This window comes from Xiphophorus hellerii, chromosome 5 (assembly GCF_003331165.1).
Source record: "Xiphophorus hellerii strain 12219 chromosome 5, Xiphophorus_hellerii-4.1, whole genome shotgun sequence".
Classification (NCBI taxonomy): Eukaryota; Metazoa; Chordata; class Actinopteri; order Cyprinodontiformes; family Poeciliidae; genus Xiphophorus; species Xiphophorus hellerii.
In genome coordinates, this window is record NC_045676.1 from 8,293,442 (window position 1) to 8,347,716 (window position 54,275).

The 54,275-nt window shown below is 39.0% G+C and overlaps 2 protein-coding genes and 1 non-coding gene across 6 annotated transcripts; 2 read left to right on the forward strand and 1 right to left on the reverse strand.

The window, feature by feature from the left end:
- Positions 1-1,616: 1,616 nt before the first annotated feature.
- On the forward strand, positions 1,617-7,066 carry pgap4 (post-GPI attachment to proteins GalNAc transferase 4). Of its 3 annotated transcripts, none has more exons than XM_032563889.1 (2): positions 1,617-2,013; positions 3,646-7,066. In XM_032563889.1, the coding sequence occupies exon 2, from the start codon at positions 3,857-3,859 to the stop codon at positions 5,045-5,047; it is 1,191 nt and encodes a 396-aa protein (XP_032419780.1). In that variant the 5' UTR covers positions 1,617-2,013; positions 3,646-3,856; the 3' UTR covers positions 5,048-7,066. The 3 variants fall into 3 exon arrangements, with proteins under 3 accessions (XP_032419780.1, XP_032419779.1, XP_032419781.1); XM_032563888.1 differs by having other exon boundaries at positions 1,617-1,919; XM_032563890.1 differs by having other exon boundaries at positions 1,617-1,919; positions 3,651-7,066.
- Positions 7,067-9,158: 2,092 nt separating this feature from the next.
- Positions 9,159-42,434, forward strand: tpcn3 (two pore segment channel 3). Of its 2 annotated transcripts, XM_032563886.1 has the most exons (19): positions 9,159-9,561; positions 12,914-12,996; positions 14,094-14,208; positions 16,298-16,426; positions 18,310-18,426; positions 19,190-19,308; positions 20,098-20,199; positions 21,226-21,352; positions 24,273-24,480; positions 28,930-29,074; positions 29,157-29,342; positions 31,026-31,090; positions 31,872-31,959; positions 32,281-32,350; positions 39,592-39,808; positions 39,929-40,019; positions 40,955-41,068; positions 41,288-41,403; positions 41,912-42,434. In XM_032563886.1, the coding sequence occupies exons 1-19, from the start codon at positions 9,469-9,471 to the stop codon at positions 42,040-42,042; spliced, it is 2,316 nt and encodes a 771-aa protein (XP_032419777.1). In that variant the 5' UTR covers positions 9,159-9,468; the 3' UTR covers positions 42,043-42,434. The 2 variants fall into 2 exon arrangements, with proteins under 2 accessions (XP_032419777.1, XP_032419778.1); XM_032563887.1 differs by lacking the exons at positions 9,159-9,561; positions 12,914-12,996 and having other exon boundaries at positions 14,096-14,204.
- Positions 42,435-44,136: 1,702 nt separating this feature from the next.
- Positions 44,137-44,327, reverse strand: LOC116720868 (U2 spliceosomal RNA). Its single transcript, XR_004339482.1, has one exon. It is a non-coding gene; the product is annotated as a U2 spliceosomal RNA (small nuclear RNA).
- Between the last annotated feature and the right edge of the window lie 9,948 nt (positions 44,328-54,275).

The following is a 54,275-nucleotide window of genomic DNA, read 5'->3' on the forward strand; positions in this document are numbered from 1 at the left end:
ACAGAACATCAGATCAGTTAATAGCCACATTCCTAAAAAGCGATTGGAAGGACGTGTTTGTTTCTGTCGTTGATGAACATCGCTCTGTACGTCACACACAACACACACTCCACTGGAAGATGAGGCTTCTGATTAACTCCGGATTCTAAGTTGTAGATTAATTAAACCACCACTGCAGGCATCTGGTGCTGGTCTTATTATAGAAAAACAGTGAAGTTGGAAAAACATCGAACTTTAACATATGTGAAAAATATAAAAATAATTTGACAAGCTCTGCAGTTTAAACTGAAGCCCACTCTATATTTTAATTTCTGTTCAGAAAAAAGCTGAGTAATCCACTCACTGTTATACTGCAAACACTCTTAAAATGTTGTCTTCGGTGGATGTTTTGAAGTTATATTCATGTGTTTTAGACAAGTTAAAGTTACAAACAGTATAGTTTTTTGCATGAAAGCACAAAAAGTCTTTACTGAACAGAAGACATTTATATGAGGGAAACAAAGGGAGGAGGACGGCGTTGTACTTGAGCCTCCTGATCAACTGGTTCAACCACCGCTCGCTCTCTTTTGCTGTTGAAGAAGTTAAGAAACCAAGGGTGGGACCTAGATTTCCTGCTTACCAAACTTTATTCATTTTCACTTGTAATCTAGCGATATACTTAAAAAAGCTGAAGTTTGAGTTAATTAAAATGGGACACAGTGGGCTTTGCTTTTTTTTACAAGATGTGAATTCCAGGAATGTTATAGCTGATAGTTTCTGTTTTTAAAGGTCAATAGTTTAGTAAATAAAGAAAGAAAGAAAAAAAGAAAGAAAGAAAGAAAGAAAGAAAGAAAGAAAGAAAGAAAGAAAGAAAGAAAGAAATGGAGAGGAATTACTGAGGTATTCTTCAGTAATCAATTATTAAAGTTCCATTATAAATTTCAAACACTTTTATAATTTTTGGTGGGAATAATAGAAAAATGGGTCTAAATCTGAAGTGAAATGTAAAAAAAACAATTAAATAAATTAATTGTTTTGATGCTTTTTCAACTTCTTTGGCATGTGTAATCAAATAGGTTTTGGTTTAGTCAGACAGGTTTTCTTTTGAACATATTCTGGTCAGGAATCACCAGGAGGGATGGATGGATGGATGGACAGATAGATGGAGGGATGAATGGATGAATGGACCTACTTGTGTTACTTTTGGTAATTCTGTGAATTAGTCATTTATGTATTCTGTTTTCAATAAAATGTTTTCCTTGAATTTATTCAATGTCTTAGTTGAATTTTTTTACAGCACTTTATTTTTTTTTGATTATGTACAAATATACTACCAGCATAAAGCAAAAAATTTTATTTTACATATTCAACCCTGTTGACTTAAATGCGCTCTATAAATGTTTGTCTTAAATTACATTCTTTAGTGATATGTCAATATGTATGTCATGTTTTTTTTTAAATTAAACTTGCGACTTCTCCAATGTTTTCCCACATATTTTGTTAATAAATTTCAACGTCATATCCATCGATTCAGAGGCTGAAAATACCCCAAGTATAAGTTGTTTCAGTTCCGGTGGCCCCACCTGCTGGCCAGCAGAGGTATCGCCCCGCTGCGCCTTTACTCTGAGTATTACGGTGTTCGGACGAGGTCTTTTACCGTAACTGGGAGTATGTGGTTACTTTTCGACGGACATGGCAGCTGTTGCCAAACAGCAGCTGCTCTTGAGCTCAACATGAGTCTACTATCCTTGTTTTACGGTCTGAAGCAGCGATATATGATCGATAATATTGCTTCAGTTGGCTTGTTTCGCTGGCTTGTAGGTTCCTGTGGTTAGCTTAGCCTGTTGTACTTTGATCTTTGATATCGACGTTGCTGCGTTGACGCGGCGGAAGCGACGAGCGGAACCAAAACTGTCATATTAAAAGTCAACAATAACCAGGTGAGCTCCGCGACTTAAATGAGCAGAATGTGATCAAGGAACCTGCTTGTCAGCACAGTTTGCACATCAGGCTGATACAGAAACAACAGGGCTGGTTGAGTATGATGTTTATTTCTGACAACATTAAAGCTGTACCGGAGTTTAGCTTGAAAATTCATAGTACGAGCTGAAGAACCCAGTGTCCTGGTATGGTCCAATAAAACATACGTTTTGAAGAAAGATTTTCGTCTTTTAGAATACAATGAATCAAAAAAACAGGTTTTTCCTGATTTTTCCTGTGTCACGTATCTGCTAGAAGCGAGAGGGGCGTGGCTGCATGATGTTGTCTGTCCTGTAATACTCTCTGAGGAGCAGTACTGGAAAATACACTCTGCTTGTTGTATACAAAGTTGGGTAGTAAATAGTTACATTAACTCAAAAACATGTACTTGATTAACTGTTTTTTGAATAATGTACCTTTAAGAGTATTTTAACTACGCTGTACTTCTTACTTTTACTTGAATAATTTTATTATGAAGTATTTGTACTCTTACTCGAGTAAAACTTCTGTATTTTCTACCCACTGAATGAAAAACAAAACATGTTTTAACCAAAAATTCACCAGACACAGAGACACACCTGCAGTTTTTGTTAAAGTTTCATAAGTTTTATAGTGAAAGAAAATGATTTGAAAAAATTATCTTTTGCCTGAATGTGTTACTTTTTGTTGCTTATATGAATTAGTCAGTTTGGTTCTTAAATTCCTCTTAACTTTATACTTTGGTCCATCCGATGATGTAGTTTCTAAATATTAAATGATTGATAATTTGACCAGTTTCTCAGTAACTGAGTAGGTGTTTCACCAAATACTTTTTTACTAATGAGTAATTTATTGAATGGCTACTTTTTTACTTTTACTTGAGTGAAAATAAATTGAAGTAGGGCTACTCTTACTTGAGTAAAATTTTTGTGGACTCTGCCCACTTCTGATTGTATGAATCGCTGATCAATCTATCTGATCAATGAGATTTTACAAAACTTTACAAGTTTAAAGTCCTTAAAAATGAGTCTCCTCTTTAAAAAAAAAAATAATAATAAGGTAGCACATTACACTTATGTCATTTACATAATTTATTTAGCATTGATACATTGATTTTAAAAAATAAATAGCAGAAAAATATATAATTTGATTTTCTGTTCTTTATAGACTGGTAATGCAAAGGGGTTTATAACTTTAGTGCCTGAGAGCTGCTTTCCTGCAACTTTTAGATGCATCCATTCACCAAACACTTGAATAATTCAATTACCTTTCTCAGACTGTCAAGTTCAGCAGACACGTTGTAAAAATAAAATGCAATAATTTGTTTCAGTTTTTTGGAGCAGAACTGGTTCTAGAAGTGCGTTTTCTGTGCACCACAAATCTGGAACAAAATTCCAGAAAACTGCAAAACAGCTGAAACACCGAGTTCCTTGAAATTAGGAGTTGCTTTTGACCCATAATAACTGGAACATTGACCAACATATTTGATGTGTATTGATGATTTTGATGAAATGTAATGTTTGTTACTGGTTTCTCAATTGGTGAATGCATGATGTTTTATAACTTTTTAAAGTATTTAAGCCACATTTTTTGTTTTTCAATTAACTTAAGACATTTTATGTCCTTAATTTTAGGTGCTTATGACTATTAAAGGATGCACAGACATTATATTAATAAAAACTCTGTCTCTTTTCTTCTGGCATCAAGGACAGACCTGGAACTTCTTTGTTTACAAGATGAAGATGTGCCAATAGCTGGATCAGTTTTCCTCAGAGCTATCAGTTCACAGCAGAGTTATCTGATTTCACTGCCTCAAAACAAACCGTTTTCAATGTTGATCTGAAGAGTTCGAATCAAACCTCATTGCTTATTGGAGTAATTTGAGCTGCTGACAGGGTTCAATTCTTCGTTTTCATCAATGCGTCAATGGAAGGTTTTCTTCAGTCAGCACATGCGATGGTCCAACGCTTTGACTCAAGCCCTCACCCTGTCCGTCATCACATTCTGCGTCGTCCTGCCTCTGTGCTGCCACCGCCTGCTCTACTCCTACTACTTCTTCAGGTTCACGTACCTGAACTCCATGAGCGATGAGGTCCTACAGAAGAGCCTTGAGCGAGGCCAGGATGCTCTGCACTTCTGGCAGAGCGGCTCTCCAATGGAGTCGACCAGATTCAGCGACGTCGCCCAGAATCCGGAGCTGCTGGTGACCGTGGTGACGGCCAGGCGCAACGAGGGACGGGACTTCCACTACCTGCTCCAGGTGATGCAGCAGCTGAGCAGGATCGCGGGAGGCTGTGGGGGTCGGCGATGCGCCGAGGTGCTGCTTTGTGACGTGGAGAGCGGCCCCGAGGAAAACCAGGACGCAAAGCTGCTGGAGGGTCATTTCAAGGTCATACGGCGTTCATCTCAAGAGCAGCAGGTCAACAGGGAGTCGCCCAACACCTTCGAGAGGGAGAAGAGGGATTACGTGTTCTGTCTCCGCCAGGGATGGGAGCTGGTCAAGCCCCAGAACATGATTCTCCTGGAGGACGACGCTCTGCCTGGAGAGGACTTCTTCAGAGTGGTTAAGGATCTGCTTTCTCGCCGGTTCGCCCTCCACACGCTCTACATCAAGCTGTATCACCCTGAAAGGCTGCAGCGCTACTGGAACCCTGAGCCGTACCGCATCCTGGAGTGGGTGGGGCTCGGTTTGGTGGGGGCAACCGCGCTCCTCCTGTCAATCCCTTACTGTAACCCCGGCTCCCTCTCCTTCACTCTGTCAGCCAACCACCTCGTCTTCTTCACCCTCTACTTTATGGTGACCGCCGAGCTGATAGGTAGGCACTACCTCTTAGAGGTGCGGAGAATCTCCCCGCAGCTCTACGCCGTCTCCCCGGCAACCGAGTGCTGCACCCCGGCCATGCTTTTCCCCGGCAACGCCTCGCTAAGGGTGGCGGACTTCCTGGATGGCTCGTTTTGCTATAAAGGGAACGCCAAGGATACGGTTCTTTACCGCAAGGCCAGGACCACTCCTGGAGAAAGAGCGCACAGCGTGGAACCCAACCTTGTCACGCACATCGGGGCCTATTCCTCAGTCAGGCCCAACCCATTGAGGCCCAAACTCCTCTAAAAAAGCACTTCACTGCAAAAACACAAAATATTACCAAGTTTTTTTTGGTCTAGTTTTTAGTGCAGATATATTAGTACACTTAGAATAAGACACAAATAGCTTATAAGTAACTTTTCATCAAGATAAAGTAGCTTATGTTAGCTCAATAATTTCTTAGCATTGATGAAAAAGTACTAGTTCCTCTGGCAGATTATTTGACTTATGGGAAAAATGTCTTGTTATGCACTGAAACAAAAAATTGAGCTCCAGCTTATAAAAAATGTAGTTAATTTGTTACATGTGATCACATTAAGTTTTCCTAGCTATAATATAACTTAAAAATATTTACATGGATTAACTTAATTTGATTACTTGTAACAAATTAACTCATTTTTTAAAGTTGGATCACAGGTTTTATTTTTTCAGTGTAAGTGAACTACTACTTTTTTGTCACTTTTAAGGAATTATTTTCTTAAAACATGCACCTATATATTGCAGAAAATTTACTTGTGAGCTAATTTGGTCTTATTTCAAGTGTATTAAGATATTTGCACTAAAAATTATTGTTAAGATGTGTTTTTGTTGTATTTGGTTCACTTTTTTCTGTGACATCATAAGGGCAGAACATGTTGATTTTTGGTTTGGAAATGTTATCATGAATGTTTAGACAGGTTGCAAATCTTTAGCTTTGTTTGCCTGAGTTTTACTTTACTTTACTCACTCTTTTCCACCTGAGTTGCACTTTTAGTTTCAGCTGCCTGCACCAGTTTCTGCCTTTTGGATTAAGTTAGTTTCAGGTGAAAAATAAAATAAAATAAAAGCTGCCTGTTGCATAAAAAGCAATACAACTGAGTGGGGTAGCTTTAATTGTTTTCTATATTTAAAAACAAAGGTGATTAGCTTTTCAAATGGGTTCTGGTATTTTTTTTAAATTATTTACCCATATTTATGGATACGTATGTTTGCTATGGGATGTTTTAAATTCACTTTAAAAACTGATGAATTAAAAAGTTTTTTCTAAAATCATGTTATAATCTAGTAGAAGAAATGTGTTTACGTGAATCTGTTAAATGTCATCTACAACCAGCAGGTCATCAGGAGTTATTTTGGCTTGATCTGGGGTCTTAATTTGAAATATTTCCATAAGTCAGCTGGCCCAAAAAATAAGCAATTGGCAAAGTCTAAATTTAGGATTTTAATGGCAACTTCACTAGCAAGGACCATGCCACAAAGAAGATTGGTGAAGGGATGAGGGATAAAGGGATGAATGATCTTGATTTGGTCATTGGGGAGAATGATGGAGGGCTTGGGAAGTGAAGACTCTGTGTTTGGTCTTTGGGAAACGGCCAATTAAACCTGTATCCATTTTGTTTTATAACCTTGTCTTTGCAGATTGATTTGCTTTGCTTTACTTTTAAAATTGGACCAGGCCAAACAGTATATCCTGATGCTGGAAATCTTTGGGAATCTGTTAATTTAACTTGTTGATTTTGAGCTGATGAGTTGTACACTTCACTTAACCTCTTTGAAATATGATTAAAGTAAAAATGTTTAAAGTTATTTAAACATTGGGATAACTAGAAGAGGCTTTTTTTTCTTACAGTTTGTCTGCAGACTATATGAGTTTTTACCTAATCCTTGCAGTTTATATGTGGTTGTCCAACATGTTTCTGTAAAGAGTTTTAAAGCAGATTTTTTTCTGGGGAAAACAAAGAAAGCTGTCTTAAACAGCAGATGTTTTTAGACTTAAACTGCTGTCAGAATGCTGTAAAACCAAACATATCAGGGGGTTGGCTGTATATTATACAATTATATAAAGAATAAACACCATTTTTTAGTGAATAAAAACTTTAAGAGAATACTAAACCAAATTACTGTGCAGGATCTCATGTTTCTGGATCTTTAATTTGATGTTTCTTATAAGCTTTACAAAGCAGAGTAAATCACTGTTTTCATTGATTCTTTAACTGATGTTAGTGAATGTATGAATGCCTGTACCTCTCAAACTGCTGCTGAAGTGACTAAACAAATAAGATAAAACTTTCTCTTTTCACATTTTCTTGGATTAAATGCAGATACATCACTGCTTTTATTGTGCAGAGGCAAACGGGGGTGAATCGATCTGATGTTGGGCTGCCTTCCCATTACAATCTGTTGAGTTTTTCTGTCTTACTGCCCCAAAAAGTCCTGGTTTACAAAAGCGATGCACCAAAAGGCTGAACTTCAATTGCCACCAATCCACTGACCCCTCAGTGTCACTGAATGTGCCTTAGATATGCACATTCATGGACTTGCTTGGTTGTTTTTGAACCTTTATGAACATGAAGTAATGTATTCATTTGTTACTTGGAAGACAAATGGGTAGATACAAGCGGCCATTTCCTCCGGTGAAGCCGCCACTTAACGGTTTAAGCTAACCCTTAACATGTCCCACATGGTCATCAGTAAATCCATTTCAAGGGATCCTCAGCTTAATGGAACCAATCCTCAGTTTGATTGTAGATCGCCTTAGTATATCCATAATCGATCTGCTGCTGGCTCCAGACGCCATTTTTTTCTCCCCTAGATATTCCACGTAGGCATTGAATAAGATTTCCAAAAAGTAACATACCCAATAACAAACGCAGCGATTTCAAACATGGCGCTCCTGCGGCCTACTCGTCCACTCTTGCCCATCATCAACAGGTTGGCGCCAAAGTAATAGGCCTCAGTCAACCCAGAGATGATCTCAGTTGGATCCGCGAAAGTTTTCAATCGTTTAGGTTAGGAGAGGTTTATCTGGTCTTAGGAGATCACAGAAGACATTTTTTAAGCCAGGTTCCAGAAAGAATAAATAGCAGAACGCCGGTTTTATATATCCATGTGCCTCACGCTCATGAAAAAAAAAAAAGTAAAACATGGCACCCTTCGCAAGGTCGCCAGATTTGACCGTTTTCAGTAAAACCAGTAAAACCTGCCTACCTGCAACAACAACAAAAAAGAAAGAATGAGAAACAGTCCAAATCTCAACTTCTAATAAAACTCATGTTAATAGCACTATATGTTTTAGTCCATCCCTATAGTTTTAGAAAAATTTAGTGAAACAGTGAAATCTGTCTGTCTATCTAGCTATTAAATATCCCAAATATAGTTTTTATCCCTAAAACCACATCTATATAATTATTCCATGTTTCCCAACATTTTTTGTGTTCAGATGGGACCAATAGATCCTCGTTCAAGCAAAAAGAAACTTACTGCTTATGTCATGAAAGGTTATCAAGACCATATGTTGGAGCATTGACTGATATGCTCAGCAGATGGCGTGAAAGGTTAACTAAATCGTAAACCTGGAGACTTTAGCAAAGATCACATCAGCTCCTGTTTCTTTATACCAAAGATAATTTCAAAGATAATCTCATTTGTACAAGACTACAAGTTACAACATTTGTACTTATCCCTTAAGATGACTACAAATGTCGTCTCAGGTATTTAATTATTTTTTCAAAGTAAGGTTTTATTTCAAACTTGAATTTAACAAAAGATTTTTGTTTAACAAATTTAAAATGTACAAAATAAAAACTTGGCTGTATTCAAGTTTCTACATAAAAAATTTGCTCTCCTCTTTAGTCACCTTATGGGAAAAATAAAACTATAATTAAATCAAAATAAGTTGATAAAAAGTTTATTCAGAAGATCATTTTTGGGACATTCATGTTCCAAAATGATCATAAATGTTACAAACACAAATGTTTACCAAATTAGTGTCAGTTCAACAGTCAATGAAAGAAGAACAAGAACATGTTTATTTTATGTTTGCCAAATTTGCAAAAACATTTACAAATGTTTTCTGTAAATTTCAGGATTTTTTTTTTTAAACTACCTGTTTCCGTTATCCTGCTGCTGTGAATCACATGACGCCCGGTGTTGCCTTTAGGATCCCATTAAAATGTGGGTAAAACAGATTCCACCATGAAAACTTGCTGCATGCAGGGGTGAATAAAACAATGTGTAATACTTACGAATAGATAATGTTTTGTGTTGCATACCGAATACAAATACGTTAGTTTCAGTCCCTTTTATCAATAATTTTTACCAGGGAATTTAAAATACGTTGTTCGTAACTCATATTTCCGTTGGTCTTTGAATGCAGCAGCAGCAGTGGTTTATTAGAGCAGGACTGACAGCTTGGAGCAGATCACAGGAAGGCTGAAATGGGGATGGATGTTCTAATTCTTTTCATGTGCGCCGGAAAGGAAAACATCTGATGCTACATGGACGCGCTGTAACCACGCTGTCAGCAAAAGGAAGGATCATTAACGAGTTTTGGTCTCTCAGCTGAAATAACAAGGCAAAACCTTCGACATATAAAGCTCTAAAAGTTTTATTGAAGTTTCCCGAATCCGAGGAGAAGTTTAGGAAAAGTTGTGTGGGAGGTTTTATTAATTTTTTTTTTTTTTTTGGAGATGTCGGAACCAGCGGAGAAAAACGAAAACATTCCTGACGAGTCTGCAGGAAAAGGAATTCCGAACGGAGGGAGTCCTGCAAAAACCCAAGAGGCGAGAGCATGAACACACACACACACACCCCCACACACACACACACCCCCCCCACACACACACACACACACACACACCCACACACACACACACACCCCAACCCACGCACAGCTGGTCCTCCTCTGTTTGCATCATGTGTTTCTGCAGCTTTTTATGCCAGAGCACAGCAGTAAACTTCTGGACTCTTGTCCTTTCTGCTCCATAAAGCAGAGAAACAGCTGATGAAGAGTCGGGATCAGAAATTTCAGCTGATTTAAAAAAAAAAAATCAGAAATAGTTTTAAGAAATGCTTTAAATTTTCTCTCGTTGAAACCTCTCTCGAAAAATATCAAAATTTTAAATGTGAATTTTTATTTAATCCAATTTAATCCATTTAAATATTATGTTTAATGATGGATTATCGTGCATCTTTTCCCTTTTTGTTTATATTGCAGGTTACAGAAAGTGTTAGTGAGATTGTTTTCCTTCATTGTATTCTTGAATATAACATCTTTAATTGCCAGCCTCATAACTTCATCACACAGCATCGTTCTCAGTTAGCCGGTGAGGTTTGTCAGTAGACAACTGAAACAATTTTCTGTTTCTGTGATGATTTTTGAGAACATCTGTTGTTTGTGCTGTGGAGAGCAGCTCCTTCTGTTTCACTGCAGTTAGAGGATGAAGAGACCGGAAGATGTGGTTGGTCCAGAGATATTAACACACCCTGAACTTTTTTATGTCTTATTACAGCCACAAACCAGTTGGAGTTTAACGACATAAAGTAGAAGATAACTGGGAAGTGAACTGCTCATTATTTTCAGAATGTTTAACAAAGATAAATCTGAGCAGTTTGGAGTGCATTTGGATTCAGTTACTGTGAGATAAGTCCTTATTTGAGCATCATTTGATTAATTTGTCTTTAAAGGTACGTCTCTGACAGCTTTCCAGAGACTAAAATATTTAATTTCAACCTTCATTTGTCATGTGCACAGCAGAAACATGTTTGCTTGTCCAGCAAAAAGCTTACTTTGCTGCCTGCAAGAATGCCACTTAAAAAAGTTTAAATTAAATTATGATATGCAACATGATCTTATAAATATCTATGTTAATTTCATACAATATATAGTGTGAATAAAATGTCTGCTCTTCACTGAACTGTTGCTCAAGCTCATTCAGATTGGTTGGAAAGGTGTCTGTCAATGTCAATTTTCAAATCTTGACACAGTTGGAATAAAGTGTGGACTTTGATTGGGCCATTCTAACTAGGGATGCACCGATGTATAAATTTGGGCCGATATGAAGGTTGCTGTTGCTTTTGAAACTTTGGGGGGGGGGGAAAACAAGCATATTGCTGACTTCATCACTCTTTCTTTGCTCCAGTTAAACTCCCCACAATCACTGGTCACTGTCACATGACCAACTTTGTTCACTCCCCCTCCAGAAACAAATGGCAACAGGAAGGAAATAAATATCGGTGGTTAATATCGGCCCATTTTTGTTTATCAGAGTAATACCAATATATTATAAAATGATTAATATCAGCCGACAGTCATTCTAAGTCCGCTACCTTTATGATCCAAGGAACCATTTTTGCCTGCAGTCCTGCTAAATAAAACTCATTTAGAGACACAAAATATACATAATATTTTGGAAAAAAGTCAAGTGTTGAAGATTATTTTATAAAGTTTCCAACCTGCTAGGTAACCAAAGAGTGAGTGAGTGAGTTGCTAGGTAACCAAAGAGTGAGTGAGTGAGTTGCTAGGTAACCAAAGAGTGAGTGAGTGAGTTGCTAGGTAACCAAAGAGTGAGTGAGTTAGTTGATTCCACCAATCTTGCTCAGCTGACCGTGACAGGTTGAGTGGCTAAAGCTTTTCCTCTGCCTACATCACCTAGAATGCTGTGCAGTTCTGAATCGGAGTTCAGTGAAACTGAGCATTCTATCGGACATATTATCTATTGATATTCATCGTGCGTATATTGTAATATATATTGTTATTAATTTACTGTCCAGCCCAGGATCCTGGATCCACTGGAATATTACGTCAAGCAGTTTGTTTCATTTCAATTTATTTATATAGCGCCATTGGCATAAAGATTGTTTAACACAATCTTAATTGTAAAAGAATGAATGTGGGTGTATTTTGGGAACCAAGGTGGATTAGCAGAGCTGTACCACATGGGAACAGAGGGCTTAAAAATAACAAAACATCATCATATCATAGAAAGAGAGGCTATTTAGTTAGCAGTGTTGTTGTTAGTGTTGAGTGAACTACAGATCTAATGTTTACTTTGACAATGCTGATGGAGAAGTACAGAAGAAGTAATGCTGTGTCTTTGTGGAGAGGAACTGTGGTGCCGTATGAGGAAGTTAAGTTGGCAGAAAATTGTTTGAGGGCGCCGTGTAGCGTACAAGGACAGGAAGACGGTGGTGAGGTGTGCGGTGGAGACAAAGTTCTTAAAAGTAAGGCCGAGATTGTTGGGACATATTCAGAGTATGATTATATCTACATGTATTGACAATAAATTCAATAACAATATATATGATAGTAGACATGTGATCAGGATAAATAGATAATATGTCTGACAGAATATTTAATATTTAGACTATTCATGAACTCTGATCCAGAACCGCACAGCATTCTGGGAGATGTAGACAGAGACAACCTCTCACAACCAGCCAAGCAAGGTTGGTGGCATCAACTGACTCACTCATTCTTTAGTTACCTAGCAACAACCTGTTGAGTAACTTGCACGGCAACAGTTTGTTTCACCACCCTGCCTCATAACTGCTTAAAAATAAAAAAATAGTGCCATATACCGAAAATTGTGCTTAAAGAGGAAAGGTCACACCACCAGTTTGGAAGTATTTTGGATATTTAAAACAAAAAACTAATCAGTGATTATTGACATTTTGACTTTATATGGAACACTTATATCATGACATGTTGTTCAGCCATATTGTCCGGCCCCAACATGCCGGATAAATGATGTTGAAGGAGGAGGAAATCAGCACGGTCTCAGAGAAGATGCTGGTGTTTTATATCCAAAGAGTCGCAGCCTGCTCTCATTGACGTAGTTATGTGATGAAAATCGAGTCTAAACCAGGCTCAGGTCGAACTATTTCTATGCAAAGTATTGTGTGATTGGTCAGAAGTGTATGGAGTGTTTCAAGCAGGAATGCGATCAGACAGCATGCTACATAATGCGGTGGGGGGTTTTAATATGGTGCTCTTCCTCTCTCAGGATCTACAGGTGACGGTTCAAGCCAAGCGGGAAATTGAATTTAAAACAGACTTATTCTTCACCTGTGTTTTTAGAAACTGCTTCTGTCAGTACAGTTTTGTTTTTTAACAGCTGGTCTGTGCACTTTCAGGATTTTGACTTGGCTACCATCTATGTGTCAGATGCCCAGTACAACAGAAACATCTGCTTCGATACGTCCCCTCAGGCTGTCAGGTGAGGCCATCACATGTTTGTTTAACAGATCAAGTTCTCAAACACCCGTTGGATAAAAACATGTATGAATTCATGAAACCAGGCAGTCATCTTTATTGGAAAATGTTCACTTAGCTGTTTTGGTTTGCAAAACTGTGTTTCACCTCTTCTGGCTTTGTCCAGGCTATTTATATGTCACACAGAGCAGGAAATGCACACACATCTCTAGAAAGTAATAGCCTTACAATATGGCTGGGTAATAAATATATATCACAATACATGTGATCAATATCAATAGAAAATATATTAGATACGATGTTCAATAATTTCACTGAACTCGGATTCAGAACCGCACAGCATTCTGGGAGATGTAGGCAGAGGAAAGGCTTTAGTTGTTCAACCTCAGTTGGCCTCTACTCACTCACTCTTTGTTTCCCTGGCAACAGCTCATTCTTTGGTTACCTAGCAACAACTTACTGAGAAACTTGCGCAGCAGTAGCAGCAGTTTCAGGTTTTGCTACTTTGTCTCTTTACTGCTTAAAAATAAAATAAAAAAACGACTGTGTGGGGCGTGCCATGGTGGCGTAGCGGTTAGCGCGACCCGTATTTGGAGGCCTTGAGTCCTCGACGCGGCCGTCGCGGGTTCGACTCCCGGACCCGACGACATTTGCCGCACGTCTTCCCAGTTTCCTGTCAGCCTACTATCATATAAGGGACACTAGAGCCCACAAAAGACCCCCTGGAGGGGTAAAAAAAAAACAAACAAAAAAAAACGACTGTGTGGAGTGAAAGGAGAAAATAAGTACAAAAGCTTGAGAAGAAACTGTGGATAAAATACGAAAGGTTGCAACACCAGTTTGCAGTATTTCAGATATTTAAAGCAAAAAAACAAATCAATAATTATCAATATTGACAGATGATAATTGTGAATCACTTAAAAACTTTTAAAAAAATTTTACGATTTTTGGAAACTGTGTGATTTTGTATATATTTTGTATTTCCTCCTGACTGCAGTTGCTGCAATAAGTGCACTGCACCAGGTTAACATTATAGTACACATTTAGTGGCGCTTCCTCCTTTACAGGTTTGTAATGTGTTTACGTTTTGTGTGTTTTCAGACTCTACCTCCTCTACAACCACTGGGCCTTTAAGATTCTCCTGTATTTCTTCATCCTGGTCAATCTGTCGCTGGCGATCTTTGAGGAACCGGCTCTGGTTTCTCTGCCCACGTGGGTACGATGGCAGATTCTGCTGGACACGCACAGAAAATGCTAACAGAGCATAATCTCTATGTCATACCTTTACATGCTCCGTGTTTTGACACAATGACTTCTATAATGTTTGAAGTCTGGATAAGCGTACAAAAGTGAAAATTGGAGATGGAAAACGTGACTTTCAATTTCTTATTCTGTTGTTAATATTTAGAGTATCACAAGAAGATGTTAATACAAAACTTTAGTTTGTATCCATGTCAGTTTAGCCCCAAATCCATTCAGGAAATTAAAAAAAAGTCGTTTGTTTATTTTTGGCCTTTAGATCCTTTTATTTCTGGGTCTAAACTGGACCCACAGTTCTTAAACTGTTTTTTCCAAAAGAAAAAACTGAAAATACCTCTTTGTCCTTAATCCTAAGAACTCTCCAGTACCATATGTGGCATATTAAAAAACTGATAATAAAACTCAAGTGTTTTGTTCTCAAATATCCTTAGTGATATATAAAAAATGTATCTATAAAAGTGAAGTATGGAATTTTAAATTGGAATAATTGAAACCCATTTTAAACAATGATTTGAACTATTTAAAACCATTTTGCTCAGTCTCTTTCCGCCAGACTGAGACACTGTGTCTGAGCGTTTCACTGAGACGTTGAACATTTGACGGATGCTGAGTAAAACGTGTTACAGATGGTTCTCCTCAATCTGGGGGATTTCCTTGTTGAAGTTATGAACTAAAAAAAGAAACACCCATAAAAATAGTTCTGTAAAAAGCTTAATTGGCTCTGAAGTCCACATGTAATAAACACTGATCTGTCACATTTCCCTCAGGCATTAACAGGAAAAAGAAGCAACAGTTTCTCCAATAGTTTTTAAAACGATGAAGAAGATTGTTAATTTCTACAACACCTTTACTCCAATAGTTTTATCAGAAACTGGCAATCTTATATTTTAACTGTGGAAGCAAATAAAAAACTAAAACCTTAGCCTGTTGGGATACAGAGATTTCTTAGTAGTTACTGTTTTACCTCAGTCCTAGTATTAAAGTTGCAGAAAGACAGTAACTCAATCAGAAGTCTGAAACTAGTCAGCTGAGTGTGCAATTTATTTTCCAGTTTTTATATACGACTTCTATTAAGCAACTTTTGCTGTCCAATTATTAATCGGTTAATCTAAAAATAAATTTAAAAAAACAGGCCAGCTGTACACTTTATTGATGTTATGTAGAGCAGAAATGGCTGAACTTTCACATGTTGAAGTATTTTTTTTAGTTGCAGATGCATCCTTTGCTACAAATGATCAAGTGCACACTAAAGGAATGCCGTTGTTGCATTTTAGACAATAAATGTTTTTTTTTATTTAGAAAATGAATTTATTTATTTTAATTTTTAATGTATTTCTAGTACCATGTAAAAAAAAAAAAAAAAGGTTTAGGTGGTTTAATTAAGAATCTGCAGAATTTGCCAAGTTTTGTATCTGAATAATCGATGACTAAAATAATCGTTAGTTGCATCTCTATTTGATTTATAGAAAAATTTAAACTACGATAGTCGCCTTTTCACTTTCACAAATATCCACTACTTTGTGGTATCATAATCTCGCATAATACCCCAATAAATCATTTTTGCCATTTGTTTGCCTTTGAAAAGTTCTGATCTGGAAGCGTGTAATGTATTTATATAACTTTCATCTAACCAGGCATGTTTCATTGATCTCTGGGCAAGACTGGCAGCAAAACAGCAACAACTACAAATCAAAACTACAGATATCAAAATACAATATAGGTAATAAAGGAAGACAAAATGTAAAAGAACAAGCACTTTGATAAAAGTAAAAATATGACTAAAGTGCAACTTAATTTTGTTTAATTCCAATCTGAGGGAGCAGCAAAGTGGAAGGATTTATTTTTTATTTTTTGCCATAATCAGTTCGAACCTTGGACACAGTTAATGAAATGAAATCATCTGAGCTCAAACAACAACCACCTCGAAATTTTCTAACAATGTTTTTGCAAAGCTAACATTTTGAGTTTAACCTGCAAGGAAGGCAGGTTAAAAAAGTGTGAGGTGTTGTTTTCATTGGGTTTCTGTTGTGCTGCGTTGCCTTCAGGCCACCATGCTGGTGGAGCTGCTCTGCCTGCTCGTCTTCACCATTCGGCTCGTTCACTACGCCAAGGTGATTCCCCGGGAAAAGTTCTGGAAGGACCCAAAGAACATCTGCATCATCGTCGTCCTCTTGGTAGGATTTCATGTGGCATTTTAAAACACTCTGATGTAGTAAATCTGCTTTAGTGCAGATGTTGTATTTTTAAACTTCAGAGATGCTCCTCAGATGAAAGCTGTCAAAATGACACCATCTTCAAGAACCTGGAAACATTGTATCCTGGTGGTTATTTGTGGGCTTTAGACTCTTCCTTGTTTTTTGTGTGAAATGGTTGCAGTGTGCTGAGCAGAGTTCCTGTCTGTGAACTTGGAGGGCTTGAATGTGCTGAGAAGACGTTTTGGCTGCTGTTGTGAAACAGCTTTTAGCCAGAAATATTGTCAAGTCAGCACCTTTGGAGCAGCAGAGGCTTCCTGGTGACTCTGAGGCTCACTATTGGCTAAAACAACATGAAGCACTCCTGTTGAACAACTTAATTTACAGCAGTAATTCTTCCTCTCTGTGGAGGGACAGTTTAAACGTTCTTGCATAATGTAGTGTGTTTATTTTGAAAGCATAATGTTCCAGTCATGACCAAAGGTTTCAGCAGGGACACAGTTTAAACCTTCAGGTATTGTGGTCACAGATAACATTGTCCTGTGCAGGGTGATCAGATGTTGGCATAGAAAATACAACAATTTTTTTAGTTCAGGATGTTTTAATCTGACATTAAGAGCTGACACAATTCATAGTAAATGATCGTCAACTAATTTAGTATCGATTAATCGTTAACTGGAGCATACAGACTCTGAAAAATGCCACGTGCTGAAAGAAAAGCATACGCAGAACAATAATTAAACCAAAACTGGATAAAAAATTTATACATTTTACACTTAAAAAAAAACAACAACTTTGTAAATATGTTTTACCCCCAAACTCCTCAAAGGGCAGTTTTAGCCTCACCTGGTCCAAATTTTGTAAAGAAATGATCCTATTAAGCATTTTTTGTTATTTAATAATTAAACAGTAAATCTAAAAAGTAGTTAACATATCTGTCCTACACTATTTAAATAAGTTTTTATGCTAGAAGTATTTTTTAGCTGCAGATTAATCTTTTTGTTTTGTTATTGCATGTTGGGCAATAAAATGTTTAGTTTCTTATACAAAAAAGGAATTTAATTATTTGTATGCACATTTTAATTTATTCTAATATTGTACAAATATTATTGAATGAAAAATCTGTAGGAGACAATTTTTACCCGATTATTCGATTACTAAAATGACTTTTAGTTTCAGCTCTATCAGTGATCTTTATTTCGGTTCAGTTGTATCATAAGCACATTATTCTAGATTTAATCAATCTAATCAGCCAACTGATGGTTACAAAAGAAGAGAAGTTGAACAGGAAATAATTTTCATTAAACTCAAAGGCTTAAAAAGTTGGCTTATAATGAGACTGTATTTATTCCATATAAACTGGAGTGAAAACTTTCACATTGTTACCATTTATTAGTAAGATGGTGATTATTTTTATTCTGATTAAATAAAAAAAATGGATTCATAGACTAATTTAGAAGTCTGCATGAAATCTACAATATCCACAGATCATTTAGCTTGTTAGAATATTATTGAAAAGTCTATCAATTTTAGGAATTACTACTATCACATTATATTGATTAATCACACACAGATGGATGTTTGAAAGTGTTTATTTCTGTTAATTGTGAAGATTTTCTGCACAGTTAATGAAAAACATGACATTAAAAATTTGAATATTACGTCAAACCAAGAAAAACAAACCATATTGTATGAAACATTAATGTGGGTTTGGACAAAAGTATGCTTGATACCAGCTTCAATGCTTAATCTGAAAATAAGCCTCATCTTAAATCTAATTTATTTAATATGACTGTAAGGTTCTCTTGAAGTCATGGCCTGAGTGTCTCTGTATAAATGCATGTGTTCCTCTCCGTGTCATCCAGCTCACGTTAATAGACATGATCATCTACGGAGCGCTGAAAGCCGCTAACATTTACAGCGTTCGCTGGTCTCGAGTGCTGCGTCCGCTCCTGTTGATCAACGTCACAGAAGGACGGCAGGTAAGAGCCTGAACGCAGCAATCAGCAGCCGCTGCTTTAGCCTCCGCTTCAGGAGAAAAACATTCAACAACGCGATCAAATTAATTTTTCAAACTCTCATTAAATCAGTGAGAAATCCCTCCATTTATAATTTCATTTTACTGGGTGATAAGTTGTCCCAGAAATTGTTGCGCTAAATGTTGCATTGATTATCGCAATAGTCTCCTCACAAGTCTGCCTAAAAAAATAAATCCTCCTGCTGCAGCTGATCCAGAACACTGCTGCTGGAGTTCTGACTAAAACCAGGAAGTTAGAGCACATCACCCAGTTCTAAAGTACCTACACTGAGAGAAAAGACTTTAAAATACTGCTGTTAGTTTATGAACCACTGATCAGATTGGCACCAAAATACATTGAAGATCTGCTGTTGTCATAGCAACCTTACAGACCTCTCAGGTCTTCTGGTTCTGCTCTGGATCCCCAGAACCAGGGCCAAACATGGAGAAGCAGCATTCAGCTTCTATGCACCACAAATCTGGAACAAACTTCCAGAAAACTGCAAAACGAAACAATGACTTCCTTTAAATTCAGACTAAAAACTCATCTGTTTAAAGTTGCTTTTGAAACATAATCAATGAAATATTAATCACAATTTTTATGTGTAATAATGTCACTTAGCAATTGTTGACTGTGTTCTACAACTTAAAGCACTTTGAACAGCCTGGTTGCTGAAATGTGCTGCACAAATAAACTTGATTGATTGATGTTTGTTTTTTGTGTTCAGCTCCGCAGAGCGTTCAGGAGCATCCGGAACGCTCTTCCTGAGGTCTCCTCTGTCTTCGTCCTCTTCATATTCAGTGTCCTCATCTCCTCCCTCATGGCCCTCAAGCTGCTGAGCAAACGGTACGATGGCTCCATCTTCATCCTTGTTTAGGTGTTTTCACACAAATGTCAATAATCCGCAGCTTAGAGATGCAAAGAGGGACTTTAGGTTTGATTTATCTCAAGGATTGTGTACGTTGAACTAGAGGAAATCGAGTACAGAGCAGATGAAGCAGATGCTAACTTCAGCAGTTAACCTTTCGCAGTTTTGTAGAAGTTTACAGAACATTCGTGTTTTGTCTGTTACAGTTTCTTTTTTTGTAACAAGCAAGTAGCCAGAATGTTACTGATTTCAACATGCGTTAAAAGCAGAGGAGGCTTTATTTAACTGAGCATTTTCAGGCTTCCTCACCAACAGTATTTACTAGTGGACAGTGTCTCAGCCACTTCCAACCTTACGCAAACACAAATGTAAGATAAAGTCTGCATCTTCAAAATAAGAGCTCATACTTAATTTACCAGAAATAGTCAGGTGGATCTCAGAGGGGCAAAAACAGGTGGCTTTTTTTTAATGCGTTTTTGGTTTCTTACATGGCTTTGTTTTTGTTCCCCCGGTTAGACAGACTTGACTGACGAGAAAAATTACAAGATATCTTCACACCACTACAATATTAGTTTCTTTCAGTTAAAAAAATAATTTACATCTAATCCAAAACAGATCTTGATAGTTAAATGAGAGATTTCTACATGTTTTTTTTTTTTTTTTAACTTTTTTGGAACAATTTGTGATCTGACATGAAATAATTTTACTTGGTAATATTTAGCGTTTTCTTAAACTCAATTGATATATACAGTATATTTTGTCTGCAGAGGCTTGAAGACCATAGAAGGAGCTTCGTATTTCACCAACTACCTGGAGATTGTGTTTGAGCTGTACGTCCTCGTCACCACAGCCAACAGTCCTGACGTCATGTAAGAGAACCGTTCACATCTATAAAACCTACCGCCTGTTCTCTTTAACTTTAATTTACTCCAAAAAACATTTGAAGCTGAGTTATTAAAACTTTTACAGATCAAGTCTATTGTTTTCGAATAGTTCTAATATGACAAAGGTTGTGCATAAACGCCACAGTCTCAATATCTACAAGGTTTTCTGTTTCACTTGTGTTGTAAAAACTATTTTATTGCTACTTTTTTATGGGCCAAAACTCTTAAAGTTCTTAAACTTTGTTGGAGGAAAAAATATTAATTTAGGTAAAAATACCAAGCAAACTAACAATAATCAACCATCCATCTTCTGTTTGTCCTTGTACTGAAGTAAGAGTATCACTGATTCAACATATTTTTATTCAAATGAAAGTAAAAAGCAGCAATACTAAAAAATACTTCTTTTTTTTTACTCAAGAAAGAGTAAAACAGTATTTGATTAAAAAGTTTACTTAAGTACTGAGTAACTGATCAAATTCATCAGATGGACCAAAATATAAAGTTAAGAGGAAATTTTGATATTTTATAGACAAAAATGACAACAATTCAAATAAGTAACAAAAAAATAACAAAATCAGGCAAAAGATAATTTTTACAAATCAGTTTCTTTAAATAAAAAACTCATTAAAACCAAACCTGCAGGTGGGTAAAAAATTCAGAAATTTTACTCAAGTTAGAGTGGAAATACTTCATAATAAAATGACTCCAGTAAAAGTAAAAAGTACATTATAGTAAAAATACTCCTAAAAGTATTTTTTATTTTTTTTCAAAAAGTTACTCAAGTGAATGTAATTGAGTAAATGTAATTAGTTACTACCCAACTCTGGTCTTTGCATTGGGCAAAACGTTTTACTGCAATTTATATAACTGTGACACTAAAACCACATGAACTGTTTCTGCCTTCTGAGATACACAGAAGGGAGGAACTGCACTGTGACTTTGCATTTTTTACTCTGTTTCTTGTAAACATGTAATTATTTGCGATAAATACCGTCTGCTTCTCGTTTGCAGGATGCCTGCGTACAACTCCAACTCTATTTTTGCCCTGTTCTTCATCTTGTACATCCTCATCAACACATACATCTTCATGTCTGTCTTCCTGGCTGTTGTGTTCAACAACTACAAAAAACACCTGAAGGTACCTACTGACTGATATAGAAATGTTTTTTTGTTTTTTACAACACAAATAATTTTTTTTCTAGAACTAGTACTGTGAGAGTTGTATACATTCTTGTATTGTCAGCTTTATTATCCCTTTGTAATGTTTGAATTGTAAACTAATAACAGTGTATTAAACCAACAACAAATTAAATATTCTGTGGGTCATTTAAGCTCAAGCTGTTAAAGCAGCAGCTTCTCGCGATGCACAAAATGAGATCAAACATGGAAAATAAAAATGTTTTCCATGTATGAAGTACGGAGCCCCCTAGGGGACATGGAGAATTTTTTTTCTTTTGCGTTACCTCGCAATACTTTTGCGTTCCCTCGCAAAACTTTTGCGTTCCCTCGCAAAACTTTTGCGTTCCCTCGCAATACTTTTGCGTTACCTCGCAAAACTTTTTGCGTTACCTCGCAAAAACTTTTGCGTTCCCTCGCAATACTTTTGCGTTACCTCGCAATACTGTACTGGTCAGTTATGCAGCATAATTGAATACTGTAAGCCTTTCTTACGGTTGGCGCCGTACTTTATGCTTTAATATAAGGTTATGTGAGGTATTTCCATGAATGTTAGTATCTTTTTGTGAAATATCTGAAGTTTTATATCTTTCTTTAGGATAGAAATTGGCACCACAAACCTACGATATAAACAGAAACTTTCCGTAAGTAGGAAAGAAATAAAAAATACATCCTAATTTGGACTATTTCTGAGTTATTATCGAGGGTAATAAATCATCTGACAGTTTTGATTGTGTCTCTGTTGTGTTCGTAGTCTGAATGGTTTAAAGAGCTGCTTTCAGTGCCGCTCCATCTTAGCCTTAACAGACATAAACATGCAGGAAAAAATAAATCAATTTTCAATCAGGGTTTTGCACCAAACAGTTTTTATTATTAACAAGTTTTTATTATTAAAAACACAACAAAGTAATGATGGTAAAGGGCCGCACTGGGTTAACTCGGGGAATCTCATCTGTCTGTGTATCAATCAACTCCAAACCTTTTCTTTGTTCTGTCACAATTATCGATTTATTCCATTTTGATGATCATGCTCCAAACTTTGCCAGGACTGACCGCCCCGCTCACCCGCTTCCTAATACACACAAAGCCAGTATCCTTCCCATTCATACCTGGTGATGTCACTCCCACGTCGACACACTAAGTGTCAAAGCCGCTTGCTCCTGTCATATCAATAATTACTCATTTCATTCATATGGCTCTTACAGAGCCTCAGTGAAAACTTGTTTATTATTATTAACTGTTTGGTGCAAAACACTGATTGAAAATCGATTTTTTCCTGCATGTTTATGTCTGTTAAGGCTAAGATGGAGCGGCACTGAAAGCAGCTCTTTAAACCATTCAGACTACGAACACAACAGAGACACAATCAAAACTGTCAGATGATTTATTACCCGCGATAATAACTCAGAAATAGTCCAAATTAGGATGTATTTTTATTTCTTTCCTACTTACGGAAAGTTTCTGTTTATATCGTAGGTTTGTGGCGCCTTTCTATCCTAAAGAAAGATATAAAACTTCAGATATTTCACAAAAAGATACTAACATTCATGGAAATACCTCACATAACCTTATATTAAAGCATAAAGTACGGCGCCCACCGTAAGAAAGGCTTGCAGTGTTCAATTATGCTGCATAACTGACCAGTACAGTATTGCGAGGGAACGCAAAAGTTTTGCGAGGGAACGCAAAAGTATTGCGAGGGAACGCAAATGTTTTGCGAAGTAACGCAAAAGTATTGCGAGGTAACGCAAAAGTATTGCGAGGGAACGCAAAAGTTTTGCGAGGGAACGCAAATGTTTTGCGAGGTAATGCAAAAGTATTGCGAGGGAACGCAAAAGAAAAAAAAATCCCCATGTCCCCTAGGGGGCTCCGTAATGAAGCAACATTTATCCTGTATTCAGCTAAAAAGAAAACGGATGTCTTATTGACCCTTTGCACGTGACGACACTCTCTTCGAAACCCCGCCCACTCCGCCATGACGGACGTAAAACAGCCAATGCGCTCCTTTAAAGTTTGTCAAAAACACACCTCTGGTAGCCTTAAAGTTAGTCAAAAACACACCTCTGGTAGCCTTATATGGCTTCTATTTAGTTGATTTCGCAGTAAAAATGGTCCTAGGGGGTGGCCGGCTGCACAAATAGGAAAACTTTTAATGAGGAAAGATGCGGCGGCCGTTAATCTTAATGTCTGTTCGCCCTCAGTGTAACCGTGCATTTGCAGCGAACACTTTTTACAAGGTAAGAAGATTAACTTTCATATACTTCATAACTGTGATTGGAAAGATATCAAATATCGCATTATGAATGGTTACTAAGCGTCTAACCATTGGTAACCATGGAAACGACACCCCACTGTCATGTAGCCTAGCAAAAAGTTGGTTAGCGTCTTCTGTACGTTTTTAATGCTGCTCCAATGTAAAGGGAGACGCTGTTTATGACATGGTGATATAAATCATGTGGTGTGAATTTAGTCAGAGTCGGTAATTTGATCAACATGTCAGGAGGGAGGAGGTTCGGGTCGGTTTCTAAGCTAGCTATTATGAGCCCCAACCAGGTGTGTTACGTTCACAGATAAATTAGCTCGACTCGAACAAAACGAAGCGATAAATAAACTGACAAAAACAACTTGGGAAAACAACTTAAGTCACTCAACTCAATACTCCCGATCTTCATTTCCGACGTCCTTAGGATGATTCAGTGACGTAGTTGCAAAAGGATCAGTAGAGGGAGATGTAAAACTTTTAAAAATGTGTTATAACCTAAATGCATGAATGCACTTTATTATCTTATTGAAGCGCCTTCTACTTAAACAGAATCTGTTGGCCTAGAATTAAAGTCCAAGCTGTGTATTCCCCACTTTTCTCTTTTGTTGCCTTAAAACAGGAGGAGATACGGCAGCTGGTGAGGGCCAAACGGCACAAAATGGCGCGAGCGTTCGGCGTCCTGCAGGAGCAGAGGGAAGAAGGCGGCCCCCCTGTGGTGAGCCATGAAAACTGGAACAAACTGGTCCAGCGGGCGCGACCCGACATCAGCAGCGCCCACAGAGAGCTGCTGTGGAGAGTCTGCGATGACAGCAACCAAGGCTTCATAGGTGGGTCAGGAACCGGGCCGAACTGCACGTTCATCAACACCAAAACCAGTGTTGTAGTACTCCAGACCGGTCTTGGTCTCGAGACCAGCACCCCGCGGTACATGACACAATAAAGCCGTTTATTTTTTCAACATTAAAAACGTTTGTTAGGATTGTGTAGAAAGAAACGTTGATCTTTTATAAATACAGTGTTTTGTGGTCAATATTATTTCACCATTTTTTTAATGTGGGTTGCCAGTTTGGATAAGGCTTCCTATCAAGCTATAAGAATGATAGGAAACATGCTAGCAAAATGCCTCAGACCTGCAGCCCATAGGCGGTTCTAGACACAGGCTAACAGAAGTGGCTCTTTGGCTCACTTATATTTTAAATGATTAAATATTGCCCTGTTTTTTGTTTCATTCTTTTTTAATTTCCCTGTAGGCAGCAATTTATTCACACATATGTACACTTATTATTATTGATGCTTTAATTAAAGATGAGTTGTACAAGTTTATGTAATTGGGGGGCAGAGGGCTGATGACATGTTCACATACACCTCAGAAAGTATGTACTGTAGTTGTGCCCCTGCTGCAGTAGCTACTATTATTTTCATTTTATTATATACATTGATATAGCAAATAAATAAAATACAAGAACGAAAGCACGCAGAGCATGCGCATTACTCTTTGATTGTTTTTGTCACCTGCCATGGCAGACATTGCAGCACTTTGCGCTGCCTGGCTTCATGCAGCGGGAGAGAAGGCGAGAACAGTCACAACGTGCACCTTGTGCTTGGTTACTTCTTGCTTGTTGCTCCTTGGTCAGTGTTCATAGTTGAGTGTTGTTTACAGTTAGTGCATTGCCTCAGTTGCTATGTTTAATGGTGCAGACAGCGGTGGTTTCTGACATGGGCGATATGGGCAACCGCCCAGGGTGTTATCTTGTTAGGAATGGCATAAGACCACCGCAGATTGTAGCACAGATGGAAGCAAAGCAGAACAAAGAGTTTGTTCTGCTTTTAATATTGGTTAAATTTATTTCAGCTCTAAGTATTTAATATCTAGGTGGTTTTATGGGAATGTGAATCTTTCAGATCAATTTGAGAAGCAATTTTGTTCATATTTCACATTTTATTGTGTCATGTACCGTGGAGCATTGGTCTTGGTCTCGAATTCCCTCGGTCTTGGTCTTTACTTGGTCTCGGACCCTAAAAGTCTTGGTCTTTTCTCGGTCTCGATACATTCTGGTCTTGGTCTTGGGTTAGTTGGTCTTGACTACAACACTGACCGAAACATAAAACTTTTACAGAAATAAACACAATGTTATACAGATAAGACCTTCACTGCTTGAGCCCAACCAATATAAATTATATTTAACTGAAATAAACGTATTAATACCTAAAACAAATGATGCCAGTCATGATCAGAGTAACTAGTTATAATTACTTGAGGAAACTTTTGGGAAAAAATTACCTTTAGGAGTATTTTTACTTTTAGTTGAGTAATTTTATCATGAAGTATCACTACTCTTGAGTAAAATTTCTGGATACTCTACCCACTGAGTAACTTGAAGTCAAGTTAAAGTTTATTTATAAAGCATATTTAAAACAACCGTAGTTGGCCAAAGTGCTTCACAATAATTACATCATAACAGACGGATAAATAATAAATAAAGAAATTTAAGTCTCTTTATGAATAAAATAATCTTTTTATTTATTGCTTATAAATAAATAAAATGGGAAGTAAAGTACCAAAGAAATAATATGATTAGAAACCAAGACATGCTTGGTTTCAGTCGCAGAAAATTCTCAAAAACTTGAATGAATTAAGTTATAACTTTTGTTATTTTAACTGGTGTTGAACGTCAGGGGAAATAGATGTGTTTTCAGTCTGGACTTCAACTGAGCTCCGCGTTTATTTTGCAATTATGATATTTATTTGATCAATTACTCAGGACTTGAGTAGACTTTTTACCAAATACTTTTTCAATCGAGTAATTTTTTTGGATGTTTACTTTTTACTCTTACTTGAGTAAAAATGTGTTGAAGTAGTGCTAGTGTTAGTTGAGTAAATGTTTTGGCTCTCTCCCCTCCTCTGGTCATGATGCAGCTCAGTCTTCTTCCCACAGCGAAGGTTTACAGACTCATTTTCTTCACACCGTTCCTCCACATAAAGGAAGTCAAACTGCTTGATCATCCAGTTCTGCTTAGATCAGTTCTGTGCTGTTTGTCCAAACAGAACAAGCAGTTTCACACGGACATATTTGTTTTATTTTGTAATAATAAAATCAACGTAATTGGCCTGTTGTGGTCTGCCTTCAGGACTAAGATTTTACTGCATGTGGCATCTTTAACTTAATTGTTTGTCATCTTGATAAATTAATGATATGTGAATTTATGATTCTCATTAAAAAGCTCTTATCTATTAATAACTCATACGCAAACAGAAACTCAGTGGTTCTTAATGCATCATGTAGGAAGTAATGAGAAGATTATTCATAATTAAAATTATATAGATCTATATCAACATATATATTTATATAGATATATTAAGGCTGGTTGTTATTAGACTAAACAAGTGTAATTTAGTGTTTTACCTTTTTTATTACTTTTACAAGTCAACCACACTAATCTACTCCCTTGTAATTAAAACATAACAAAATAAAAACATAACAAAATAAACTAACATGAACATAACACCTGTCTAGGAGAAATGTCAGAGTTTTTATTATCTTGGGTTAGATTCAGTCAAACTTTTATCAAAAGTTGTTTATTTTTTCTTCTACTGTCTGATGAAAGTCATTGCACTACTTCATTTTTAATGGGTTTACTGCAGGTTACACAACATGCAATTATTGACTGTCTTGACCAAAGTCTTTTTTTATTATTTTGACTTTTTTGATAAAACATCTGTCTCTGAGGTTGTAGTGGCTGTTTGTGGTGGCTCAGAGTGAGAAATGCAACTGCCAGTTCATCGTCTGTCGCAATCAGAGAGAACCTGCGATAAATATCAAGCACTTCCAGACCTTTACTGTGAGAAACCAGGCAGTTACTGCAGCAGACATCTGATTCCTGTCCTTTCAAGATCACCTGTTATGCTTCCTTGAACAGAGTAGAATATTTCTATGGGATATGCAAAATAAGTTCATTAATTTTTTTTACAAAATCATTCTTAGATAATGAGATTTTAATCTTGTCAGTCCTTCCATTTTTGAGCTTCTTCAGAATGAGTTGTTTTATGATGTCTTGTCACTTTAAATCCCAATAAGCTGCTTCTGGCCACGGCCTTCAACTACACTTTTACACTCTCAGATGAAAATGGTTGCAAACAGATGTGCAACGATACAACACTATACCTTCGAAAAGCAGAAGTAGGACCTCCTGCACGACCAACAAGTGGTTTCTGGATGGTAAATCAACAACAAAACAGTTCCAGCAGCTGTTGTACAGAGGTAAAATCGGCTGACCTGCTTGGGAAGACAGGTAATCTAGCTAATGGGCTAAGCTTGATAGGGTTGCTAGGTAACGGGCTGGGTTCAGCTGGGCTTGCTAGGCGAGTGGCAGTGCCTGCTGATTTGTGATGTTACATTTGAGAGATTTTTAAAATGGCTCATTTTCCAGACCCCCCCAAAACATTCGGGGTCTGGAAAGAAAACAAACAGCTTTGTTTTCTTTTCTTTCTTTTTTTAAAATACTTGGGTTATTTTTAGAAGCACTAGAGACCCAAATGGAAATACAAAGACATCCAAAATGTAAATTTTGCATAATAGACTCCCTTCAATATTTTTTTTAATACTATATTCTTTCCCTCATCTTTCTCTTCCTTTCCTTCTGTGTTTATCTTATAATAAACACACATTAATAAATGCATTGACCAACTGCAACTTGCTGCCCAGTCCAGATCTTTGAGTGGTTTAGATTTAACCAGACTGATGTTTCTAAATCTGTCTAAGGTGATTTTTGCTGCAGCAGCAACTGGGGCATGTTGTATTTGTGTGATCATGTGATGTGATAATGATGCAGAGGGATTGTTGGGCGTGGTTGTTTTATCGCAATGTCGAAAGAATAGGAAAATGTATTTAATATTGTTATCACAGCAGTATTGTCAATGGATACTGATAATATCTCAAATTATCGGTTCATCCATATTCTCAAACCTCTGTCCGCATTTATCTTGAATTCCTGGACAAGTTGAATAGTTTTTCACTGCATTTGTTTTCAAATTACATGATTGTATCAACACAAGACCGGTGTCGCATACGACTGGTTTTGTTAATAAGAAATCTGATGCAAAGATAAATACGTGTTGCTCCCGGAAATGTGAACATATTGCTTAAATATCCAGGTAGGTTCTTGTTGACAGAAGTAAAACTCTATTATGCGAATATTACAGATGGAATTTAGTTTTGTACTAATTAAACCTTAAATTGTTTTATTCTCTGCCTTTTTTCCACGTTGTTGATGGTTAGGTAAGGTGGCTTTTGTCCAGCTAGCCGATCTTCTGAACATCGAAGTGATTACGCTGAAGTCGAGACCGCACCCACTTCAGAGTCTGATCCCCAGTTTCTACGAGTCGAAGCCGAGCCGCTTGCTCTGCAGAGTCGTCCAACACCGGTGAGCTCTCTGCATGACCGCTTATCGCACAAAAAACCCAGAAACAAGCAGAATATTGACTGCATTGTTCTTTTAACTTCAGGGGCTTTGTTATCACCTTCGACCTGATCATCCTGGTGAATGCCGTGTTTATCGGCCTGGATGAGGAGAATCCGCTGATCTCCAACTCGGAGTGGGTTTTTCTGGCGCTCTACGTTCTGGAGATCCTGTTGAAACTCTACGTGTTTGAGCCCAGAGCCTTCTTCTCCAAACACAGCTTCTGGAACTGGTGAGAACGAGTTTGTAATTAAAACCACCTTCACTTAACGTTTCATTCTTTATTCTCTCCTACTGTTGTTTTTTGTTACCGTTTGTTTACAGCACAAACAATAAAAATATATTCTCATTGATCACTGCTGATTTTCTGTGGAGTTTAAGGTAAAAATATGACAAAATTGTCATGCAGTTAAACAAGAAAATCACATTAAAATACTAATGATCTGAATGAAGAATAAAAATCTATTATTCCTCCTGCTGCTGAAAATAATTTGGTGATTAATGTCATGTATTTATTTAGTGTGTAAACAGAGGAAGCCTGCTAAAACTAACAACTTGGATAAGTGGTGCAGTTTTAGTTTCCACAGTACTGTTGACGTTTTGTTTTTTTTTTTGTTTTTTTTACCTAAAATATTTCCTCAAAAAAAAATAATTTTTTTTTGAAGCAAATTGAATAAAAACATGTAACAGCTTTCTTTCAGCAACATGCGGGGGAGGAGCAACGATTCTTTATCCCGTCCCTTATGCCCGGAGAGGCTTTCTCTCTTTTTTAAAGCCATATCTTTTAATACTTTAAAAGATATTTTAAACTATTTAATGGTTTAAATGGTAAAAATTCAGCAGTTATGAAACCATAACTGTGACTAACTCATGCCTACTTATGAGAAAAATGCTTCTGCTTTTTCCTTATTAAATTGTATTTGTTTTATTCAACAAACTTGTCTGTTTTTTGCTGGTTCAGTAAGTAATTCCACATATTTCATTTTAGAGACAAAGATTGTCGCTTATAATTTGCTGATTTTTACCCCATCAAGGTGAAATATGAAGTTACATAACTGCTTTCATTTCTGTTAATTTTTATCCATTTGATGTAAAAATCCACCGAGCTCAAGATCACAAAGCGACATTTCATTAACAGACGGGTCAGTATTTGGGTGGAGAAGAACCCAAAATGATGTCTGGTTGCTTTAAGTTTTTTTTGTCAAAGCAACAAAACTGTTTATCTTTTCACTTGATTAAAAAATGTCATAATCAATTAGCCGTGTTGCATCCATTTCACACAGCCTTTCCACATCCCAGATTATAAGCACCAGGTATGTGACACATCTCCGGTCTTATTATCAGCTGCTTTTCGCATCGCACAATCCAGAAGCGCTTGGAGCAGCTCTTTGATGCTTTAAGCAGAAGTTTTACTCGTTTGGGAGCAAAGCAGCTTCTGAGTCATGAGGCTCAGTTTGCGGTCAGAAAGTCTGAAAGTAAAAACTTCAGAGTTGCTTCATAAAACAAAGAAAGAGGATTATTACTGGGTTTTTTTTACTTTCAGACTTCTCTCTGTGTATATTTGTAAAAGTGAATGCAGTTATTATTCAGTTACCTGCAGCCCTGCTGAGCAGAAATGCAGTTGCACGCCTCCCTCCACAGATGTTTGCAATGTGGAGTTTGGATGCTTTGAATGAATTACAAGAAGTGGATGGAGAACACAGTTTCAGTCGGAGAAAAGAATTCACTCATTTGTGTAAAAGTTGGACATTGTTTTAACATTGTAGAGTTCCTGCTGGAGTAAAAAAATTTTGTAAAATCAGTTACTTATATGTTTAGTGATGTTCTCCATCCAGTTCTCTTAATACATTCTTATTATGTTTCTGTAGCTCCGCATATCAATATCTGCTAACTGAAAACAGCTTTTTGTCTCCAGGTTTGACACCATCGTGGTCATTTCTGCTCTTATTGCCACAATCATCAACTCCGCCTTAAAGTCATGTAAGAGCTGCTTTTTCTTCTAATATATTAAACTGAGTTCATCTTTAATGTGGTGCTTGAAACAAGAAAAACTTTAGTTAACAAAAACTGATCTTTATTTCTGCTGACACAAATTGTTGTTTCACTTGTTTGTTTGTTTTTTAAACTGTGAACTCTTGGTTGTTGGGGGAAAAAACAATCTGATCATGTGATGTGACATTATGACAAATTTTTATTTCTTCTGAATTTTTTTTAAAGAAATGCAAATTCAGTGTCTTATTAGCCGCTTTGCATACTAAAAACATTTTTAAAGTTCCTACAGTGGATCTTAAAAGTCCCTTCTGACATTGTTAGGTTTTTATGATTTAAAAAAAGATAATAAAAATTTGCTATTCCAACTCATTTGCTGCTGCTGCTCCTCTTTATATCGCTGTCTGATGCGATATAAAGTTTTTTATTGTTTATAAAAACAATGAAAACAAATAAACAGCAAAAATCCTTCCATCTTAGTCTCTAAAACCAAAGGAAATAATTGCTTAAACATGGACTACCTTAATCAAAAATGCTATGTGCAAAAGTCCATAAAAAATCTAATTAAGAGCCACCAGCAGTGCAGTCGTTTCACAAGAAGTCTTGAATTTCAGAGTAAATGTTGTTTACCTTTTAACAAAAATGATTGATAAGCTATGATGGCACAACACAAGATGTATACTGTATATCTCACTAAAGAGGGAACGTCTTTCATGATCTCATTTATTTATGGCTCATAAATGTAAGTACAATATATTCTGTTCTGATGCAGCGGGCGGATACACCAGCCGGCAGGTTCTGGATATCGTCTTCATCCTACGAGTCCTCAGATTGATACGAGTGGTGGACAGAATCAAGAGGTTTTAAATGTCTTACATTCTCCCTTGTAAATCTTTATCTGATTGTGGATCATTTATTTATACGTACCAATCAGCCAATGATCAAGTCCACTGTGTTCAATAAAAGTCAGATGAACATACTTTTTCCTCATGGTGGAAACTCAATCTGACTGTAAAATCAAAACAAACCTCAGAGTAGTTTATAGTTTGATCCCTACAGCATCCTTTGCTGTTTTTCTGATCGCCTCGCTTTGTGTTGTCATTTTATCATGCACATTGATTTCTGTGTTTCAAGTAGCGCCCATTCATGCGGCTAAGCTAACAAAGAAATGTATTTTTTAGGTTTCGTGCGATCATCAACACACTGATTAGAATTGGTCCTGCGATTCTTACATTTGGACAGCTCATTCTCGTAAGTAGCAGTTAAACTCACTTTCATGTCTCTTGTCTGTCAATGTCTGGATAAAAATCTGGAAAAGCTCCAAGTTCAAATTATCTGCAGCCCTTCCACAAGTCATTTTCTCAACACCATGTTATTATTTTCTTATATCTACATCTCCGTAGTGGGAACCTAAAGTTAAAAGTCTAAATTGTGTCCAGGACGTGTGGGGTCTGCAGAGTGCCATTTGCAAAATCCAGCCACCAACCACAGATTTTTTTTTCCTCAGGCTGTTTCTCTGATGAACATGAACACATTACATCCTAAGAAGTCAGGTGCTTTGTGAAACAAAATAAGCATTTTCCTTCTGTCACAAGATTCATTTTTTATAACAAAAAATGACTGCAAAGATGTGCATGTACCGTTAATTGTATTTCTCCTAAATACTTTCTGCTTGGGAGAAATAGAAAGTATTATACTTTCTCTGTATACACCCTGTGCATGCAAAATGACAATAAAGTCAGTCTAAGTCTAAGTCTAAATGTTCTTGGCTCAGCCTTTATAACAATAATATATATACATATATGTATATATGATTACATGCTGCCTGATCATATTAATGTTAGGGACTACTCACAGTAGTTATCAGTAATAATTTACCATGGCAGATACGGTTAATTGCTATATTGTGATCAGAAGTTCTTGGTTCAGAGTTTTAAGTTTGATTCCCTTTTGGAGATTTTCTGTGTGATGATAAATTTCCCACCAGTGACTGAGAGCCTGGATTGGTGCTGCAGCTGCACGGCTGGACGAACTGAGTACCTTGAGATTTTCCTTTGAATAAAAAAAGAATAGAATAGTTCTTGTTTTATTATCTAACCCTCTTTACTATTAACAAAATTGTGGAGAAAAAAATATATTTTGTGTCCAAAGATATTGTGCACACAGCTGTGTAGAGTCTGTGGGGGTGAGGTGGGGCACAAAGCCTAAATCTGATTGGTCAGTTTGCTTTTGTTTATTTCACGGGTTGGCGTTTTTCTGTAAGCTAAACATGAATGAGTGGAGTTTGAACCTCCCGTAGTTCTAAGATCCCGCCTGAGCTTCTTACAGTGTGCGGTTCTGGCGTGTCGCCGGTTTATTTGCTTTTTTGAGGTTTCGCCAACTGAATAACTGACGGGTCACCCGCTGGCCGACACCAGCAGATGCGCTGGGGGAAACCCTGGATATATGTATAAACATCAATGACTCCTGGATTTCTGGGCTTTTCACCCTTTCTCTAAGGGAGCCCAGAGACCCTGCGGAGAAAACCCCTCCAGGATAACAAGGCAGTTCCCAGGAGGGGCACTCTCCAGTACCCCCTCCAAGGACTTAAAAAGGCTGGGTAAACAGTCAGAACCCGACCCAAACCCGTAGGTAGAGGGAGAGGCTGTCCTCTTGTTCATCCCAAACGCACCAAGGCGGGAGGCAACAAGTCAGCCCACTCCTGCCCAGCGCCTCTCACAAGGGGCAACTCCAGGGTGGGAGAACATCCAACCCTAAGAGTTTTTGCGGCGCTAGTGGCTCGTATTTTTCTGACAGCAGGCAGACAGGAAGGAGGGCGAGGAGAGGGGGCAAAGGTCGTCGAACCCACGACGTCCGTTTCGAGGACTAAGGCCTCCAAACGTGGTGCGTGCTAACCCCCTGCGCCACCACAGCACGCCCCGAGTCCGACTATTTCTAGCCGGAACCCATCGGCTCTTTTCGGGCTGAGCCCGGCCGGGCTCTGTGGGTTAAAGCCCGGCCACCAGGGGCTCCCCAACGTGCCCCAACCTCAGGACTGGCTCCAGGGTGGGACCTCATGTACGGGCGAGCAGAACCACTGTTTCCAATGGTCGTTTTCATCATAAGGGATCTTTGGGCTGCACTTGGTCTGGTTCCTCACCTTGGACCTGTCTGCATTGGGTGGCCCAACCAGAGGCATGAAGCCCCGACAGCAAGACTCCTAGGATCACTGGGACACTCAAACCCCCCCACCACGATAAGGTGGCAGCCCATGGAGGGGATGTGTAAATGTGTGTGTGTGTGTGTGTGTGTGTGTGTGTGTGTGTGTGTGTGTGTGTGTGTGACCTGTTAATTATGTAAGACAGTGAGAAAATGAGAGAGAGAGGAAGAAAGTTGTTTTATAAGATGAGGAAACAAACTCAATGTGGTGGGAAGCAAATTCTGACCTTGGGTCCAGTTGTGAGGTGAAATGTATCTTTGTAGTTTAAAAAAAAAAATTTTTTTAGGCTCTAATAAAGTTTTTTAGGCCGTTATTTAACAGGCTGAACAGGAAATTGGGAGGAGAGAGAAGGAAATGACATGCAGCAGATTCCCCAGGACTGGGAATTGAACCCATGTTGACAAACAAAACCTAGAAGTAACGTCCTAAACAAAACATAATTTACAGTTTTACTGTAAATCTGGTTAAAAAAATAATTGAATTATTCATTTCTTAGCCCCTTTTCCTTCTCTTTTATACAAGCAGACAGAACATAAGCTCAACAACACAAAAGTTTCATATTTATTACAAAATATTATCTAAGAATCGATTTCTTCCTGTAGTGGAAATGATTTCTGATTAAGTTTTCTGTTTTCATACTTTCATGGATTGTTCTTCTTTTTACCTTTTCTACAGTTTTTCATGTTAAATTGCACTTTTTTGTTAAGTTTCTAATATTATCTTGAATCTGTATTTCTAAATAAAGACTAACTGAAAGATCCCACAGTAACTTTTATTTTTGATAAAACCTGTTTTTTCTTATAACAAACAAACCAGATAAAACAAGTTTGGGCTTCTTCAGGGTCCGGAGTATTAAATTATGATTACAATTATCATCTATTACTATGTACAGATTAAACTCTAATCTTCATTTAACATCCTGGAACCTGAAGAATCCAAACCTGTTAAATCAGCTTTTTTATGTTTGGTATAAAAAGAACAACAGGATTTATCAAAGAAAAACAGGTGAATGGACTGAACTTGTGTCGTGCCTTGCTAGTCATGTTGACCACTCAAAGCGCTTCACACTACAGTCACATTCACACCGACATGCAGATTGGAGGGCAACTTGCCGCTAAGTGCCCCGCCCCGGGGCAGCTCAACATGTGGCTGAGGAAGCTGGAATCGAACTTACAACCTTCTGGTCACAAGACGACCACTCTACCCACCGAGCCACAGTCGCCCTAAAACAGCCACTGCATGATCCTTTTGCTAGTCTTCTTTAAAATACAGGTTTAAACAGTTTAATGAGCTACAATTCAGTGCAATTTAATATAAAAAGTGAGTAGAAAAGATAAACTAAAGGACAAACCATAAAAGCACAAATACAGTGAAAATAAACAGAAATTATTACTATTAAAAGAAGACATTTTAATTCTTAAATCAATTCGTTGCTATAAAAATTGAGCCCAGTGTTGTTGCGGCGCTAAAGCAGCGAAGGGAAAAGGGCTAACGTACGGCTAATTCAATTAATTTGACAAGTTTAACAATAAAGCTGCACATGTGTTTGGGGTTTCTTCAAATCTTTGGGGGCAATTTGCAGTGACCAACTGACCTGACCGACATGTTTTAGGAGATGTGGGGGGAAACCGGAGCACCCGGAGAAAACCCACGCAAACACGGGGAGAACATGCAAACTCCACACAGATGGTGTCTGTGAAGACGCAGCGCTAACCGCTGCACCACCGTGCTGCCCACGTTTTTTCCAATTGGGTTGGGAAGGGATCTATTTTCTAGTTTGTCAATGGGGGGAAAACTTTTTAAATTTGGTCTTGACGGAGCGTGGCATGGCGCCCCGTTCACAGAGGCTACATCCTCCATGCGTTTGATTCCAGTCCTCGGTTCGTCTCCTGCACGTCTTTCTCCTTCTCTAAATATCAAAATCAAGAACTTTAGACATGATCTTGATTGTCTTTACTCGTTTGTTTCTTTTTTGGCTTCTTACATCGCAGAAAGTTTCGTACCTTCTTCCAAAAGGAAATTTTAGATTTTTTCCTTTTACCATCTGGATCGTCCAAATCCTCCAGGATGGTTTCTCCAGCAACCTCGGTCTCTTCTGAGGATTCTGGATCAGTGGAAGAACCTGGTAAAGGTTCTCCTGCGAGATCCTCCTCTGAAGAAACCTCTTGATTTAGGACTTTAACTTGGTTCTGTGAATCATCTTCTTCCTTCTCTTGGGAAACCGTGATGGGTTGTTGTTGGAAACCTTCTTCCTCGGCTCTGAGACTGTCGGCCAGCAGTAGATCGTCTCTTTCTCTTTGTAAATCATTGTTGTAAATCTTCTGTTCGTATGTCTCAACCTGCTGCTGTATGTCCATAATGTCTCTTTCATATCTACATTTTAGCTCCTCGTAGAGAGTGTGAACCTGGTCCAGTTCATGCAGCATTTGCTTCTCTCTCTTTTGCCGAATTGAGATTTCTCCTGACATTTTGTGGAGGAGCTCCTCCTTCTCAGCTCTCATATTGTCTAGAAGCTTCTTGTTCTCCTCTGTTTTCTCCAGGTGAGCTTTTCTCTCCTGCTCTACCTGATGCTGGTATGTCTCAACCTCCTGCTGTAAATCCATATTGTCTCTTTCAAATCTGCGTTTTAGCTCCTCATGCGAAATGTGAAACTGATCCAGTTCGTTCAGCATCTGCTTCTCTCTCTTTTGAAGAATAGTGATTTCTCCTGACATTTTTAGGAGGAGCTCCTCCTTCTCAGCTCTCATATTGTCTAGAAGCTTCTTGTTCTCCTCTGTTTTCTCCAGGTGAGCTTTTCTCTCCTGCTCTACCTGATGCTGAAGTTTTTCGACTTCTTGTTTCAGCGCAGAATGTTTTCTCTCTTGGATAAGCTTTTCTTTCTTTTCTTTCTTTGAAAGAGCAGCTTCCTCCTGCTTTACCTTCTGTTCGTATGTCTCAACCTGCTGCTGTATGTCCATAATGTCTCTTTCATATCTACATTTTAGCTCCTCGTAGAGAGTGTGAATCTGGTCCAGCTCATGCAGCATTTGCTTTTCCCTCTTTTGCCGAATTGAGATTTCTCCTGACATTTTGTGGAGGAGCTCCTCCTTCTCAGCTCTCATATTGTCTAGAAGCTTCTTGTCCTCCTCTGTTTTCTCCAGGTGAGCTTTTCTCTCCTGCTCTACCTGATGCTGGTATGTCTCGATTTCTCCTGACATTTTTTGGAGGAGCTCCTCCTTTTCAGCTCTCAGTTTGTTGATGAGCTGCAGATTCTCGTCTCTTTCTATGTTGGCATCTGTCGCATGTCTCACTTCCTCCTGATATCTATCCACGTCTTGCTTCAATCCAGAAACATCCCTTTCGTATTTACAATTGAGCTCATTGTATGAACATTTGAGCTGAGTTAATTCCTCCTGCAGAAGTTTCTCGCTGCCTTGCAGGAATGTGATTGTTTGAGACATTTCTTGATACATTTCATCCTTTTCAGCTCTCAAGTTCTCCAACAGCCGTTGTTCCTCACTGAGCCTGGCTTCATCATACTTTTGTGTCTCGGCCTCCTGCCTCAGCAGAGCATCATCTGCTTCATACTGGGAACGCAGCTCCTCGTATGAAGTCTGGAGTTGGTTCAGTTCTTCTTGGAGGGCCAGACTTTTCTTTCTCTCAGCTTGTATTTCAGCTACAAACGCTTCCCGGCTGAGGAGGTGGGCCACCTTTAACTCCTCAAAGTCTTCTTGCAAGTTCTTCTTCTTCATGTACTTCACATCGTTGTGAACCTTAGAAGCAATGACCGCAGCGTTAAGGACTGCTGGATCGCTGAACTTCTCTAGTCTCTCAAGTTCCCTCTTTGCCTCCTTGGCCTGGTTGATCAATGTTTCTTTGAGAGCTTTCTGCTTCTTTAACTGGAATTTCGTCTCTTCCAGCTCGGCCTCCAGGTGGGCCAGTTTCTGGTTGTCTTCAACCCTCCCGGCTCTCTCCATTTCCAGGGCGTAGCTGAGTTCTTGGATTTCCCCGTGAAAGATTCTCGGGTGTGCAGGAGGGAACCTGCCTTGGGGGTTTTGCTGGCCTCCCCTTCTCGCGTGGGGTCCCATCGTTCCACTGCGGTATCTCGGCGTATAATGAGACATATTCTCCTAAATACAATCCCTAAAGTTGTCGATCGGTAAACTACCTTAAAGAGCTTTGCGCACGTCTGAACTGGTCAGTGATATTGCAAGCAATGAAAAATATGCAGAATTGTGTTGCATACAATTCTGCAGTTGATGACATCACAGACTGCACCGCCAGTGACATCACAGAGTCTTCCTTTGCTGGTGGTGTGACATCATTCCACCACCAAATATCTCACTCTTTATTCTTGTTTACATTCAAAATAGTCCATGATTCACTCGTTTTTATCCCAAATATCAAACTCATTTCCATTTTGGGCCAAAATGAGCTAATATATGATGCGCGGTTGGCCGCATTAAACGGACAAGGATAGAAACCTAAGATGTAATTTTATTTTCTGACTTTTAATGAGGAAAGATGCTACGGCGATGGATAGCAGCCGTTAACCATAACGACTGGCAGCTGTTAATAATCATGACTGTCAGCCGTCGGTGTAATCACGAATTTGCAGGGAAAGTAAAACGACTAACGTTGATATACTTTATAAGTAAGTATGATTAGAAAGACATCAAATATTGCTTTATGGAGAAGGTACGTGTCTAACCGTTAGTAACCATGGAGACAGTGCCGTACCGTCATGTAGCCTAGCATGTATGGAAAAAAACTTCTTAGCATCTCGTCTTTTGTACGTTTTTAATGCTGCTCCAGTGTAAGGGGAAACATCGTTTATGACACATTAATATAAATCATGTGATGTGAATTAAATAAAGTCGGTAATTTGTTCAACACGTCAGGTGAGAGGAGGTAAGGGTCGGTTTCTAAGCTAGCTATTTAATATACTATAAATATATAATATTTAATACTGCCGTCTATGAGTCCTAACATGGTGTGTTGCATTCACAGACAAATTGGCTCGACTCGAACTAGAAGAAGCCACGAATAAACTGGCAAAAACAAGTTTGGAAAACAATTTCAGTCGTTGTGTTCAAAACTCCCGTCCTTCACTTCCGACGTCCATCATGGCGCCTTGCAAAGGGTCAACACCATAAAGACTCTTTGTTCTCCAAAGTTAAAACAGTTTATAATGATTAGGCAACCCTTGATCTAACTATTTGACACTAATCTGTTATTTGTAAAGACATTTTAGGCTAAATTGTACATGTTTGAACATGAGGCTTTAAGCTGTTTTTGTTTTGTTTTTCCTCAGGTGGTGTATTACATCTTTGCCATGGTGGGGATGGAGTTGTTCAAAAACAAAGTGAAGTTCTACGAAGACATCAGTAACCCTGAGAAGGCATACTGTGGAAACTTGTTACTGAAAGGCAGCACGTTTGCACAACTCAACTACTGCAAAAATAATTTCAATAATGTGGTTTCCTCCTTTATCCTGCTGTTGGAGCTCACTGTTGTCAACCAATGGCACGATATCCTTTACAAAGTGCTGCCTGCAGGGCTTTCCCTCACTTTTTACAAGAAAATATTTCAATTATCTTTAGTTTAGATTTCATATTTAAATCCATATTCTTTCCTTAATCCGATCCCACTGCTGGGCACCGGATTTGCCACAGTCACTCATAAATCAGCCCTGATCTTCTTTGTCCTCTTCCACGTCATGGTTGTGATCATCATCATCAAGTATGACCAGTTCTTACCAATCCTACTCGTCCGCATCATCTGCAGCAACAAAAACAAATAATTTTCATGTCTGAACACAGTTACTGAAATTAGTGTTGGTCAATGTAGGCAACAACATCTGGTGTTATTACCAAAGAGTAACGCTAAGTGTTGATTATAGGGAGACCATGTAAAAACTCAAGTTTTCCACAACTTCACCCATTAGTCAAATTTACTAATTAATTTTTAGAATGCAATTCAACATTACAATCAGCATTCTAGCTATTTGAAGTGTGCTGTTATAAAACTAAAAACTTTTGATTGCAAATTTCTGGTTTTACAACACATTTGATTCAAGGTTTTTTAAATTTGATGCTTCAGTAGTCGGTGAAAGTAAGAATTAGTGTCGACTTTTGAATTCTCACAATATTACGGTAGTTTTGTTTATCTTCATATGTCATTTGCAAACACTTGAACAGTTTTGAATTATTCCAGTAAATCAGATTTACAGAGTGGGTCGAATAATTCCATAATATAGATGATACAAATAAAGTTTTAACTGGATGTAGACCGAATTGCTTTCTGGATTTCTGTTGCAGCACATATAGAGGTGAACAATGCCATATTTACACAAAGTAAAACTGTTTATCATCAGCATACAGGGAGATTTATTGTAGTCAGTGCCACCGATTGGGAAAACTTGCATCAGAAATCATCACTTTACTGAATTGTACAAGAAAAAAAAACCCTGCCATATAATTTTAAACCCAAATTCATTGGTTATCAGATTATTGGTAATTAAGCAAACTCTAAATGTTTCAGTTTATTCTGAATTTAAGTGTTGTAATTTCTGTCCTATTTTTTTGTAATGCAATTTACACTAAAACACATCCCTACGTATCTATTTTGTCTCCCTAGTACTTTGTATTTTAAGCATGTTTCACTCTGTTTTTCAGTATCTTTGTGGCGTTTGTTCTCGAGGCGTTCTTTGTGGAGTACTCTGTGGGTAAAGGTGATCTGCAAACATCTCTGGAGAGGAAGATTGAGGAACTGGAGCTCGCCGTGGCACAGTAATGTTATCTTGGTCTTAGTATGCTAGCGTGATTTGTACATAACACTGAAGGAGGCTTTTGGTTTTATCTGTATCACTGGATTATGGGATTGTGATTTATTCTGCACACTCTTTGCAGATTACTTGTGTTGAGGATGAGGGTGGGAGAGCTGTATGTGACTGAGTAACTGATATGTTTCTGCTGAGTTGTGCTTTTATATCTTTATCTTTTCACCAGGGAGAAACTAGAGGACAATTTGGTCAACGCCATGGAAACCACTGACAACGACTTAGGATCTGGGCAGTCACCCACAGCAAACCTGCCTTCGCTACTATTTAAAGTTTCTTCCAAAAGTAAGTTTACAAAACAGTATTACTTTTCAATGAGTTTTGATCTTTTCTACTTTTGAAGGTTTGCTGGTCTTCGGCTGTGCAGCATCTGATTCATCCATTGTTTGTTAGAAGAAGAATAAAAATGCCTTGATATTTTTGAAGGGGACTTTCTGAAAGAGCAGTTTTTAAAGAGACAAAGACACAATTTCAAGGCGTTGAATATCTAAGTTAAATTTCTTAAGTAATATTTCATATATATAGCATTTTCATAACAACTGAAGCTGAAAACAGGTTCAGTCGTTTACATAGCAACTGAAACTAAAATTGCACTATCAATATAGAATTGATAGTGCAATTTTATAAAACAATGTGCCTGGAAAATAAATAATAGTGCTCTTTTAACGGTACCTAGATTACAATGTCATCCTATCCGCTAATTTACTATGTGCCCACGTTTATGTATGTTTGTTTTGTTTTTTCAGGAGACTGAAAAGCTTGTTGACCAGTGGATTGTTTTATTATCTTGCAGGATACCGGACGGTGGACGCGTTGTTGCAGCGGATGTTCGAGGCGGACCTCGACCCAGAGGATTTTGCTGAGAACGACATTCCTGAAGACCTGGCTGGGAACTTTGCAAATCCAACATTTGGAGTAGCATAGACAATTCAGCACAACTTCATAGCATATACATATGAAAAAAGAGAAATTGTATCATTAGACATTTTACATGTTGAAATGCGATGCTTAACCAGTGCAATGCATCAACTGTTTGATTGCATCATGACCCGAGTTTTATTTTTATACTTGAATACAAAAGCAAAATGTGTAGAATGAAAACAAATTTGTATTTTCGCATAAAAGCATGTTTACATTGATGTCTTGTGTGTTGAAATATTTGAGGAAAAAAAAAACAAAACATTGTAACTTTTTTTTCAGATGAAACGAGCAAACTTCTTGCATTTTTATTTGCACTGAAAAAGCAAACGGCATGTTGTATTTATTTTCTATACCAACAGGTTCATCTCAGTAAATGGCATTATCACCAAACTCTACGTTTGAAGAATTTCTAATTTTTTTTGGCATTTATTTGAATGGTTGTGGCAAATTAAACATCACAATTCAGTTTTATTATATAAGACTAATAAATAGAAGATTTTTAATACAGCAATTTTACATTGCGGCCACAACATAATCAATTGGGAGATTGATGCCTTGTTAGTTATGGAAAAGCTAAGTGGAAGAAAAAAATGTGCTGGAAAATACATGTTGCATAATTTCTAATGATTTTAATTTTTAAAAAATGAATTAGAATTTTAATTCTCAGATTTAATTACAGTTTAACTTTCAACTATATTGGAGTCAAAGACAGCAAAAAGTAAATGAGCCATATTTCCACATCAGAAACAGCTGTTTTTTTTAATGGTTTAGGTGTCCATGGCCTTCAAAGGCCGGGATCCTGCATGTTTTACAGGTTTTCCTGGTTCAGCTCATTTGTAGGGTTCTGTAGAGCTTCAATCTGCTGTATTTGAGGAGAAACACAAATAAAACACATTCTGGTTTGAAATAAACAGGGGTGGCGACATCCCCCTACTGGCGATTGCATGTAACTGCAGCCAACGGAAAATCATCACGTCCTACAAATCTTCTATTATGAAGAGAAGCAGCAAAAAATGTTTAAATTATCTCCACTGAAAATTATATACAGACGTCTCCCTGAAAATATCTGAATAAAACTGGAAGTTAATTTACTTTTACTGAAGCAGTTAAAGTAAATTCGCCTGTGTCTAGTTACTTTGCTGAATGAAGAACAAGTTTGTTTTAAACAAAGATTAACCTGCTGAGTCTGCTGTGCTATTTGGAAATCAACAGTATTGCCACTGTTTTACCCGGTTCTTCTAACACATATACATTATGTACCGAAGTACCATTTTGTTAAATACTTATATACGGTTATTTGAGTAATTTGCTGCTATTTGAGTAAAAATATGCTGAAGTAGTGCTACTCTTTATTGTGGAGAGTATTCAGACTATCCAGATTTTTTGTTTCTTGTGAAATTAATTTGAAATTTTCTGAATATTTATGCAGAAATTTAACCTGCCAAAGTAACCAGATCTCTTTCTTATCTACAATGCCCCCGATACTTTGTCATATGTTTATGCAATCAATATTGTGCACATCAAAACTCCTCTTTAGTTACATGTAACATACTGGCTGCTAATTTTAAACTGATTTTGTAGAAAGGTTTGCATACTGAAATATCAGGAGTAGTGACAAACCTCTGGTATGTTGTGGATCTGAAGACAAAAAGTTCAGAAACTGGTGTTCTAGAGAAGAAAACGGTCTCAAATCCTGTTAATCTACAAATTTATAACATTCTAAAATGTTTAGAAGTTTGTGTTTTTAAGGATCTCCACAAAATTATAAAAGAATGTGCTTATATATAGCTTCAAATACCATTTCAAGGGTAACATTGTTATATTACATTGTTAGAAAAATGCCACCATTCCTGGAAATACTGTAATATTTCCATCCTGACTGGCATCACTTACTGTTTAAATGCTACAGCAGCCCCTAGCGGACATAAGACCAAACTGCAGCTCTTACTGCTTCTTTCTCCATGCATGTTTTTGCAGTACACCTCCACAGAAAGCCTTGCTAATCCAAAATTACGGTTTCTCAGATTTTAATTGTCTGTTCAAAACTAATTATTTAGAATTATTTGTTGAATAGCAATTTTTTATTTCACACAAGTAGGAAAGTGCACCATTCCTGGATATACTGCAATACCAGGATGATGCGTGGAGTGGACAGAGCAAGCCCTTATTCCATCTCCCTGCTACAAAAATCAATTTAATATACAGTCTCCAAGTGGAGACCTATCAGATATTAAACTGATAAGAACAGAAACTAAACACTGATCTGAGCCAAAAGGCCGAGAAGCGATGCCACATAACTGCAGAGGAAACCGAGTCATTCTGATTGGCCTCACTTTAACTCACGGTTCCAAAACTTTGCTATTTTATGGACCATAATAGTCACAGTATATGATGGGAATGACCAACATTTTATGTGGTTTCAAAGCAATAAATTAACGCAAATAAGTCACATCAAGCTTAAAAGGAGCAACGATAGTCAAATCAAGTTGCTTACATCTAGTCATGTGGTTTGCTTTAGTCCAATAGGCAGCTGAGTAGCCATAACTCAGCCCTTTTTTGGTGTTGGTGGAAAAATGAACACATTATTTATGAAAATGTATACATTAGTATGACACTAATATATACATGTGTGTGTACAATTCTTTTCTTGTTCATTTCATGCAAAAGAAGAAGATGACAGGTTTACAAAAATTAGGGTTTTTGTTTTTTTACAGGAAAGTTTACAACCTCTAGTGGACATGACCCTAAGCTGCAGCTCTCGCTGCTTCACTGCTCCTCCACGCAAATCGAAAAAGTATTTTGGTAGCTTTTTAAACCTTTTCAGCTCAGAGTAAATAAGTACAGTTTTAAAAGTGTGAGGTAAATATTGTATCACATTGGCAATAATTAACAGAAGCCCTCCCATCGCAATTAACAGGATATGATGATCTTTCAGAAATAAAACTTGGATTATTTATAATTTTCTTGAAAAAGTATCTAGTGCATTTTTCTCCTTCTAACTCTCTCTCTCTGCTTCATAAAATTACTCCCTTGCTCTCTATTTCTGCTAAAATACTCATTTCTTTTTTGACTTCTCTTATTTCTTTATTAAAATCCATTCCCTGTTGGTTTAAAAAGTGATATCTTTGTAATCTTTTCTGCAGCCCTATCTCTGTTCTTTTCTCTTTTTATTTTTTCCTGCTTGTCTAAAGAAAGTCTGGGTCCTACCTTTCACCATCTCCCACCACTGTGCTCGTGTTTCGTACAGGTCTTGGATGGTCTGCCACTCGCGGTACCGCTCCCGGTACTGGCCGACCAGAACCTGGTCCTCCAGCAGGGAGCGGTTGAGTTTCCACAGACCTCTCCCGGTCGTCGCACCTGAAGGAAATGAAAGCGTGCAGGACAGAAGGAGTGTGTTTGTGTAAATATATATATATATATATATATATACAGTATATAAAGGTTTTGCTGATTTAGAAAAATCAGAGGATAAATAATAAAATAAATAAATAAAAATAAATAAATAAAAAATAAAAAAAATTTAAAAAAAGGGAAAATGGGAGGAACTTTTAATAAAGGTCAAAATACTGAAGAATACGTTCCATGTGGCCCAGAAATAGATCATATGGTTAGAATTCATGGCAGAGTTTGTTGTCAACATGTTCCACAGTGGCACACAGAGTTTGGTTTTCCTAAGAATGGCAGCTTACAGGTAGACCACATCAGAGACTTAGAGCAGAAACTCTTAGCACAACGTGCCAAACTGATGCAACACACAAAGATTTCAAAGACACACCTGCATGCACTACAATCACACGAAGAAGCGTTCAATCTCTGGAAAAGAGAAGCCTTTTGCAGGGATCAAAAACACCAGAGTAAACTACAGATGGTTCAGAAATTTGCACACAAGGGGAATGAAAAATATAAGACTAAAAAAGAACAGGAAAAATCTAATAAAACAAAATGTGTTTCTTCTCACGCATGTACATCACTGGCTGTACCTGGCTTGAGTCCAACGGCACCAACTGACCCTTCAGCAAACCCATCTGTGGCTCCACTCTACCCAGCGCTCCAAGTCCTTGGAACTCCACCACCGTACCGTCCAAAGACTGATGGTCCAGGACCGAAGAATCCATTCTGGGATCCCTCGGACAACTCCCTGCCTCTGGCTATCCTCCACCAATCAAAGACTGAGCAGAAACCCCGGCCTGTTGACCTTGAGCAACAACAGGACCAGGACAGAGTTCCCTCACGAGGCATGAAAGGCCCGCCTCCACGACCCCCTACAACGGAACATGGTCGTCACCTTCGCTCCAAAGACCAACCCCTGACCCCACCATCACCTGGCATCTCTGGAAGCCGGTACCGAGGACAGAAGGTTGAAACCTATCCCATGGTTGAAGTCCCTGGCCTCAAAGGCCCTGACCTTCTCTACAGAGCTTGGGGACCAGATGACCTCATTGCTGTAGCCAAACAGCACCTTCCCCCTATTGAGAAAGGAGGCAGAGCCATCGCTGAAGCCCTAGAGTATCTCAGCAAAACCATGAGACCAACGACCTATGAACTTAAGACTGTTTTGCTCCATGTTTATGGTCCGACTGTGGTCTCCAAACTTGGTCCAGTCTTCTCACAAGATCTCCGTCTAAGAGGAATGGATAACCCTGACGGAACCGACAATCCACTCAATGCTGACTACAACAAGGCTCTACGAAAAATAGGCGAAGCCTTCATAGAGCAGTTTCCAATCCCCCCCAGCTACAATGTCATCTCAGCCTGCATCCAAGGTCCAATTGAAGGTTCAAATGACTTTTACAGACGCCTGTTTGACATTTTCTCAGCTCACTCTGGTCTAGAAGTCCCCAAAAATGACTGGATGGGAAATGATCCGGCTGGTCCCTTTGAACTGCTTCTCTGTCAAAAGTTCCTGGAAGGACTGAGGCTTGACATCAGAGATGGAATCAAAATGTCCTACATCGGATGGGACATCTCACCAAGAATTAAAGAACTTCTGCTTCATGCCCAACACAATGAGAAACTCTGCAACTATCGCCAGAAGAAGAACAAAGACCGCAAAGAAAAGCGCATGGAAGATGCTCAGCTCACCCTGATTCAACACATCACTGCTCAGAACTCCAACCACCGCCCACCTGCAGTTGATCAATATGGAGGTCCCTCACAAGATCCATGTTTCAACTGTGGCCAGATTGGACATTGGGCTCGAGAATGCCCTCAGAAAAAGCGAGACAGAAGCAGAGGCAGAGGTTTCCACCACCATCAAGGACGTCCAAACCCACGTGGCGGCTTTGGCTCACGCGGCCGAGAGTTCCTAACTCGGGGTGGTTTCAACATAAAATAATTATTTACAGTGTGTTTACTTTTATTAGAAGTTTATTTAATATTAATCTTACAATGTTTAATTAGTTTATTATGTCTCACTCAGTCTTACAGAGTCATTGTTCCTCTTTTTAGCCTTCACAGTTTGCCTCAGTGTGTCAGAAGCTTAGCAACAGGCGATAAGTAAATAGTTGTCGTACCTTGCGGAGCGACAGACCAGACCGACGACTCAGCGATTATTATTAGGCACAGAATATTCTGTCTGAAACCCATTTTTAACTGAAAGTTGCATTTTTCTCTGTGTGTGTATTAATCTGATTAGCTCCTTGGGAATGTTGGTGATGACACTGTGTCTGTGGGAGAAGGCCGGTATACAGTATATATAGAGAGGCGATTCCTTTGTCTAGATAGAGTCTGCCAGGACTATATCCAACTGGGGCCCTTGCAGTTGGATATAGTATATACAAGAGTGTATTAGAACAAAAAAGGATTAAATTTCCATTAAAAAGCTAAAAAAAATATTAACTTAATCTCAAAAACTTTGTAGAAAAAAACTTTAACATTTCTGAGTTTCAAAAGTCTAGAACAAGTTAGAAAAACTGAAATTTTCAGATTAACCTAAAAAAAAATCTTTAAAAACCCCCAAAACAACAGCAAAAAAAACCTTGACAATTTCTGGGTTTGAAATGTCTAAAACAGGGGTCACCGACCTTTTTCAGACTGGGAGCTACTTCACTGGTCCAGAGTAACACGAAGGGCTACTTATTGATACAGACATAAAGGCTCTTCAGATCACCTATCTGTTATGCTAATTCCTGCATACAAGCCCCTGCTGATCAGAACAAAACCTACAGTGAGGCAGGTGAGAGTGTGGACTGAGGGGGCCATGGAGGCACTTCAGGACTGTTTTGGGTGCTCTGACTGGGAGATGTTCAAGGCAGCAGCAACTTACAACGACCAGATCAACATCGATGAGTACGCCATGACTGTGTCAGCCTACATCAACAAGTGCACAGAGGACGTCAGCATCACTAAGAACATTATCACCCGGGCCAACCAAAAACCCTGGATGACTAAGGAGGTACGGGAAATGCTAAAAGCACGGAACTCAGCCTTCAAGTCTGGCGACAAGGAGGCACTGAGGACAGCGAGAGCCAACTTGAACCGTGCTATCAGGTTAGCAAAGCGAACCCACAGTCGAAAAATACAGGAGTTCTTCCACGACACCAGCAACACCAGAAGTATGTGGCAAGGCATAAAGGCGATCACAGATTACAATCCATCCTCCCCCCCAGTGGGTGAAATTGATGCTGACTTTCTAAATGGACTCAATAACTTCTTTGGGAGGTTCGAGGCACTGAACAGTACTCCGGCAAAGAAAACTGTTCCCCACCAGGAAGAGGAGGCACTCTGCCTGGACACAGCCGATGTGTTGAAGACTCTGAAAAGAGTCAACCCACAGAAGGCCCCAGGCCCCGACAACATACCTGGGCGGGTGTTCAGGGAATGCGCAGGTCAGCTGGCTGGTGTCCTAACAGACATTTTTAACACCTCACTGGACCAAGCCACAGTGCCAGCCTGTCTCAAAACTGCCTCCATCATTCCGGTGCCAAAGAAACCTCAAGTCACCTCTTTCAACAATTACCGGCCTGTGGCACTGACTCCCATCATGATGAAGTGCTTTGAAAGGCTGGTAAAAGAACACATCGTCTCCAGACTCCCCCCCACATTCGACCCGTTCCAGTTTGCCTACCGCCGAAACCTCTCCACTGAGGACGCTATCTCCTCCACCCTACACCTGAGCCTGGCTCACCTGGAGGAGAAGAACACTCATGTGCGGATGTTGTTCCTGGACTTCAGCTCAGCGTTCAACACAATCATCCCACAGCATCTGGCAGGAAAACTGGGACACTTGGGCTTCAGCACCCCCCTGCGCAACTGGCTGCTAGACTTCCTCACCGACAGACCTCAGTCAGTCCGGATCGGACAACACACCTCCGATGTCATCACCCTCAGCACAGGCTCCCCTCAGGGCTGCGTTCTGAGCCCTCTGCTGTTCACTCTGATGACACACGACTGCGTCCCCAGGTTCGCCACCAATCACATCGTGAAGTTCGCGGACGACACAACGGTGGTGGGCCTCATCAGAGACGACAACGACCTGGACTACAGAGAGGAGGCGGAGCAGCTGGTGGACTGGTGCAGAGACAACAGCCTGATCCTGAACGTTGACAAGACAAAGGAGATGATCGTCGACTTCAGGAAGAACCGGCCCAGCCACGCTCCACTGCTCATCAACAGCTCGGCTGTGGAGGTGGTCAGCAGCACCAAATTCCTGGGGGTGCACATCACTAACGACCTCACCTGGACTGTGAACACCACGTCTCTGGTCAAGAGGGCACAGAAACGCTTGTATTTCCTGCAGAGGATGAGAAGAGCACACCTGCCCCCGCCCATCCTCAAGACGTTCTACAGAAGCACCATAGAGAGCATTCTGACCAGCTGCCTCTCTGTGTGGTGTGGAGGCTGCAGCGCCTCCGACTGGAAGAACGTGAGGAGAGTGGTGCGGACAGCAGAGAGGATCATCGGGGCCCCCCTTCCCTCCATTCAGGACATTTCATCCCAGCGCTGCGTGTCCCGAGGCCGAAACATCATCAGTGACCCCTCACACCCCCACCATGGACTGGTCTCCCTGCTGCCCTCTGGAAGAGGTTCTGCAGCATCCGGTGCAGGTCCACCTGGTTCCGAAACAGCTTTTTCCCACTTGCCATCAGACTGCTGAACTCTTAACTGGACTGCACTCAAAATCTGGTCTCCACTTCATACTTTGCACATGTACAGAGCTAAATAACTTCTATGTTACTGTCAGTCCTGCACTTTATATTTTATATTTAGATTTATATTCATATTTTATACAGTATTTTATTTTATTCTGGAGTAACCTCACAACATTGGAAGCTCAAAACACTGTCCTGAGCCGTATGCAACGAAATTTCGTTCTGTATACACCCTGTGCATGCAAAATGACAATAAAGTCAGTCTAAGTCTAAGTCTAAATGTTCTTGGCTCAGCCTTTATAACAATAATATATATACTGTATGTATATATGATTACATGCTGCCTGATCATATTAATGTTAGGGACTACTCACAGTAGTTATCAGTAATAATTTACCATGGCAGATATGGTTAATTGCTATATTGTGATCAGAAGTTCTTAGTTCAGAGTTTTAAGTTTGATTCCCTTTTGGAGATTTTCTGTGTGATGATAAATTTCCCACCAGTGACTGAGAGCCTGGATTGGTGCTGCAGCTGCACGGCTGGACAAACTGAGTACCTTGAGATTTTCCTTTGAATAAAAAAAGAATAGAATAGTTCTTGTTTTATTATCTAACCCTCTTTACTATTAACAAAATTGTGGAGAAAAAAAGATATTTTGTGTCCAAAGATATTGTACACACAGCTGTGTAGAGTCTGTGGGGGTGAGGTGGGGCACAAAGCCTAAATCTGATTGGTCAGTTTGCTTTTGTTTATTTCACGGGTTGGCGTTTTTCTGTAAGCTAAACATGAATGAGTGGAGTTTGAACCTCCCGTAGTTCTAAGATCCCGCCTGAGCTTCTTACAGTGTGCGGTTCTGGCGGGTCGCCGGTTTATTTGCTTTTTTGAGGTTTCGCCAACTGAATAAGTGACGGGTCACCCGCTGGCCGACACCAGCAGATGCGCTGGGGGAAACCCTGGATATATGTATAAACATCAATGACTCCTGGATTTCTGGGCTTCTCACCCTTTCTCTAAGGGAGCCCAGAGACCCTGCGGAGAAAACCCCTCCAGGATAACAAGGCAGTTCCCAGGAGGGGCACTCTCCAGTACCCCCTCCAAGGACTTAAAAAGGCTGGGTAAACAGTCAGAACCCGACCCAAACCCGTAGGTAGAGGGAGAGGCTGTCCTCTTGTTCACCCCAACGTACCAAGACGGGAGGTAACAAGTCAGCCCACTCCTGCCCAGCGCCTCTCACAAGGGGCAACTCCAGGGTGGGAAAACATCCAACCCGAAGAGTTTTTGCGGCGCTAGTGGCTCGTATTTTTCTGACAGCAGGCAGACAGGAAGGAGGGCGAGGAGAGGGGGCAAAGGTCGTCGAACCCGCGACGTCCGTTTCGAGGACTAAGGCCTCCAAACGTGGTGCGTGCTAACCCCCTGCGCCACCACAGCACGCCCCGAGTCCGACTATTTCTAGCCGGAACACATCGGCTCTTTTCGGGCTGAGCCCGGCCGGGCTCTGTGGGTTAAAGCCCGGCCACCAGGGGCTCCCCAACGTGCCCCACCCCCAGGCCTGGCTCCAGGGTGGGACCTCATGTACAGGCGAGCAGAACCACTGTTTCCAATGGTCGTTTTCATCATAAGGGATCTTTGGGCTGCACTTGGTCTGGTTCCTCACCTTGGACCTGTCTGCATTGGGTGGCCCAACCAGAGGCATGAAGCCCCGACAGCAAGACTCCTAGGATCACTGGGACACTCAAACCCCCCCACCACGATAAGGTGGCAGCCCATGGAGGGGATGTGTAAATGTGTGGGTGTGTGTGTGCGTGTGTGTGTGTGTTTGTGTGTGGGCGTGTGTGTGTGTGTGTGGGTGTGCGTGCGTGTAAATATGAAGTAACCTGTTAATTATGTAAGACAGAGAGAAAATGAGAGAGAGAGGAAGAAAGTTGTTTTTTAAGATGAGAAAACGAACTCAATGTGGTGGGAAGCAAATTCTGACCTTGGGTCCAGTTGTGAGGTGAAATGTATCTTTGTAGTTTAAAAAAAAAAGATTTTTAGGCTCTAATAAAGTTTTTTAGGCCGTTATTTAACAGGCTGAACAGGAAATTGGGAGGAGAGAGAAGGAAATGACATGCAGCAGATTCCCCAGGACTGGGAATTAAACCCAGGTTGACAAACAAAACCTAGAAGTAACGTCCTAAACAAAACATAATTTACAGTTTTACTGTAAATCTGGTTAAAAAAATAACTGAATTATTCATTTCTTAGCCCCTTTTCCTTCTCTTTTATACAAGCAGACAGCACATAAGCTCAACAACACAAAAGCTTCATATTTATTACAAAATATTGATCTAAGAATCGATTTCTTCCTGTAGTGGAAATGATTTCTGATTAAGTTCTCTGTTTTCATACTTTCATGGATTGTTCTTCTTTTTACCTTTTCTACAGTTTTTCATGTTAAATTGCACTTTTTTGTTAAGTTTCTAATATTATCTTGAATCTGTATTTCTAAATAAAGACTAACTGAAAGATCCCACAGTAACTTTTATTTTTGATAAAACCTGTTTTTTTCTTATAACAAACAAACCAGATAAAACAAGTTTGGGCTTCTTCAGGGTCCAGAGTATTAAATTATGATTACAATTATCATCTATTACTATGTACAGATTAAACTCTAATCTTCATTTAACATCCTGGAACCTGAAGAATCCAAACCTGTTAAATCAGCTTTTTTATGTTTGGTATAAAAAGAACAACAGGATTTATCAAAGAAAAACAGGTGAATGGACTGAACTTGTGTCGTGCCTTGCTAGTCATGTTGACCACTCAAAGCGCTTCACACTACAGTCACATTCACACCGACATGCAGGTTGGAGGGCAACTTGCCGCTAAGTGCCCCGCCCCGGGGCAGCTCAACATGTGGCTGAGGAAGCTGGAATCGAACTTACAACCTTCTGGTCACAAGACGACCACTCTACCCACCGAGCCACAGTCGCCCTAAAACAGCCACTGCGTGATCCTTTTGCTAGTCTTCTTTAAAATACAGATTTAAACAGTTTAATGAGCTACAATTCAGTGCAATTTAATATAAAAAGTGAGTAGAAAAGATAAACTAAAGGACAAACCATCAAAGCACAAATACAGTGAAAATAAACAGAAATCATTACTATTAAAAGAAGACATTTTAATTCTTAAATCAATTCGTTGCTATAAAAATTGAGCCCAGTGTTGTTGCGGCGCTAAAGCAGCGAAGGGAAAAGGGCTAACGTACGGCTAATTCAATTAATTTTAAAGTTTAACAATAAAGCTGCACATGTGTTTGGGGTTTCTTCAAATCTTTGGGGGCAATTTGCAGTGACCAACTGACCTGACCGACATGTTTTAGGAGATGTGGGGGGAAACCGGAGCACCCGGAGAAAACCCACGCAAACACGGGGAGAACATGCAAACTCCACACAGATGGTGTCTGTGAAGACGCAGCGCTAACCGCTGCACCACCGTGCTGCCCACGTTTTTTCCAATTGGGTTGGGAAGGGATCTATTTTCTAGTTAGTCGATGGGGGGAAAAACTTTTTAAATTTGGTCTTGACGGAGCGTGGCATGGCGCCCCGTTCACAGAGGCTACATCCTCCATGCGTTTGGTTCCAGTCCTCGGTTCGTCTCCTGCACGTCTTTCTCCTTCTCTAAATATCAAAATCAAGAACTTTAGACATGATCTTGATTGTCTTTACTCGTTTGTTTCTTTTTTGGCTTCTTACATCGCAGAAAGTTTCGTACCTTCTTCCAAAAGGAAATTTTAGATTTTTTCCTTTTACCATCTGGATCGTCCAAATCCTCCAGGATGGTTTCTCCAGCAACCTCGGTCTCTTCTGAGGATTCTGGATCCGTGGAAGAACCTGGTAAAGGTTCTCCTGCGAGATCCTCCTCTGAAGAAACCTCTTGATTTAGGACTTTAACTTGGTTCTGTGAATCATCTTCTTCCTTCTCTTGGGAAACCGTGATGGGTTGTTGTTGGAAACCTTCTTCCTTGGCTTCCTCGGCAGTGTCGGCCAGCAGTAGATCGTCTCTTTCTCTTTGTAAATCATTGTTGTAAATCTTCTGTTCGTATGTCTCAACCTGCTGCTGTATGTCCATAATGTCTCTTTCATATCTACATTTTAGCTCCTC

Bases quoted from the DNA above. Each gene is read 5' to 3' on its own strand.
- pgap4 (XM_032563889.1), top strand. From the start codon at position 3,857: ATGCGTCAATGGAAGGTTTTCTTCAGTCAGCACATGCGATGGTCCAAC.
- tpcn3 (XM_032563886.1), top strand. From the start codon at position 9,469: ATGTCGGAACCAGCGGAGAAAAACGAAAACATTCCTGACGAGTCTGCA. The intron at 14,209-16,297 runs GTACGATGGCAG...CGTTGCCTTCAG, and splicing joins TGGTTTCTCTGCCCACGTGG to GCCACCATGCTGGTGGAGCT. The intron at 16,427-18,309 runs GTAGGATTTCAT...CGTGTCATCCAG, and splicing joins GCATCATCGTCGTCCTCTTG to CTCACGTTAATAGACATGAT.